Raw genomic sequence first — 72,089 nt, 5'->3', positions numbered from 1 at the left:
ACTCACATGGACTCTACTAACCTATCAGAAGCTTCTTCAGCTCAGAATGGAATCGTCTGGAGTTTTCTTATTAATTAACAATAAACTTAGTGTATATGTGCTCCTAAATTTAATGAAAGTGATAAAAAATAGACAGCTCTGTCTCTCTTTATTCTGACATTTAACTAATTCAAAATATATTTCAATATTTATCTAAAACAAAAGTTTACTCTAAATTGATGTTGTACAGTAAAAATGTTTTATGTTTTCTCCCTAAAGTGTATGTAAATATCTGGTTACAAATGTGAATATCCTGCTGTGTACTGAAATCCCTCTTGTTTTGCATAGAAATATACTGAACAACATACAAAGCATAATATATAAAATAACATTTACCTGAGTTTTTTCTTTGAAAGAACCCTCTAATGTCCATTCTTATATTTCAGTACATAACTGAAACCGAATTAGTCGGGGAGGGTAAGAACTGAAAATATGAAATAAACACACGTAAGCTAAGACTCTCTAAAAAATAGCATTTGTTCGGCTTTTCATTTCGCCATTTGTTGATTCACTTGAAGAGCAAGTAAAATAATATTGGTCAAGTGATCAGTTTCATATCAATCTTTCGTGATTCACCGTCATATTTACATTATTTGTACGGTACGAATGATTTGCTTTGGTACCTGCTCAAACTTAAGCTCTCCTTAGTATGGCTGGCTCCGTCTCTCCAACAGCGCACTCACGGGCAGCAGCTCCCCCCGCCCCCTCGCTCAGTCGCTTAGTGCCTGAGCTTGGATCATACCAATATCAGGGGGGGATTCACGCACAGTCGTAAATTCCCACAGTGTGCACTATGTGCTTCGAATATTGTGTGTACTTTTTGTTTTATACAGTTGTCAGCCAGACATCTAACTATGAAAAAATTACACTCCAAAATACCCCGGGCTTCTGACAAAACAACCCGGGCTTAAGCCCCGTAAGCCACCCCCACGCTCCGCCCCTGGTTAGAGGCTACAGTAATATACCTCCTGTAAGCACATATTGAAATTATCTGAGCACAAGTACACATTTGCCTACTCTGTATGCCCAAATGTGTGCCGTCACAGCCAACAGAAAAAAAGCGGAGGCCCGACAAACAGGTGGGGGTCCTCCACCACCACCACTCACAGAGGCTGAGCAGTTGGCCCTCAGCCAAAACAGTGGGCGCCCTGTGGCTGAAGGCATCTCTGCGGGGACATCCTCTGTGGCAATAACCCCACAAGACACAAGTGCCTACATAAGGGGTAAATCCAAAACAATACATGGCGTGCATACATCCATTCTGCACAGTCACCTTGACCAAAATGAACTATGTCGTAGTGAAGTTATTGTCCTACTGTCAGAGAATGACAGTTATCAAACAGTCAGGTGAATAAACAACACTGAGACACTTGGAAACTGTTAACGTGCTGCACGGGTGAGGGCCCAGGGAGAGACTCACACACACCGAGCTGCAGTGGTACGTCTTTATGAAGAGCATAGCAGTGTCCTTTAATTTTGCATACATGTGTGTGTGTGTGTTAACCTCTCACAGGGTGAGCTCCCTGTTCCCAGAGACAGAGCGAGTAGTACATTTCGTACTTTTCCCAATAAGAGTAACATATGAACCTTAATGCAACATAAAGCCCATAAAAGCGTTTCCACCCTGACACCTACTGATTTTGCCTTCCCTCAGTGTCGGTTGTCTCTGAGAGCATACTGACAATGAGGTGTATGGTGATTGGTATGTCTGGTAATTGCCATTTGCGCCCACATAAGTCATGAGTGACCTGTATGAACCCCATATACTTCCAGTTGATGGTGATGGTGTACTGCATCTGGTGCAGCCCCCTGTTGAGCCAGACTGACATGCAGTCGTGAGTACTCGTAATACTCCACAGACTACATGTGTCAACAGTAGAACAGCAATGTTGTTAAATGTCTCCACCACAGGCATATGATGACGAAACAGTGACAGCTGCTACAGAGGAGGCCGCAACAGAGCCACACTATGAGGTATACAGTGTACAGTGGAAAATATAACAACTGACTACAATGTGGTACTATGATGACACCATGGACTTACTATGTCCCTGGCAGAGTGATGCTGGAAATGAAGAGGAAGAGGGTCCAGCCACTCCTACAACAAACCTTACCACAGTGGGTTGTCCAGCACTGATTTACAACCAACCTAAGTAGGCATGTACTATGGATGCCAATGCTATGTCCTTTGTTGCAATAGCTCCCTGTGAAGCAGCTGTATAAGACATATCTGGCCAGGAAGATAAGAAAGTGCGACATGGAAATGGTGCACCTCCAGCTGCAGATCCAAAAGTCGAAGCTGGAGATTGTACTGCTGGAACAACAGTTAAGGGTGGGTGGAGTGATCATAGATGGACGAATCATGTCAGTGTTTGTACAACATACTAATATACGCATTTATACTTTGTGTACAGGACATACAGGGTGACCAATAAAGGCAGTTGACCACAGTATCTGTGTATTTGTCATGTAACATGTTGGGGTGACGGGTCACAGGAAATGGTTGTGGCATATGGTGTCTCTGACTGCTCTTCCATCCTGTACGTTCGTGGGTGGGTCAGGATGTTCATCGTGTGGATCACTGCTGATGTCTGGTTCAGCTGGACAGTGTTCACCTCTAATCGTGGCAATGTTGTGTAGGATCACACATGCCACAATGATGTCACATGCCCTTTCTGGGGTGACCCTGAGTCTACGAAGGCACTGGAACCGGGCCTTGAGCATTCCGATGGTCATTTCAACTCTGGCCCGTGTCCTGCAATGGGCCAGATTATAACGCTGCTGTGGGCCCGGTTCAGGGGCAGGGTAAGGGGTGAGCAAATAGGGTAGACATGGGTACCCCCTATCACCAAGCAGGTGGCCAGTGAACTCTCCTAGGACAGAAGAATACATGTCAGTGCAAACGTCCCTGTGGCAATTGGTCTCTGTATATTTCACAGTTACTTCGACCCACCATGTCCAAATTTGGTGCTCAGTGTACATTCCCGGAAGATTCGTGAGTCATGTACAGAGCCTGGCCACTTGGCTTCCACATTTGTGATGATGTTGGCAGCATCACATATGATCTACACAGTGCAGAGAACACATATTGGCATCCATTACCATGATGCCATCACTTGTTGGTGTGAAATGCTACAGGGAATTATGTACCTGTACATTGATGCTGTGGAAGGACTTCCTGTTCACATAGTCTCCTTCATTTGCTGAGGGTGCAATGATTGGAATGTGGGTGCCATCTATACAGCCAATCACGCCTGGGAACCCTGGAAATTTATGTACCATTTGAGTGGTAGTTCACGTATCACCACATCATGCATTGAGTTTTGTTCATCCTGATACCTGCAATTTTGTGGAATCCCTCTTTGATGAATCTTGTGGGTCTGTGACCGGGGAACACCACAAACGAGTGCAGGAGACGTTTCAGTGCTACTGTAACATTCCTGACTGCCCGACAGACGGTAGCCTTGGAAACGTGCTCAGCGTCACCAATATTGTACAGAAAGCTCCCGTTTGCAAAGAAACGGAGTGCGGTACAAAGAATATGTAATGGACTGAGCGATGTGTCACATGCGCAATATATGGCCTGAGGATATTATCCAAATAACTTATTGATTGTGCTGAGAAACGGTAACGTTCGCACAGGAAATCATCAGGTAATGATAAAATGTCCATACGCGCTCTGATCACTCTCTCCCGGCGGAGAGCTCTGCGGAGTATTTGGGCTTCAAGATCTACTGGCTCTTCAAGGAAGGGACACGCCATGTCTGACACTTCCTACTGTCAGGTTTCCGACAAAGAGGCGGGGACAGTCAGGGTTAGTTGTAGTAAACCTGCTAGGGGGCAGGTTAGCTTCACGGAGTGTGTCGTCATAGTGACTCACTCAGGCTTCAGCTGAACTCGCTTTGTGAAACCGAAAAACCAGAGTTTTCGTTAACTCAGGGTATACTTAGTCAGACTTTGCACTAAACCGGCTTCCTGAAATAGGGCCCTGGTCTTAAATCCCCATAGACACAGGTGTTGCCAATCCAAGTAGACAAGGTGGAAACACTGGTACAATGGAAAAACCAGCACTCACCCGGACCATGACAGGGTTGTTGTGATTGGGTTTCTTTTTATTACTGTCTTTTTTGCTGAAAAAAGTGAAGTGAACTGAATTTCCACAGCTAGCCATGAGCGTGGCACTGATAATGTCCTTCTGAGGAGGGAGGCTTTCTATACAATCACTTGGAGGTCTGTATTTTGATTTGAAAGCTGTTGAATGAAATAATAACTAAATTCACAGAAAAACAATAATACAGTTCTTCATGAAAAGTAGTTTTTATTTGATCGAAAAAAAACATCATAAACACTCACAGAACCAGAGAATTTCTCATCGTAACATGGTTGAACCAAACCTTTTAAAAAAAACCAGTAGAATATTTCATCACATCATTTTAACTATGTGTAAAGTTCTCTGCAGCAACAAAGCAGCAGCTTCTTGCTCTGACCTTCATTTATTTGGTAGTGACAGGTAGTGTTGCACGCATTGTGAGTCCTTGGGTTACTGACAGTTACAGAACTGAGGACCTGCTGCATCTACATGAAAGTCCAGTCAGTTAGTCACATGAGGCACTGGAGGAAAACTGTATAATAATATAATTTTTGTTTGTATAGTTCACTTTGCACTGCTCAGGATTAGAATCGTGTTTCCACTCTTTCCCAAATGCAGTCGCATTCTTGCAAAACGTCCCTTTCGGGCATTGTGGTCATGATGCTGAACCTGTTCCCGGAGATCTCCCGCAGCTCCTTGATCAGTCCCTCCACAGATGGACTCGGCCAAGTTTTGTTTTCGTCACTTATAAGAATGTATGTCTGTCTCTTGATCAGCTCCAGTCGCTCCAGGTGTCGCAGCTTGTTGAGGAACAGCAGGTCTCTTGTTGGTTCCTCACGGTGGAAGCTACAGAAGACAAGACAGGGAAAAAAACGTCAGCTCTAGTTGCGTGTTGGCAACGATAGGTCCATAATGGGAAATTGTTGAGACGATTTTCTGTAGTGTTTCAGTTGTACTTAAGAAATCAAGACAGAGAAAAGCTTCATTTGCAGCAAAATGTAAATTATGTCAGTTTCTCAAGTGAGATGATTTGATGCTGCAGGTCACACATAAACCATCAAATGGTTTATGTCAACACCCTGGTTAAGAAAGCCCGTCAGCGTCTCTTCTTCCTCAAAAGACTTAAAGACTTCCATCTGCCACTGAGGGTGCTCAAGAACTTTTACTCCTGCACCATCGAGAGCGTCCTGACGGCAAACATCTGCACCTGGTTTGGGAACAGCACCAAGCAGGACAGACGAGATCTGCAAAGAGTGGTGCGCTCAGCCGAACGCATCATTCAATCAGAGCTCCCTGACCTGCTGTCCATCTACACCAAGCGGTGCAAGACCAAAGCTAGGAAGATTATGATGGACCTCTCCCATCCCAACAATGGACTCTTCTCACTGTTGAGGTCTGGGAAGCGCTTCCGCTCCCTTAAGGCCAAAACAGAGAGAATGAGGAGGAGCTTCTTCCCCCAGGCTATTCGGGCCCTGAACCAGGTGTAGGACTGGACTCTCCCACACACATCGCTATAAGACTGGACTCTCACACACATCACAACACGCACCACCACACATTTCCTATAATTTATAATCTTTATAATCTCCTCTGCTATTTGCACATTTTTTACTGTAAATTTCTAAGTTAATTTGTAAATTTTGTAGTAACCTGTAAATTGTAAATACTGTAAAACTTTTTTTCTGTCATTTAATGGTCAGGCATTGTACAGCTACAAGCATTTCACCCCCATGTCATACTGTGTATGGTTGTGTGTGTGTGTGTGTGACAAATAAAATTTGAATTTGAAATGGAACTTTTACTTTGTAATAGTAATATAAATAAAAATCTGCTGGGCATACCGTATCCTGAGAGTCTTGAGTTGAGGAAACAGTGTAGGAAGCTGTTTGCAGAGACAATCATCATAGCGGTTCTGATCTATGTCCAGATGTTCAACTCGCTGGAGTTGAGATGCAATGGAGCTCATCTGGCACATGCATGTGGATGTTCGCAGTGTCAGACTGGTCATCTGGCGTGGAAGGTCTTCCGTATAAGAGGAAAGAAAAGTCCCTCCTATAAGGAAAGAAACGACAGGACAGAAGTTACAGAAAACAGTTTTGGCCTGGAGCTTCACACAGCTTCACTTAAAAAACAAAACAAAAAAAAAGGATGCATGCAAGACAACAGATTTTTGCTTACTACACACACTTACACACATTACAAAGATTAAATGCATGTTTTGACTCACCAATGATTGAGAGTGATTCCAGCTGTTGCAGATAACTGAGCCAGGAATAGAGGTTGCACTGCAGACCATCCCAGGGGTACCTGTAGTGGACAGCAAGCGACTTGAGTGAAGTCAGACCCCACAGCGCATCCTCCGACAGGATGATTTCTGTGTAATTGACTAACTCCAAAGAGATCAGTTCTGGGCCGCCGTACTCTCCTACAGGATAAAAGAAGTGGTTAGCTAAACATTTAGTCTCTGTCAGTTAAGTTTAGCATAGTCACACAATACTGCACAACAGGCTGTGTGCTCACAATACTAATCAGAACAATATGTATTTATGAATGTAATCAGAATAATAATTCCTAAGGAAATTATGTGGGTTACAGTTGGTCCAAGATAGTAACAGTAATAGACTAAACTAATTAAATAATACAATATATTACAAGAAATAGCACTAATATATACAAATCGCTCAATTATAAACATCAAGAATATTACAGAGGTGAAATATATATAATAATTCAGCATGTGTGCAGCTCAACGGACTTCAATATGATGGGTTTTGTTCCAATATTAAGGCATAATGTCAAGAAATCATTGTATTTTCTTGATGAAAAGCTCTTGTCAAAGGTGTAAAAAGTGACTGTATTGGTTCTGATGCTTGCAAGTGTAAAATATAATCAGGAGACTGGCTTACCTGGGTTTTCTGGGTCCAGTGGGTAGAAGTAGTTGTTGGGCAGTGGCACTGGTGGCTCCCCTTTCATTCCCCAGGATAAGTGTTTGAGTTTCTTCAGGCTTAGCAGCAGGTTGTGGAAGATGCAAGAGGGCACTGGCATCATCCTCTCAAGCCTTTCACTTTCCTGCTGGTGGAACAGCAAGTACTCCAGGTTAACCAAGCGTGACACGCAATTGATGAACGCCACACTGTCGTCGCAGGACATCTGAATGTTGCAGACGCTGAGGTGAGTCAACCGCTCGACTAGTTGCTGACTCTGACACTGCACCAGTAACGGCTCAACCCAGGTGGCGTTTCGTACCCCAAGACTCGTCAGGTTGGGGAATTCACACAGGTTGTCTAAGTATTTCATCTTGTAATATCGCCGTTCCCTCACACAGACAATGGTGTTGAGTGATGGGAGGGACTTGCTGAGGATTTTCCAATCTTTGGATCCTAAATGTCGCACTGTGGCACGGCTGACCCCACGGCACTGCACGGTGTCCCAGAATCCAGATGTGTAGCGGGGAAAGTTGGAGAGTCCTGCTGTATAATCCTTCCACAGGGACGGGTGGTCGATGAGATCTCTGAAGTGTCTGCAGCAGAGGCGGGCTGTGTGCTTTTCCTCAGTGTTCAAGTAGCCGAACACCAAAACCCAAACTTCAGGTGGCAGATATGGTAGCTCCTGGACCTTCATGTTGACTGTTTGAGCCATTGCACCTCAATTCCTTACACAAATTCAACCAATGCAGAGGCAGCAGACCTACAATTAATAGTCCTTTGTCCCTGAGTAATCACACTGATTCGCTGAAATGTAGGAGCACCTGGAAAGGGAACAACAACAATTTACAATCCAGACTAAACAAAAAATGACCAAGACCTCACTTAAGCTCTTTTTTTATGTAAAAGGTGTTTATTTTTGCCCCAAACTATTCAGGCAAGCCTCACACCTCCATCAAGACTGTAATATGAAATAACTATCCCAACGTCCTTGTGGGTTGCCATGTGAATTTAAAGAAGCTTGTTGAGGTGAAATTTGCTTGTGCCTGTGAGTCACTGAAAACAAGGCCTCCTTGTATTCATCTCCAAACAAATAAATTAATCTCTGACTCAGTCTGGCTTCATGAAACGTGGATATAAAAAGTCATATTATTATTACAATCCTAGATTATTTTCACAAAGTATTTCATGCACACATTAATTCCCTACAGCCAGCCAAAAAGAAACAAATGAAGGATAATCTGAGATGTGTTTTAACAGAAAAACCACTTTCACTCCCAAAATTACTTAAAACAGGTCAGTAAAGATCTATCCATACTTTAAATGCTTAACTTGACGAAAACAGCATTGCAGTACATCTAACCAGCAGAGATGCTACAACAGGTAAACTTGAACTACACAGCAAATTATAGTTTGTGGCAGAGAATAATCCTTACCTTGCAGGAGTTTCTGAAAAGTTCAAATCCAGTAAGAAGCAGATGAAGAAGCTCTTCCAGCCTGCACACACACAGGGCCAAAGCAAAGTGACCATCCCTGGTCTGTGACCCTTTAAAAGCTTGCTGGTACTTAATTAACATATGACTTTGTCAATAAAATAATCCCTGTATATCCTCTTATTTGTCTGCTGTTGACATCATCAGTCAAGTGGGGTGTGTCAACAACTGTCGATGAAGTTGAAGCTGAAGCTCATCACTCCATTGTTGTGTTCCAGACTGCTTGATCACATCACTTACATGTCTCCACACCCCACTCACTGTTTCATGTCCTTTCTCTTTCTTATACGTAACTGTTGGCTGCATCTGAAAGTCCACCATGACATATTGCTTTTGCTGCAATATGTCCACTGTGTTCATGAAGAATTCCTGTGTAAAACGACTAAACAGACTTAGTAAACAACACCAGTCACACTGAGCCAGCCATTTTTGTCAATTTTTCTTAGCTAAATAGAAATCAAAGTAAAGAATATTTTCAATGTTTCAAGCAAGCAAGCAAGCAATTTATTTATATAGCGCTTTCAGATCAGCCACGAGCTGAACACAAAGTGCTGTACACTTGACATGCCAAACATGATACATTGAGCATGTTAAAAAAAAATGAGAAAAATAGTAATAATAATATAAGATAAGTAATATATATATAAACACATTTAAAACAATAAAATCAGCACATTAGATTAAAACAATAAAATCAGGGTCAGACTGTGTCATAAGCCAAAGAGTAAAAATGAGTTTTAAGACGTGTTTTAAAAGTGGACAGTGAAGGGGCCTCTCTAATGTGCTGGGAAAGATTGTTCCACAGATTAGGAGCAGCAATAGAGAAGGCCCTGTCCCCTCTGAGCTTCCTCTTGGACCTGGGTACCTCCAGGAGCAGCTTGTCAGCTGACCTGAGAGACCTGGGGGGTGAGTAAGGATGCAGAAGCTCAGAGAGGTAAGTTGGGGCAAGACCATTTAAACATTTAAACACAAACATGAGAATTTTAAAGTGAACTCTAAGATATACAGGCAGCCAATGGAGTGAAGCCAGGACGGGAGTTATGTGCTCTCTTTTACGAGTTCTGGTTAAAAGTCGTGCAGCAGAATTTTGGACCAGCTGCAGACGAGAGAGAAGATGCTGACTAACTCCACAATATAGTGCATTACAGTAATCTAAACGACATGAAATAAAAGCATGGATTACCGTTTCAAGATGCGGCTGAGATAAAATAGGTCTTATCTTTGCCAAGCGCCTTAGATGATAAAAACTGGACTTGACAGTACCCCTAATTTGACTATCTAATTTAAAATCACTGTCCATCTTAAAACCCAGGTTTGTAACAACAGATTTAAAATACTCTGCCAGGGGTCCCAAATCAATAGCGGAGGGTTCACAAGGTCCACTAGGACCAAACAGAATGACCTCAGTTTTGCTGGAATTGCATCTTAGAAAGTTTAGGGACATCCAAGATTTAATGTCTTCTAGACATGCTAAAAGTGGCTTAATAGAGAAGGCATCGTTCTGCTTCAGAGGCAGATAGATCTGACAGTCGTCAGCATAGCAGTGGAAGGATATTCCATGCCTTCTGAGGATGGTTCCCAGGGGCTGTAAATATAATGAAAAAAGCAGAGGCCCTAAAATTGAGCCCTGCGGGACCCCAGACTGAAAAGTGGCAGAGGAAGACTCATACCCTAAAAAGTTAACACTAAAAGTTTCATTTAAAAGAGTTTATTTCAAGCTTGTAATAACTGAATATTCTACAGCACCAAAGGGTTTGTAATCTCATCAGAGTTACACAGATCTTATCTGCAGTCCATCACTGTATATCTGCTAACTCAGAGGCCTGCAAACTTTAAACTTTAAAAATCTGTTTTTAGCACAAGTTATTTTCAGCAGCCCAAAATCTGCATGGAGCCACATAGAGACGATGGCATTTTTCACACGAGATACAGTAAATGATGTTTTTCATGTTCAAGGTCGTTCTCTGCAGAATGGGTGCCCCTGTCTGTCCATGAGGATTGTACATAAACTGTCTTGGTTTGAAGGCCCAATGGTCAGATTTCACTGATCCTATTCTCCCTATCTGTTCCGGTAATTTAGCTCTAACAAGCATGTCCCTTAGGTTCTTGTTTCTCCTATGAGCTGAAATTACCCTGTAATTTTGAAATTGTATCAAACCGGAGGTATACTCCTTAAAGTTTGTTTTAAATTGATGGTGTAACGGTAAATATGGGCATGAATAAGTAGTTACCAATGGCATGAATCTGCTCGGTTCCCCCAATTGGGCCTGATTCTGAGTCAAGTTTTCCCCTGAATCATCTAAGGCTCCACCTGCATTCGTCGTGTTAGAGTTAAGCCCTGCAAGAGTACTGCTTTTAATTGCTCCAAGAAACCTTCTGGAATAACCCCTGTTTCTCAGACTCCGAAATAATGTACCGATTGAATCCTGAAGGTCTGAATCCTTTGAGGAGATTCTGTAGAATCTAATAATTTGCGATTTTATGATACCTTTAAAAGTGAGTTTTGGATGATAACTACTTCTATGTAAAAGGGCATGAGAATCTGTGGGTTTAAAATAAACCTTAGTAGAAACCTTTTTCAAATTTGGATCCAGTTGTTCCAAAAACACTGTGTCCAGAAAGTTCACCTGTGCAGGATGCAACTCATATTTGACCTTGATAGAGGAGTGATGGTTATTTAGGATGTCAATAAATTCAGAAAACTTTTCCTCACCGTGAGACCAAGCCCCTATGATGTCATCCAAAAAAAGTAGAATATTAGTTTCTGAGGGCATTTTGCAAGGGCCTCATGTTCCCACTGACTCATGTATAAGTTTGCATAGGAGGGGGCATATCTATGCCCCATAAATATTCCGTCAGAGCAACATTAATGTGATAACAGGTTAAGAGCGCCTAAAATGTCTTATTTGCTGATGTCAATATAAACCATTACAGAGATCCACACAATATACCAGTGCACTTGACCTCAAGAGGATTTTCTGCCATTTCCTCGTGTTACATTTTAGTACACTGAAGTAGTCATCTTGGGCACTGAAATAAACTCCTAGTCTAGGGTGACCAACCGTCCTCTTTTCGCTGGACATGTCCACTTTTCACGTTCTGTCCGGGGGGATTTTCGAGATGGATGAAAATGTCCGGGTTTTCCTACAGGCCTACAGAGGACCCATATGTGCAACGTCATCCCCAAAGTGGTTGTTCCGCGTTCACACACGGGACAGAGCGCGGAACGGCGCACTGAAACGATGCCAAAGCGCAAGTGCATCTTTTCAGACAAACTGCAAAAGAAATTTCCCTCGTACCATCCCGGTCGGAATAAATGGGAGGCGTAGTGCACTGTGTGCACAGCTGGCACATAACGTTTGCGTGTCTAACAAAGGTGCCGGAGATCTTGTTGCTTACATGGACACAGAAAAACATAAAAGGTTGTGCAAGGCAAAAATTCATCTAGTAAGTTGACTGAGTTCTTTGTTACACCTGGGAAAAACGAGGATGCTGTTGTTCTGCAGCAGAAGGTGCACTGACATTTCATACTATGAAGCATCACAATAGCTACAGATCCATGGATTACACTAGTGTGTTGCTAAAAATAAATATAATGATAATAATAATAACAATAAAAGCATTTCTCAGACTCAAGTAACCATGGAACGGGGAAAATATTTCCAATCATACTTTGACTGGAAGAATGGTGACGTGCAAACAAAATTGATTGAGGTTAGAAACGCCAAATGACATTGAGGGTTCTCGGGAGGGGCCATGCTAACACCTGCTGCTCTCTGGCAGCAGCACCATGTTCCCCTGTGTTTTAAATGCACCTTAGAACAACACGCAGCAACACTACACATGAGCGAGAGGAGGGAGGTTTGGGGGTCTTCACACACCCCTGTTCTCTGCTGGCCATCGGGGCAGGGGGGCTGGGAGGAGGTGTTGGCCGTCTGAAGAACACCACTGTGTAGTCCTTCCATAGGGATGGTTGGTCGATGAGTTTTTGAGGTCGTTGAAGCAGAGGCAGACTAAATGTTTTTCTTTTGTGTTCAGGTAACTCAACACCAACATCAAAACTTCAGGTGGGAGATGTGGTAGATCTTTCATGTTAACCGTTTGAGCTTCAGCTGCAGGTCTGAGGTTCTTCTGGCCCAATTTTTCTTTTCTGAAAGAATGAGCACTTATGTTATGGCAATGAATTGAACTGGCATATAAAAATAAATAAAGTAATATTTATAAAGTACTGCACTTTACGCTAGTGAAACCTAGCGCTCAACAAGTGCAATTATTCAACACCTGAACGTGCTTCAACAACGTGGCTTGCGGCGAATCCTGAGAATTTCCTACCGGGACCGAATAACAAATGAGGAGGTCCTACGAAGAGCAGGCACCCGCCCATTAGCCGATGTTGTTGCAGAAAGGCGCTTTCGCTTTGCGGGACATATTTTACGCCTACCCCCTCATCGCCCAGCTAAGATTGCCATGACATGGCGTCCACGCACTGGCAAGCGAAAGCAAGGCCGACCAAAGACCACATGGCGTCGAACATTTATGGACGATCTGAGAACTGTCGACATTGCCTGGGATGAAGCTGAAGCAGTCACTGCTGACCGACATCGATGGAGATCACTAGCTGCCCGATGCGCCGCTCGGCGTAGGAGGAACTAAGTGCTAAGTTATAAAGTAATAAAGGGATTTTTTAAACCTCTTATTTATGAGGAAAAATATTGATACATCATTTATAATCCAGACTTGTGTGCTACACAAAACAAGCACTTATTTAAAAATTGTAAACATTTTCCATATTTTAAGCCATTTATTCCACAGCTTGCAAATCTTCTTACTGGAGTGATCAGGTTTAACTTATCCTACGGTAAACTTACTACGGTAGGAAAACCGTAGTAAAACTCTCCCCCCACCTGCACCGCATGCACTCATTTGCATAAATTCCTGATGCTGGGATTTTAACCGTAAACCGAGCCTTTAAGGCACAGGGATTCAGTTTTAGTTAACCAAGCCAACACGAATGCAATAAAATAATTTTAGTTCAACTATAAGCATGAATGTACTTATTAAATTACTAATTACTATTAGATTATTCTGTTATTATATGTTACCTTATATATGTAATCAAAGTAGTTGAAGTATGATACTGCTGTAGATCATATTATACCCTTTAATATAGAGTGTGTGAGCTGTATGTAGTTTAGTTCTCGTTATACTTTTGAGTTAACAGAACATATTCACATATTAGTTTATTAGATAAGTGTGCATCACTCTGTATCCTTGATCTGCTGTGAATGTATTACATGCTTAATTGTTGAATCATGAAGAGAAGCTTGTAAGCAGGAGACTCTGTGTCTAAGACAGGGGAGATAGACAGACCACATTCCATACCCCCACCTTACAGAAAGCAGAGAAACAACTGCCGAGGTCATAACTTAGGCGCTGTAACAGAGAAAGAATGTGATGTTTTGGCTTTTACGACTAGATGGGGGCCACTAGAGACTATAAAAAGCTGAGCAACCCGTCACCATTTTGAGACTTGCTGTGACCCTCTTCAGGCATGTCTCCCCATCATGATGGTCCTTATGCTCTTAAGTGTTGAATTGTATGGAAATAAATGATTGTTGATTGAGCATAAATACACCGAGTATTGTCCTTCCTTCAGCCCAAAGATTCAAAGAATTGGGAGATTTCAACAACTTGGTGCCGTGTGACCCGGATCTTTGGTGTGCTGAGGAGGTGCAGATTTGGCCTTTGGTGAGATCGTGAGGCGAGGTGAACAGAGGACCGGTCCAAATATAAAAAGGTAAGCACAGCCTGTTGTATTATAAATACCAAATGTGCATATTGGGCTTTCCAAATTAATCTGTTCACTGAGTTACATGTATTTTCACAGTAAATTTGTCGGTGTCTGGTTTTTGGCGCGAGATACTAACAACATAAGTTGAGGCTGAATTCCAGTGTGTTAAATAAACTGCTTCTACCGAGAAACTAATAAGACACTACGTTGAGCTAGTTGCAGTAAACTGCTTCTACCGAGAAACTAATAAGATACTACGTTGAGCTAGTTGCAGCCACTTTACCTTCCACATTTAATTTTGTCTAATACTGGCCTCTGTAGCAATAGTACATTAGAATTTCTTCTGAAGACGCGGCCATTAGTTCAGTACATTGAAGTCGAGGTTTGAAGTTTGTTTATGGTGTCGGTTACGTCCTGGCTCTTGCCGGCTATGAAATAGAAGTTGATTTAAGGAAAAGCAGATGCTGGCTCACGGTGCAGTTGAACGCTGGCAACGCGAGAGCGAAACACGTCCGTAGGTTTGGTTTATGATACGGCCGTGTTCCGGTGGTGCGGCCGTGAAGTGCAGTAGTGGTTGGTGCTAGTTTTAGTACATTGGATAGAGGTTTGAATCAGAATCAGAATCAGAATCAGAATACTTTATTGATCCCTGGGGGAAATTATTTTTTGTTACAGTGCTCCATTTTAAACCAACATTAAGACAAGACAGACAATACACTAACTAAGAATAGTACAATATATACATATATATACATACATACATACATAAGTCACTTATAAATAAATATTTTTTGTTTGATGGTGGTTTGTGGCGTCAGTCGAGTTTTAAGGGCTGCGGTCATAAAACAAAGTAAAATTTTACTTGCCAAGAAGTACATAGAGCAAAACCTGGTTTATGATGTCAGGTATAACTTCGGGGATGCAAGCATCACTTTTATGATGCGACTTTGCCCCGTTGTGGCGGTCATAAGCGCAGAGAAAGGGGTATTTTGGTCTATGGTCCAGTGTGCTTTAAGAAGATCTAATAGTTGAGCTCAGAGGTTTCTGTGTAAAATTCCCGCTGAGGAAAAGTGTTGTGTGTGTGTGTGTGAAGGCGCGCTCTGAGTGAGTGTGTGCGAAGCTGCGAAGCGCGCTCTGGGTGCTGTCTTGTGTGTAAAGCGCGCTCTAGGTGTTGTTTTGAGTGTGAGTGAGGCGCGCTCTGAGTGTGTTTTTTGTGAGTGTGAAGCGCGAACACAGTGACGGTTGATGTGTTTGATTAGGAGGACGCTAGAGCAAAGACACATTTTAGGATCAAAGGTTGATGCCTAGTGTACCTGTGGAAACTAATTTTGTTCATGGTTTGGCAACCCCCCTGTCTGTAGACGTGCAGGCAGGTTAAGTGCCGAGGTGGCGACTTGGGAACTGAGGACTCCCGCATTAGCTACGGAAATAACACTGGAACGGCCGTGTAATCACGGGTTCACATTTATTCCGGACTAGAACAAGACACATTTTGCGAACAAAGGTTGAGTCTAGATTAGTAAAGAAATATAAAAAGGTTGAATTCCTCGTTTCAGTGGTTGAAATTGTTGTGTGCCTGTCCCCTGACGAGTGTGAAATTAAATAAAGAGGGAATTTGGAGCCACATAGAGATAGACGGGCATAATTGGGTGTATTACTCTGTGGTGTAATAAAAATAAAAAAATAAAAAAGAGAGATAGTAAGAGGTGTGTAGTGGAGAATTATGACGCTGTCAAGGTAGGCGTGTTGCCTGCTTATCTGTTTAACAGTGATGAAAATGAAATTAAATAAATCTCTTAGTGTGTTAATACAGGAAGCTGCGGACCTGGACCAACTGCCCCCACAAGCACAGCGGCCGAAGCAAAATTATAGGTAATGGGAACCACACCCAGCACGAATCAGCAGCTGTGAAACAGACAGCAGCAAGGAGAGAATTAGAGGAGGAATTAAGAGAAGTTTTTAACACATAAAATTGGGGCCAACGGACTTGTGGAGGTTGGGAAGGCGTCCGGAGCATCACAACAAAAGGTGAAACAAAAACACACGCAAGCAGAGAAATCTGAGAGAAAGGCTCCTTTTAAGGTAACGCCTAGTTTGAGAAAAGATAAAATTAACCTGCCTGCCTACAAATGCACACACACGCAATGAAGAAACAGCTTACACTCATGAACACGTGAAGATTTTCCAGCAAGGCTAAAGCAGCGAAACTTAACATACACCTGTTGTTAAAGGATAAATACATTACTGACAAATAAACTCTCTGGGTTGCAGGACAACAATTTAACTTCAAAGAAAAAGACACTGGTCTGACCAACCAGTGAAGACATGACAAATTTAGGGGTTAAAAGATTCAAATTGTGACATGTTTTCTGCTGATTGGTTGATACAAGTGATTACTGAATGAAAGAAAATTCCATTTTTGGGCTTTTAAACATGACCTTAAGAATTTTAATATGTACCTGTGTTGTCCTGTCAGCTTGGTGGGTCATGAGTGGATTATATGGTGAGAAAAAAAAAACACAAAAGGGGGGAGAGAAGGCTGACACAGGGCCTGCCCCGTTGTTTCTCCCCTCTCTGAATAACACAGCCAACACAACATCATTTTCCTGTTCGTTTGCTTTTGTTTTTGTCTGTTTTTGTTTTGTTTTTGTTTTTCTCTATATATATTTAATTACAGGCTGCTTTGCCGGCCCTGAAAGCCGAGGCTGACTGGACTCCTGCTCTCCCCTATACGTGACACTGACCAAATGCTGTAACAGCTGGACCCACAACAACGACCTGAAAATGTCAACAGTGCTGCAGGAATGTGATCTCATGCAGCAGAGACGGAGAGCACTAAACCTAAGGCCCGTTTCACTACACGGGGAAATTCCCAGACTGAGTCAGCTGACAGAGCTGTGACGAGACGCCCGCCAAGCCCGAAGGAAAAGTAAGGCCGAGCAAAAGAATGCTGACCTTGATAACTCTGCATTTACACTGTGCAGGACAGTGATGGACCAACACGGAGGATCGGGCAGCAAAAAGGGCGTGACCGGGACAGGAGGAGTAACTGAGGTCAGAAGGCACCTCAGAATGGACAAAAAACACAGGAGAAGATGCAGGTTTCACCTGCGGTGAGCATGGACACTGGAGAAAGGACTGCCCCAATTGGGGTCAGAACCAGGATGGACAGAACTTCGAGCAGCAGCAGCAATGGTCGCAAACAGACTGAAAAGGAGGAGGTCAGGACCCCAGGGCATGCTTCAGGCCGTGGTTTACCCAGAACATCAGAACAGGAAAGTGATGAACGAACACACACACACACACACACACACACACACACACACACAGATTCAGAATGAAGTGAAATACACACATGAATACACGTGCACTCGTTGAGTGAGTGAGAAATGACACACACACACACACACACACACGCTGATGCAATGAAGAATGCTTTGCTTATGCTGATATGCAAAATGCTGCACACAAACATCCCAATGCATAATTTTTATGAGGAGCCATTGATTACCATTGATTACTTAGAATGTGTTATATGTCACCCAGAGGGCATTTATGTAGATTTTAGGAATAAGGTCTAAAACGGTTTGGTTATGAAAACAATGTCTGTGCGTGATGTCTGTTTATGGCTCAAGGCCTTGACTGAATTCTTTGCTGTGCTTCACACAGCCCTGATGAGGAACAGTGGCACAGAGTGAAAAATGATGAATTAATAGTGTAAGTTTAGGTTGGAGTACGGCATTTTCTGTGATTGAGATTTAATTCAAGGAGGAATAAAAGGAGTTACGGCACCTGAGGTTCTCATTCCCACACAATATTGTCCCGGCAGGAAGCAAAATGTTCCTGTGAATTTCTGGTTGATTGTTTGGTTTTAGCTTAGCGCTAGCTTGATGTTATCAGTGAGCTTTGGCTTGTGTGCTTTCTCGTAAGCGAGAGAGGGATAGTTTTATGCTTGGACATGTCTGCAACGGGCCCTAGTTTGTGTTATTTTAGTAGTATTTTGTTGGTTATGTCTGTTTTCGTTTTTGTTACAGTGCACTGAGATAAGAAAATCTGAGAGGTGTGATCCACCGGTGGTGATATGTTGATATTTTGTGAGTTCATGATTTAACAATCAGCTCTTTAAACCAGGCCTGAAAGATTGAAATTTAAAGCGCTATGAAATATTCTTACAAAAACAGTTGCAAAGTGTGTTTCTCCATGATTGTAATTGGCTTGGGAGAAATTCACTTATATGGGACACTGATCACATGAGAAGTCCTTAGTCTAAAAAGGATTGCAGCGGGTCAATCCAGAATAAAAGAACAAAGAATTGTTTTCCTTTTAAAATGATGACGTCATCTTGCTGGTGATGGAGGCTCGAATAGGTTGCGCGGGAGACTCCATTATCAGCAACATCTGGTATGAATGTGTGTGGAGGTATGCATGTGAATGGACTGTGATGGACTGACGACTAAAAGTTTTGACTGACTTGATACTGAGACAATGACTGCACCCACTTTAGGATTAGTAAATGCCAATAAACAATTCACCCAGCCGGCAAGAGAAGGGTGGATGCTTCGCTTTGTTTTGTTTTTTCAGGAGCAGGAGGATAAGAGAGACTGGAGGAGGAGACTGTGGCTTCACATGAGAGTGTGGAACTGCAGACTTAACTCTTGGGTTGGTAATGCTGAGTTACTGTTGTTTGCATTAAGAAAACTGTGCTATAGTAGCTGTGTTTGGATTAAGGTATTGTGTTATATTATTGGGAATGCCAAATGCTACAGTGGAGAAAACTATTGAGATCACTCATGACTGGAATATGTTACTATTAACCATAGCAGGCCACTGTAAAAAGTCAATTAAATTTTATAGAGGAAAATCGCTAAAACTTTAACAATACCTATGAATGACTTGCCACATTCAGAATAGAGACATGCAATAATAAACATTGGTCCACGTGATTTAGGTTCTCACTTGAAATAGTAAGTTATTAAATGTAGAATATAATTGACAGGGACATTTGATAGGATGTGGTACTGCAAAAGAACAAGAGCAAAGTAGAGAAAAGAAAAACCTATTGTGTTTAGTTTGGATGAATTCAACTTAAAATGTACCATTACACTCAGAGGATCAATATGAAATAAAACATATGCAAAATTTGTATGAAGTACATGACTGATAACTGTTCTGTCCTGAGCTTTTGTTTTTATAGCACCCACTTGACCACACCAACAGTTTCTCGCCACCAACAGGGGGTATTTGCAAAGAATAGGGAGGAATATCATCAAAACTGGGAAAGGTAAGCCCCGAAGGGGGTGATAACACCATAACTTTCACTTATGGTCAAATTCTCAAAATTTGACCCCAAACTTGAAAATTCTTCAAACATTTAGAGACAGAGTGGATAAACATAATGTCGCAAACCACATAAGGATGGAGCATTTGAATCAATAAGATGGTGGAATAACACGCAGTAAAATGTGAATCATGTTGATTATGTTTATTCTAGTGTGCAGAGGAGTCAATTCCCTTCACAAAGTTTATAAATTCACTTGAACCAAAATTAGGAGCACCCGGTGCTGCAAGAGTTAATAGTCACAATACCCAAGGATAAGCACAAGAGCATGACTGATATGATGGGACTGGGATTTTGCTACACTTAATTATTGCAGACACAACTAAAACTATAACTGAAACTAATCATAACTAAACTAAACTAGCAAACAATTGGTAAAAACTGATTAAAACTGATATAAAATTGAAAATCTGAAGTCGAAGCTAAATAAAAATAAAAACTAATGAAAATTGCAAAACTATTACAACCCTGGTCCAGACTAAGATGGCGTTGGACATCTTCAGGGGAGAAAAGGGTTGGTGTGACCAAGGTGTGGTTTGGCTTGTTGTATGTACATTTCAAAATGTTACAGCTCTGGATGGACCAGTTACCAGGGCATGGAAGGACGACAGACTTTATTACATGAGGAGAAGGGAAATTTCCGGGATTGAGGATCCTCTGGGATGACAAGGCTGGAGCAACGGTACTCGAGAGAAGAATTTCTGATACTTTCTGAGATATGATGTCACTAACCTTCTCTTTTTATTGTCTAGCTCCAATGAATTGACACATGGGAGTGTGTCAAAAAGGGGGAGTTGAGTCCGAACATCAAACAATGGTTTTATGAACATCTTATGATGTAATTTGAGTGTTTAATAATTTAGCTATGGTAAAACTTAAGCTTATAATGTGTTAGACTTAGAAAGGGTTCACTAATTTTTGATTTCTTTTACACACACATAGATTATGATTAGAATAGGTCCTGAACATAATATTTTAAACCAAATTTGAATCATTAGAACAACAATGGATAACAATATTAGATTATCAAGGCTAGGGAGAGAGGTGTTTTGATTTTCTGTCTCTTGCAGAGAAAGGAACAGACACCAGACGGGGACACGGCGGTGACCCCAAAACACACAGATCCTTGTTTGAAATCGGGGCAGAATAATCCCCAGAACTGTGCAATGACTAAAGGGAATAATCCCCAGAACTGTGCAATGACTAAAGGGTGGTCTAACCCCGGAGGTCGAAGAAAGAAGCTGAGAATCACCCAACTGGAAGACACTGGTAGCTGCAGCAATAAAAATAAAGGTTAAAAGCTCCTTACACAGAGGTTCTAGTCTAAGTACGTTTGAAAGGTATAAGGTGGCATTAAAAAGGGGGGAAAACTGGAGCACCAAAATAAAGCTGTGGGAGAATTGGGGAGTGATGGGAGTGTCATCTGTAACTGCTGTTATGGTCGTAAGTCTAACTTTGCTTGCATCTGAACTGCGTGAACACAGAGGTCATCCCCCATATGGTCCACCCGTTAAAGGGGGACAGAGGGCCTCAGGATCAAGAAGAACTGGACCTTGCAATGCTGGAGTGCATGTTATAAGTGATCTCTTTTAAGAGATCAAAAGGGGGAATTATTAGATTATTCTGTTATTATATGTTACCTTATATATGTAATCAAAGTAGTTGAAGTATGATACTGCTGTAGATCATATTATACCCTTTAATATAGAGTGTGTGAGCTGTATGTAGTTTAGTTCTCGTTATACTTTTGAGTTAACAGAACATATTCACATATTAGTTTATTAGATAAGTGTGCATCACTCTGTATCCTTGATCTGCTGTGAATGTATTACATGCTTAATTGTTGAATCATGAAGAGAAGCTTGTAAGCAGGAGACTCTGTGTCTAAGACAGGGGAGATAGACAGACCACATTCCATACCCCCACCTTACAGAAAGCAGAGAAACAACTGCCGAGGTCATAACTTAGGCGCTGTAACAGAGAAAGAATGTGATGTTTTGGCTTTTACGACTAGATGGGGGCCACTAGAGACTATAAAAAGCTGAGCAACCCGTCACCATTTTGAGACTTGCTGTGACCCTCTTCAGGCATGTCTCCCCATCATGATGGTCCTTATGCTCTTAAGTGTTGAATTGTATGGAAATAAATGATTGTTGATTGAGCATAAATACACCGAGTATTGTCCTTCCTTCAGCCTAAAGATTCAAAGAATTGGGAGATTTCAACATTACACAAAATAAGTTTAACAGCAACAAATATAAATCCTAAATATATGTTGTCAATGGTACGGTAACTTTTATTTTCCCCGATGAGAAATTGATTTGCAATATGTCCATACAGAGAGACTGGAACATGTTATAGGCATCAAGGATTCTGCCCTTAATTGGTTTAAATCCTACCTTTCGGGTAGGACTTTCTCTGTCATGATGGGCTGCTACTCGTCCGCCGCTGCCCCAGTTTACTGTGGAGTACCACAGAGGTCTGTGCTGGGCCCGCTAATGTTTGCCTTGTACATGCTACCCCTGGGTTCTATCTTTGACAAATATCAGATCTCCTACCACTGTTAGAATCAGAATCAGAAAGGGTTTTATTGCCAAATGTTGAGCAGGTTTACAACATTAGGAAATTGCTGCGGTGCTTCAGTGCAAACATACTGTCATAAATTACGCTTAAATAGACATGAAAAAATAAATAAATAAATAAATAAATAAGAATAAGAATTAAAAGTGCTAAGTAGATAGATATATACATGAGTGCAGGTGGTGATCAGTGCCAAACATGGAATGATGCAGTGAACACAGCGTAGGGTCATGTGTTAGTGGTGGGAACAGTCATACGGTTATTGTTCATGTGTCCAACAGCAGAGGGGAAGAAACTGTTCTTATGGCGAGAGGTTCTGGTGCGAATGGACCGGAGCCTCCTGCCTGGGGGGAGCAGGTCAAACAGACTGTGTCCAGGGTGAGAAGGGTCAGCTGAGATCCGAGCTGCACGCCCCAGTGTCCTGGAGGTGTACAGGTCCTGCAGAGATGGAGTCTGCAGCCAATCACCTTCTCAGCAGAGCGCACAACACGCTGCAGTCTCTGTTTGTCCCTGATAGTGGCTCCAGCGTACCACACGGTGATGGAGGAGGTGAGGATGGACTCGATGATTGCAGTGTAGAATTGCATCATCGTCCGTGTTGGCAGGTTGAATTTCTTCAGCTGCCTCAGGAAGTACATTCTCTGCTGGGCTTTCTTGATGACGGAGGTGATGGTGGGCTCCCACTTCAGGTCCTGGGTGATGGTGGTACCCAGGAAGCGGAATGAGTCCACAGAGGTGATGGGGGTGTCAGTCAGGATGATGGGGGGGGAGTGGGGCTGTGTGCTTCCTGAAGTCCACAATAATCTCCACTGTCTTCTGGGCATTCAGCACCAGGTTGTTGTGGCTGCACCAGGACACCAGACGTTCAACCTCCCTCCTGTAGGCAGACTCATCCCCGTCCGAGATGAGTCCAATAACGTCCAATTATCCTGACGACATTCAAATCTGTTTCCAATTGTCTGATGACCTGCCAGCTTCATTGAGCCTGACTGCTTGAAAGAGGTTACAGAGTGGCTGTCAGCTAATTCTCTCATTTTAAATGAGAAGAAAGCTGAGCTTATGGTGTTTTTTTTTTTTTAAATGACATCAGAAACAGCAGTATGCGACATTACGTGATGGCAGAGCTTCAGTTCATCCTTTGTCATTTTTTTTTTTTCTTTTTTCTTTTTTTTTTTTTTAATAAATAGGACAGGGGGAATGAATGAGAGAAAGAGGGGGAGAGAAAGAAAGAAAACCAAAGGGGAGAAGAGACGGTGAGAAGGGGGGGGAAGAGAGAGAAAAAAAAAAAAAGAACTCCTGGGTCACCTGTATGGAGAAAAAAAACAAAAAAACAAAAAAAACAAACAGAGGAGACAGCAAACAACAAAGAGTAACATAATAATAGAGAAAACAAAGCACCATCACAATAAACTAGCTAGTCATAGATATCAATATTTACTAAATAATAAACGATATTGTGCAGCACGCAAGATAGACAGCGCACAGTGTGCTTTGAGGCAGCAGCCAAGAAAGCTTTAGTCCGCGTCTGTGAATACCCATGTGTGCATACCTGTGTGGATCAGCATGCTTGCATTCCAAAGGTTTCTCCATGTAATGATCTGCTAGGGAGTGTGGGGGGGCCACAGCCCCGTCCTCCAGGGTGTGAAGCGGGTATGGAGGAGATCAAAACTCCAGACATCCAGAGGCCCCCAGAATACAAGAGACCATGGAAGACCAACAAAGCTTATGGTGTTTGAAAGTCACACTCCATGAGACCAGCTAGCTGCACGATTTGGTCCCTTTGCTTGCTTTCTTACAGATACTGTAAGTAATCTAGGTGTTTGCCTGGATAGTTCATTTAAGCTGGATAAACAGGTTTCCTCAATGGTTAAATCTGGCCTTTTCCAGTTGCGCCAAATTTCCAAGGTCAAAGTGTCTATACTCCCAGCCGTTCTTTATGATCATCTGGTCAGTTACTTCTGGCCCAGCGCAGGCACCATCTGAAGACTAGGGGTAAGGGTGGGCGATATAAACGATATACGATAGAAACGATATAAATTTGGCCAACAATAGAGATTTTGACTATACCGCTCTATAGCGATAGCGCATGTTGATGATGTCATCAAGCTGCGCCTGTTTTGGTCGAAAGCATCGCAGTGGCTACAACAATCATCATCTGCAAATTATGCCGGGCGACAGTCATAGCAAAGAGATGAAGCACTTTTGAAATATGGGGAAAGCCAAAAACTGCGCTTCCTCCACTTCCGTAACATTGATTCATTAATGTTGAATTCTCTCGCAGCTGCTCTATGTTGCAGTATATTAATAACTAACCTTGTATTGTGGATGAATGAGCTCAGTTGTTCTCCTGACTGAAGTTTGGCCCGTGTATAGCATCCTGCTATGTGATTGCATTTGTCCCTGACCACCAGAATCCCTCACGTTAACTTTTATCGAGTGGAAAAAAGCTGGCGTTCATCCTCCAGCTTCACTGTGCTAATGTTATGCTAACATAGCTGTGTCGCTAGCAATCATGTAGCACAACATTATATACCAGGTAGTCCAACTTCAGTAACCCTGCAAACGCCACTGCTGTTTAGTTTTCTGTCTTCATTATTTTGGAAGTGGTAGCAGAGCTGTACGTTTTAATTAGTTTCAAAAATCTCTCAGTCAGAACATGGTATAAAATGTTTAGGTGGAAACTAGCGAGCTAACTTCCTGTTAACTTCTAACTCTGTTAAATTTAACAACTTCTGTTTTCATGGATGCCTGGATGTTAAACTTAATTGTTACACCTGGTCAGGGGCGGAGCGTGGGGGGGGGCTTACTGGGCTTAAGCCCCGGATGTTTTGTCAGAAGCCCGGGGTCTTTTGGAGTGTAATTTTTTCATAGTTAGATGTCTGGCTGACAACTGTATAAAACTAAAAGTACACACAATATTCGAAGCACATAGTGCACACTGTGGGAATTTACGACTGTGCGTGAATCCCCCCTGATATTGGTATGATCCGAGCTCAGGCACTAAGCGACTGAGCGAGAGGGCGGGGGCAGCTGCTGCCTGTGAGTGCGCTGTTGGAGAAACGGAGCCAGCCATACTAAGGAGAGCTTAAGTTTGACCAGGTACCAAAGCAAATCATTCGTACCATACAAATAATGTAAATATGACGGTGTATCACGAAAGATTGATATCAAACTGATCACTTGACCAATATTACATTACTTGCTCTTCAAGTGAATCAACAAATGGCGAAATGAAAAGCCGAACAACAACAATGCTGTTTCTTTAGAGAGTCTTAGCTTACATGTGTGTTTATTTCATATTTTCAGTTGTTACCCTCCACGGCTAAATAAATCGGTTTCAGTAATGCACTGATATACAAGACTGGACATAAGGGGCTTCTTTCAAAGAAAAAAACTCTGGTAGTATTTTATATATTATGCTTTGTATGTTGTTCAGTATATTTCTATGCAAAACAAGAGGAACTTCAATACACAGCAGTATATTCACAGTTGAAACCAGATATTTACATACACTTTATGGAAAACACAAGAACATTTTTTTTACTGTACAACATCAATTTAGAGTAAACTTGTTTTGGATAAATAAATATTGAAATATCTTTTGAATTTGTTAAATGTCAGAATAAAGAGAGACAGAGCTTCTATTTTTATCACTTTCATCAAATTTAGGAGTACATATACACTAAGTTTATTCTTAATTAATAAGAAAAACTCCAGACGATTCCATTCTGAGCTGAAGAAGCTTCTGATAGGTTAGTAGAGTCCATGTGAGTAAATTGGTGGCACACCTGTGGATGCATATAAGGCAAAACACAGAGCCTGTTTCTTTGAAATGGGAAAATTAAGAGATATCAACCAAAACACCAGAAAAAGAATTGTGGAGCTCCATAAGTGTGGCTCAATTATGAATACAATTTGGTGCCATTTACAATTAAGAAATACAGATAGTTTCTCTCTTTACTCTTAAAGTTAACAAATATGTTATTGATAAATAATATATTTATCAATTATATTTATCAATTGATAAATAATATATTTATCAATCTAAAAAAAAATAAACATTTAGTCTGATTTGATGTTACAATTAAAAAAGTGTGTTTTGATCTGAAGAGTGTGTAAATATCTGGTTTCAACTGTATATTTGATGATTGTCAGCAAAAAGAGGGAGAGAGAGGAACAGAGAGGGAGATGGAGAATGAGGACAAAACAGAGACAGAACAAGAGCAGGTGAGACACACATGTTAGTCAAATGGTTGTTTACCAAAAGTATCACCGTATCATAGGTACTCGTGTATCTCGTACCTAGTGTTTCTTTTTAGGTTTAATATTTTTCAAATTCTACATTTATTAAGTTATGCAGGCTTGTTTGCACAACAAGGCTAAATAATTATATAAACTTTTCTCAATCTAAATAGTGTACTTTGATAGAATTAAAAAAATAAGTGTAGTGCAGGTCTATGATGATTTTTAGTGCTACTATCATCTAGTTCTGATTGTGGTTCTGTCTTGGTTAAGTCCTCAGTAGTCCTGATTTTGAACTGTTGTAGTCCTGTTTTAATTCCGGATCAGTTCTGGGTCTGGTTGAATTGGGGTTTAGTCCTCGTGTCTTGATGCAGCCCTGACTTTGTTCTGCCTTGCTGCTTAATTAAAAAACTAGTTTAAGGTGTCCTGCATATGTGATATGTATTTTTCCCTATATGAAGTCATTCTTTTTTGAACAAAACTCAAAACAGAGCCTATTAATCTTTCAGTCATTTCTAACCCCCCCCCCCCCCCCCCCCCAAAAAAAATAAAAAATCCCACATGCATACTACCCTTTAGGGCTAAGCCCCGGGTGTTTCAAATGTCTGGCTCCGCCTCTGCACCTGGTAGAAATAGAAATAGAATAGCCTTTATTGTCATTGTACAGAGTACAACGAAATTGGAGTGCCACTCCCTTGGTGCAAGTTTCAATAATAAATATAAATGTAAAATATAAAAATTACAAAAAAAAAAAAAACAATCGTAAGTACTCAAACAATAGTATGTACAATATATACAGGATAGCAGCATTAATATAATGACAGTATGAATAGCAGCATAATATAATGACAGTGATGGTATGGAATAGGTTCAATTGTTTTTGTGCTTATTTACTACGGTGATAGCTCTGGGAAAGAAGCTATCCCTGAATCTGTTTGTCCTGGTTTTATGTGACCTGTACCGTCGGCCTGACGGTAATAGTTCAAACAGTTGGTTGCTGGGGTGAGAGTGGTCCTTGATGATATTGCCAGCTCTGCTGAGGTACCGAGAGTTTGCAGTGACCTCCAGGCTGGGCAGAGAGCAGCCAGTGATCTTCTGGGCTGTGTTGATGACCCTCTGCAGTACTTTCCTGTCTGCAGCTGAGCACCCTGCATACCATGTTGTTATGCCGTACGTTATGATGCTCTCTATGGTGGCTCTGTAAAATGTCACCAGCAGCCTCTCCTCCAGGTTGTTCCTCCTGAGCACTCTCAGAAAGTGGAGACGCTGCTGGGCCTTTTTAACCACCGCTGTAGTATTTGCAGTCCAGGAGAGGTCATCAGATATCTGCACGCCCAGAAACCTCATGGAGTGTACCCTCTCCACACAGCTCCCGTGAATGTAAAGTGGGGCCGGGTCTGCTCTGCCCTTCCTGAAGTCCAAGATAAGTTCTTTAGTTTTCGTGGTGTTCAGTTGGAGGTTGTTAACTGAACACCACTCAGTCAGTCTGTTGACCTCATCTCTGTAGTCCGACTCATCCCCCCTTGAGATGAGTCCAACCACTGTGGTGTCATCCGCGAACTTTATGATGGTGTTTGAGAGATGGGTAGGGGAGCAGTCGGATGTGTAGAGCGTAAACAGGAGGGGACTCAAAACACATCCTTGTGGAGACCCGGTGCTGAGTGTGATGGTGCTGGACCGGTGGGGGCCGAGTCTGACAGACTGTGGTCTATTTGTCAGGAAGTCCTTGATCCAGAGGCAGATGGGGGTGGAGAGTCCCAGGTGAGACAGTTTCTGGACCAGGGTCTCCGGGATGATATGATTGAATGCTGAGCTGAAGTCCAGAAAGAGCATTCTCACATAGCTTCCTCGGTGCTCCAGGTGACTCAGCGCAGTGTGGAGCGCTATGGTGATAGCGTCCTCGGTGGAATGATTTGTCCTGTAGGCAAATTGGTGGGGGTCCAGAGTGGGAGGCAGACCGGCCCTGATGTGCTGACAGACCAGTCTCTCAAAGCACTTCATCACTACAGGCGTAAGTGCAACAGGCCTGTAGTCATTTGGGCTGGCCACAGCTGTCTTCTTGGCGATGGGGATGATGGTGGAGGTTTTGAGGCAGGGCGGGACGGTGTTTGATGACAAGGAAAGGTTGAAGATTTTAGTGAAGACTCCGGTCAGTTCGTCAGCACATGCTCTGAGAACCTTTCCATGTATTCCATCAGGACCTGCCGCCTTCCTGGGATTCACTGACCTTAGAACACACCTCACTTGGTGCTCCCTAAGTGTTAGTGTGCCAGTGCTGGGGGCGGGTGGAAGTGGTGTGGCAGCTGAGGGCTTGGTCGTCTCAAAGCGGGCGAAGAAACGGTTTAGATCCTCAGCCAGTGAGACATCAGTCCTAGATGTTGCCTGGTTATTGCTTCTGTAGTTGGTAATGTGATTGATCCCCTGCCACATTTTTCTGGGGTCGTTGTCAGCAAAGTGATCTTCAATCCTCCTCCTATAGGCAGCCTTAGCTTTCCTGATGCCTCTACTCAGGTCTGCCCTGGCCGCCCTATACGCAGCCCTGTCCCCTGACTTGAAGGCAGTGTTGCGGCTTTTTAGGAGGGATTGCACTTCGCTATTCATCCAGGGTTTTTGATTTGGAAACACCCTGACCCTTTTGTTGACGGTGACATTGTCAACACAGTTCCTGATGTACGAGAGTACAGTGTCCGTGTACTCCTGGAGGTTGTGGCTGGAGAATAAATCCCATACAGTTGTTGAGAAGCAGTCCTGCAGTTGAGAAAGGGCTCCTTCAGGCCAGGTTTTTATTGTCTTTGTCTGGGGCTTTTTTTTTCTCAGCAGGGGGGTGTAGGTGGGGGTGAGGGACATGCAGAGGTGGTCAGATCCAGCCAGGTGGGGGAGGGGTGTCGCTCTGAAAGCATGCCTGATGTTTGAATAGACATGGTCCAAAGTGTGTTCTCCTCTCGTAGCAAAGTCCACGAACTGGACAAATTTAGGAAGCACAGTCTTTAGGCACGCTTTGTTAAAGTCGCCGGCGACAATAAAAACCCCATCGGGGTGGGCAAGCTGTTGTTTGTTTATGGTGTTGAGCAAGAGGCTGAGAGCCGTGCTAACGTTAGCATCCGGCGGTATATAAACAGCTATCACAATAACTACTGTAAACTCCCTCGGGATGTAAAAAGGTCTGCACGAGACTGCCAGAACCTCCAAATCAGGAGAACAGTGTGTGTGAATGATCCTGCTGTTACAACACCACTCGTTATGCACGTAAACACATAGCCCCCCTCCTCTGCTTTTACCTGAGTTGCTGTTTCTGTCATGCCGGTGTAGCGTGCGGCCTGCTAACTCGACTGCAGCGTCGGGAATCAGCGGGTGAAGCCACGTCTCCGTAATAAGAATAATGCTGCAGTTACGTGCAAAGCTTGTGTTGGCTATCTGTAGCTCCAATTCGTCAAGTTTGTGGGTGATGGATCTGGCGTTCGATAGGAAAAGGCTCGGAAGTGCCAGTAAGCACAACCAGAATTCATACATAAGGCACACTCTCGATTTTTGAGAAAATTAAAGGATTTTAAGTGTGCCTTATAGTGTGGAAAATATGTTATACAGAAGAAAAGAATATATCGCAATATATATCGTTACCGCACGTGCTTCAAATTATATCGCGATATGAATTTTAGGCCATATTGCCCAGCCCTAACTAGGGGTGATCGTGCTTTTGCCTCTGTAGCATCAAACCTCTGGAATAGTCTTCCTTAGGGATGGGTATCGTCTAGGTTTTATCCGATACCGGTGCCAAACCGGTACTTTTGAAACGGTGCCGGTGCTTAAACGGTGCTCAAACCGGTGCTTAAAGAATGGAGAACACAAAATTAGTCCAAAAACCTCATATTCAGCTGGTTTTTTGTAAAAAGATAACAATGTTAGCCTTTTCTGCAGCTATGGGGCATATATGGTATCACTCTTGGATGGAAGCAGTGCTTAAACAATGGAAAAACACAAATTTTGTCCAAAAACCTCTCATGTTTAACTGTTTTCCACTTTTTCTTTGGTCATTTTAGCCTTTTTGGCCAGGGTGAAGGGAGTATCTGCCATCAAACAAGAAGACAGCCGCATTTAACTATGATGATGTTTGCTAGTTCACCTTACATGCATTAATGCAATAACGTGGTTAGCCTACTCAACGTAAATTACACACAAACAACATTTAGCTACTCACTCAGAGAAGAACGGCTGCTGCTGCTGCTGCCATCATCATCCATCATCATTTCTGCTACACTGGCAGGGCTAGGGGCCAGGATTCTACTCTTCGGGTTTTTGGGGGATGTTGCTAACTCCGGGTCCGATAACAGGCACCACACCCATAGTAGATGTGCACGGTGTGAGGTCTCGCAGCAAGCTATCAAATACGGCGCATTTCTCGGCTTTAAAAAAAAACGCTATGCGTCGGCAGGTGTTTCATCGAATTTGAGGTGTTACCTCCTTTGACAGTATCACAGTATCAGCTTAAAGCACTTGTTGCAGGCTGCTGAGTTTGTATATTTTGCTGTGAAGTACAGCCATACTTTTGACCACTTCGCCTTGGGCATTTTTAATCTGTAGCTCTGCTCTAAAAGAACGTACGTACCTGGACCCGCCTACTATCCTCGGAAACGTAAAATGATTGGCTAGAATCTAAAGTGTATCACAGCTCAGGAAAAAAAAAGCACGGAAATAAAGCACCGAAATGTGCGCTGCTTTTCGGTCTGGTTACTACCGTTTATGTGCCATCATGGCACCGGATACCGGTACCCATCCCTAGTCTTCCTGCTACCATTCGTGCCTCTGACTCTATTTAATCCTTTAAAGGATTAAATGGCTTTTCCGACTTCCGTCTGTCTGGAAATGTGCTATATAAATAAATTTGACCCTGACCTAATAACCGGCTCAGAGGACAATACAAATTTTCAAGGTAGCACATAACTTTTCATGAACCACCAAATCACTAGAAGTCCTCTATAATCTATGAGGCTGTGCTGTGAGATGCTATCAGTAGCACTAAAGGAAAACACTATGAACATGACTGTAGGAAGGACACTATAAAACTATACTATGAGCTATTATTAGCAGTGCTGACGAAAATGCTGTGAACATTTCTAAGGAGACACAATAAATTAAGAAACAATACTATGAGTTTCTACTAGCAATACTAACGAAAAAGGTTAAGCACCAAGAGTCACCACATGAGCTAGGGCTCGAGCTCAAAGTCACAAAAGGGAAGTGGGGGGTCCTATGAGGGAGTCTTAGAGCTGTCCATGATGAGGACTGACCAATGACGATCTTGAGTCTGAACTAGTGATGTGCGGATCGATCCTGAAATATCGATTCCTCCGATACCAATCATTTATGTTCTAGAATCGATTCTCACATTAAAATATCGATATTTTAGTAATTTAGAGTAAATTTGTAGTTTATCATTAACAGGAACACAGTGGAAAGAAACTATAACATTCGGATTGCCTACATTCAAAGGAACTTTGTACTATTGTACTATTCTTAGTTAGCGTATTGTCTGTCTTGTCTTAATGTTGGTTTAAAATGGAGCACTGTAACAAAAAATAATTTCCCCCAGGGATCAATAAAGTATTCTGATTCTGATTCTGATTCTGAACTACTTCCTCTTCCGCCTTTCATAGTCATGTGCGAAATACGGCTGTATAAATGTCTCGCAGCCCCTTGGCGTGCGCACTCACAACAATGGCTGAGCGTAATTGTGCGGATGTATTTTACCTCCACAAACAGCTGAGCCGTGGTTTGCAATAAATGTGGCAAAAAAAGTGAGGTGTTGTGGCCATACTTGCCAACCTTGAGACCTCAGAATTAGGGAGACATTCAAAAGGGCTGTTTGGGCGGATAAATATATTTTACAGGGTTTATTTATCGGGTAAAATACGTTAAATGTCACCGTTATTATTGGCCGGCCCGGAAACAGCGGGGGTGTCCAAATTCAGAGGCTGCTTCCACCTGAGGACCGGCCTTCGCGGTCTAAAGAAAGCCGGGTAGTACGTCACGAGCTCCCTCGGTGGAGTGAAACTCTGCCGTCTGCTCCTTGCTGTCTAAAATATAACCGGACACTGACGTAAACTCTTCTGTTTAATCAGTTTTCTGTTTGACGTTTATTCAGCTGTGTGAAAACCCCGGAGGAACCCTCCCGAGGGAATAATAAAGTTTAATTTAATTTAATCTAATCTAATAACTTTAATCTCAGCCAAACCGATTTACTCACGAACAAATAAAACACTGAAAAAGCCAAACAAGAACATTTTTAAGTTATCAAAGTGACTTGTACATCATGTTTAACCCGAGTGGTGAAAGACCGCGGGGGTTTGAAGACGATGTGTCGGTCGGCTCAGATATTTGAAGTTTACACAGCTACATTCTCACCTGAAAATATGTTAAAAGTTTTTTTGCGACCCAGAAAGAGAAATAAGAGTGATATTAAAACTAAGTCGCTGCCGTCATTGTTGGAAACTGGAATTGGCTGGGCCGCGCTATGAATTCTGCGATATGGTTTTTCAACTTTGTTGTCCGGGTGGAAAATCTGGAGAAAGGTGGGATTCTCCCGGAAAAATCGGGAGGGTTGGCATGTATGGTTGTGGCAACATCACTAACCTTGTCAAACACCTCAGAGTAAATCATATCACAAAATATGACGAGCGTATGTTGAGGCGAACTGAAGAGGAGGAGAGAGACAGGTGCTGCTAGGGTGAGAGTCTCTCACGGAGTCCTTTAGTCCTCCAGGCAGGCAAGGTGTTCAAATAGCACACAACTTTAGTTTTTTTATTTCTATATGATGAACTCTGCATTATTAAGTGATAAGAAGAAGGTATTCTGATGTCCTGTAATCATTATGACGCTATAATTTGAGATACAATAAATAAAATCCGTTTTGTACAAAGTATCGGTATCGGATCAGTATCGTCGATACCACCCTGAATATTACTTGGTATCGGATCGGAAAGGAAATCAGTGGTATCGCACATCACTAGTCTGAACAAATGACTGCTTTTAATGGCCTCATGTCTTCTACCCACTGAACAGCTAATAGTATTGTGTGCATTTCTGCAGTGTATAGGGAGTGCAGAATTATTAGGTAAGTTGTATTTTTGAGGAATAATTTTATTATTGAACAACAACCATGTTCTCAATGAACCCAAAAAACACATTAATATCAAAGCTGAATGTTTTTGGAAGTAGTTTTTAGTTTTAGCTATTTTAGGGGGATATCTGTGTGTGCAGGTGACTATTACTGTGCATAATTATTAGGCAACTTAACAAAAAACAAATATATACCCATTTCAATTATTTATTTTTACCAGTGAAACCAATATAACATCTCCACATTCACAAATATACATTTCTGACATTCAAAAACAAAACAAAAACAAATCAGCGACCAATATAGCCACCTTTCTTTGCAAGGACACTCAAAAGCCTGCCATCCATGGATCCTGTCAGTGTTTTGATCTGTTCACCATCAACATTGCGTGCAGCAGCAACCACAGCCTCCCAGACACTGTTCAGAGAGGTGTACTGTTTTCCCTCCTTGTAAATCTCACATTTGATGATGGACCACAGGTTCTCAATGGGGTTCAGATCAGGTGAACAAGGTGGCCATGTCATTAGTTTTTCTTCTTTTATACCCTTTCTTGCCAGCCACGCTGTGGAGTACTTGGACGCGTGTGATGGAGCATTGTCCTGCATGAAAATCATGTTTTTCTTGAAGGATGCAGACTTCTTCCTGTACCACTGCTTGAAGAAGGTGTCTTCCAGAAACTGGCAGTAGGACTGGGAGTTGAGCTCGACTCCATCCTCAACCCGAAAAGGCCCCACAAGCTCATCTTTGATGATACCAGCCCAAACCAGTACTCCACCTCCACCTTGCTGGCGTCTGAGTCGGACTGGAGCTCTCTGCCCTTTACCAATCCAGCCACGGGCCCATCCATCTGGCCCATCAAGACTCACTCTCATTTCATCAGTCCATAAAACCTTAGAAAAATCAGTCTTGAGATGTTTCTTGGCCCAGTCTTGACGTTTCAGCTTGTGTGTCTTGTTCAGTGGTGGTAGTCTTTCAGCCTTTCTTACCTTGGCCATGTCTCTGAGTATTGCACACCTTGTGCTTTTGGGCACTCCAGTGATGGTGCAGCTCTGAAATATGGCCAAACTGGTGGCAAGTGGCATCTTGGCAGCTGCACGCTTGACTTTTCTCAGTTCATGGGCAGTTATTTTGCGCCTTGGTTTTTCCACACGCTTCTTGCGACTCTGTTGACTATTTTGAATGAAACGCTTGATTGTTCGATGATCACGCTTCAGAAGCTTTGCAATTTTGAGACTGCTGCATCCCTCTGCAAGATATCTCGCTATTTTTGACTTTTCTGAGCCTGTCAATTCCTTCTTTTGACCCATTTTGCCAAAGGAAAGGACGTTGCCTAATAATTAATTAATAATTCTGCACTCCCTGTATACTGAAAGTCCATCATTGATCCTTTTCCCCATTTCAACCACAAACTCCGGGATCACAACTGCTACACCAGTTTGACTGGCTGCATTCTTTGATGCATCTGTATATATTTGAACATATCAATGTAAGACTGTACTGTATGAGAGTTTAAAATAAATGCCGTATCCTTATTCTTCTTGTCCAATAATGTGAATTTAGGAATTATACATAGAGGTATTGCTGGTAATGGCACTCTTTGACCAATGTCTAACTGATCCAGTTCAAATTAACCAACCCAGTGTATATGGCCCTCAAAGACTTCCTATCTGCTCCCCAGTCCCTCCCAACTAAACACCTTATTATTTTTAAATCTTTTTTTACATTTATCCAACACTTTCTGAATGTGTACACCCCATGTTACCCTTTCATCAAACCACAGCTTCAAACTTACATTTACTCACTCTAATTCTTGACCATATAACTTAAGCTTGACATCCTCACCAACTCTTTTCCTTGTAAAAAACAAAAACAAAAAAACCCCCAAAAAACATTGTCTTGTCCTTATCAACTGAGAATTTAAAACCAGACTTATATCACAACTCTTCAACTTTTCCAATTGCTCCCTGCAGTTTCTTTACAATATACTCTACATTTTCCCTCTCTTCCATATTGCTCCATCATCAGCAAAAAGCAAAAGCCCTATCCCACCCTCTATATCATTAAAAACATCATTTATCATTAAAATAACTAAGAACATAACACTACGCTCCCTTGAGGTGTATCGTTTTCGACTGGAAACCTCTCAGAGTAAGCCTTTCCAGTCCTCACTTGTATTTGTCTTCCCTTTAAAAAGAAAAAAAACAACAACCTCATTTTGATTTATTTTTACATTAATCTTTCATTAATCATTTGCTCCATTACTTTACAGATATTTGATGTTAAAGTTATAGGCCTGTAATTTCCTGAGTTTGTATCATCCTTCCCTGGTTTACTACCACTGCCTCCTTCCAGCTTTGCAGCTTTTGAAGACTGTGAGCTCTGGGGCCTGTTCTTCGTACGTCGCTTACTACATCCAAGATCAAATGACACATCCAAGACCAAACCATCGCGCTAACCGTGAGCTCGCTAATCCGGTTCCCCGAACACGCCTGCTGTTGACGATTAGTACAGCTGGACGCAGTAATGTGACATCACTGGGTGTCGTAAAAGGGGCTACGCATCGATAGTAGAAACATTGATCGGCAACCCGCTGATTGGTCGGCGAAAATGTCGAAGGGGCGTGCTCGGTATTTTTCGGCAGCAGAGCAAGAACTCATGAGTGAGGGATTTCAGGAGTTTCAGAGTTTAATTAAAACGCAAGAGAACACTGCAAAGGCTGCAGAAGCAAGGAGAGAGGGCTGGCAGAAAGTTGCTGACAAATCAAACTCGTAGGTAATTTAATAATAATACTAATAATAATGGATTGGGTTCATATAGCGCTTTCCAAGGCACCCAAAGCGCTTTACGATACCACTATTCATTCACTCCCACATTCACACACTGGTGGAGGCAGCTACGGTTGTAGCCAGGCTGCCATATCGCGCCATCGGCCCCTCTGGCCAACACCAGTAGGCGGTAGGGTAGATCTATCATATGACACTATATTGTCCAATATCATATGGCATTATATTATATTATAATATGTTATATTATATCCCCTTTCACATTAGAGCCACAACAGGACCCACAAGAACATGGGAACAAGTAAAAGTGGAATACAGGAGTATTCTACAGAATGGTAATATTTATCTCTTAGATTGCTTTTCGTCTCTTGGCAAGGTAATACTGGCCTGTAATACTCTGTTAGTTTGTTCATAACAGCAACCAAGAAAAGGGCAGAGGAAAAAAAGACAGGTGGTGGTCCTGCACCCCCTCGTCAACAAGTTGGTTAAGTAAATAATACCCTCACGGGAATATCGATATCTCTCAATGAGCACACTGTCGCGCTGAGCTAAAGGATCCTGTCTATCCCGCAATATACGCGGAATTCTGAGGACTCTCCTTATCAATCTTGCACCTTCCGCAATGGGTGGCTCGCGTATACGGACAGGACATGGCTGCGACAGGCTTCCCAAATCCACCTTCGCTTTTATAGCCGTGGTCTCTCATCTTGAGTACACGAAGTAATTTACAATTACTACTCTGAAATATGAATTACATCTGTAATAATCACATACATGTAATAGAATGTTAATAGTTCATTTCCCTTTTTTAGGAAATGACCTGTATGTATCTGTGTGACATCAATAAAAGGATCAAGTGCTGCATTATCTTTAGTTACATTGATGTTATTTATTTATGGTGAAACAGTGGTGGAATATCGCTGTTGCTTTCGTATAAATGAAGCGGACATACCTGCGTGGCCGCGATCTAATCCTGTTTACATAAAGTAAACCTGCTCCCGAGCAGGTTTACGCTTACGGCTCTGTTGCTATGACAGCAAGTCCCGGATGGGCTTCGAAGAACCGAACGATCCAGGATCACGTGAAATCGTCAACAATCTAATCCAGCTAACTTACTTAGCGAGGTACGAAGAACAGGCCCCTGGTCTTAAATCCCCATAGACACAGGTGTTGCCAATCCAAGTAGACAAGGTGGAAACACTGGTACAATGGAAAAACCAGCACTCACCCGGACCATGACAGGGTCGTTGAGATTGGGTTTCTTTTTATTACTGTCTTTTTTGCTGAAAAAAGTGAAGTGAACTAAATTTCCACAGCTAGCCATGAGCGTGGCACTGATAATGTCCTTCTGAGGAGGGAGGCTTTCTATACAATCACTTGGAGGTCTGTATTTTGATTTGAAAGCTGTTGAATGAAATAATAACTAAATTCACAGAAAAACAATAATACAGTTCTTCATGAAAAGTAGTTTTTATTTGATCAAAAAAAAAAACATCATAAACACTCACAGAACCAGAGAATTTCTCATCGTAACATGGTTGAACCAAACCTTTTAAAAAAACCAGTAGAATATTTCATCACATCATTTTAACTATGTGTAAAGTTCTCTGCAGCAACAAAGCAGCAGCTTCTTGCTCTGACCTTCATTTATTTTAAAGGTAGTGTTGCACGCATTGTGAGTCCTTGGGTTACTGACAGTTACAGAACTGAGGACCTGCTGCATCTACATGAAAGTCCAGTCAGTTAGTCGCATGAGGCACTGGAGGAAAACTGTATAATATAATTTTTGTTTGTATTGTTCACTTTGCACTCCTCAGGATTAGAATCGTGTTTCCACTCTTTCCCAAATGCAGTCGCATTCTTGCAAAACGTCCCTTTCGGGCATTGTGGTCACGATGCTGAACCTGTTCCTGGAGATCTCCTGCAGCTCCTTGATCAGTCCCTCCACAGATGGACTCGGCCAAGTTTTGTTTTCGTCACTTATAAGAATGTATGTCTGTCTCTTGATCAGCTCCAGTCGCTCCAGGTGTCGCAGCTTGTTGAGGAACAGCAGGTCTCTTGTTGGTTCCTCACGGTGGAAGCTACAGAAGACAAGACAGGAAAAAACGTCAGCTCTAGTTGCGTGTTGGCAACGATAGACCCATAATGGGAACTTGTTGACACGATTTTCTGTAGTGTTTCAGTTGTACTTAAATGGTAAATGGCCTGCATTTGTATAGCGCTTTTCTAGTCCATAGGACCCCAAAGCGCTTTACACTACATTCAGTCATTCACCCATTCATTAAGAAATCAAGACAGAGAAAAGCTTCATTTGCAGCAAAATGTAAATGACGACACTTTTTTCAAGTGAGATGATTTGATGCTGCAGGTCACACATAAACCATCAAATGGAACTTTTACTTTGTAATAGTAATAAAAAATAAAAATCTGCTGGGCATACCGTATCCTGAGAGTCTTGAGTTGAGGAAACAGTGTAGGAAGCTGTTTGCAGAGACTATCAGCATAGCGGTTCTGATCTATGTCCAGATGCTCAACTTGCTTGAGTTGAGATGCAATGGAGCTCATCTGGCACATGCATATAGATGTTCGCAGTGTCAGACTGGTCACCTGGGATGGAAGGTCTTCCGTATAAGAGGGAAGAAAAGTCCCTCCTATAAGGAAAGAAACGACAGGACAGAAGTTACAGAAAACAGTTTTGGCCTGGAGCTTCACACAGCTTCACTTAAAAAACAAACAAAAAAAAAGGATGCATGCAAGACAACAGATTTTTGCTTACTACACACACTTACACACATTACAAAGATTAAATGCATGTTTTGACTCACCAATGATTGAGAGTGATTCCAGCTGTTGCAGATGACTGAGCCAGGAATAGAGGTTGCACTGCAGACCATCCCAGGGGTACCTGTAGTGGACAGCAAGCGACTTGAGTGAAGTCAGACCCCTCAGCGCGTCCTCCGACAGGATGATTTCTGTGTAACTGACCAACTCCAAAGAGATCAGTTCTGGGCCGCCGTACTCTCCTACAGGATAAAAGAGGTGGTTAGCTAAACATTTAGTCTCTGTCAGTTAAGTTTAGCATAGTCACACAATACTGCACAACAGGCTGTGTGCTCACAATACTAATCAGAACAATATGTATTTATGAATGTAATCAGAATAATAATTCCTAAGGAAATTATGTGGGTTACAGTTGGTCTAAGATAGTAACAGTAATAGACTAAACCAATTAAATAATACAATATATTACAAGAAATAGCACTAATATATACAAATCGCTCAATTATAAACATCAAGAATATTACAGAGGTGAAATATATATAATAATGCAGCATGTGTGCAGCTCAACTGACTTCAATATGATGGGTTTTGTTCCAATATTAAGGCATAATGTCAAGAAAATATTGTATTTTCTTGATGAAAAGCTCTTGTCAAAGGTGTAAAAAGTGACTGTATTGGTTCTGATGCTTGCAAGTGTAAAATATAATCAGGAGACTGGCTTACCTGGGTTTTCTGGGTCCAATGGGTAGAAGTAGTTGTTGGGCAGTGGCACTGGTGGCTCCCCTTTCATTCCCCAGGATAAGTGTTTGAGTTTCTTCAGTCTTAGCAGCAGGTTGTGGAAGATGCAAGAGGGCACTGGCCTCATCCTCTCAAGCCTTTCACTTTCCTGCTGGTGGAACAGCAAGTACTCCAGGTTAACCAAGCGTGACACGCTGTTAATGAACGCCACAGTGTCGTCGCAGGACATCTGAATGTCGCAGACGCTGAGGTGAGTCAACCGCTCGGCTAGTTGCTGACTCTGACACTGCACCAGTAACGGCCCAACCCAGGTGGCGTTTCGTACCCCAAGACTCGTCAGGTTGGGGAATTCACACAGGTTGTCTAAGTATTTCATCTTGTAATATCGCCGTTCCCTCACACAGACAATGGTGTTGAGTGATGGGAGGGACTTGCTGAGGATTTTCCAATCTTTGGGTCGTAAATGTCGCACTGTGGCACGGCTGACCCCACGGCACTGCACGGTGTCCCAGAATCCAGATGTGTAGCGGGGAAAGTTGGAGAGTCCTGCTGTATAATCCTTCCACAGGGACGGGTGGTCGATGAGATCTCTGAAGTGTCTGCAGCAGAGGCGGGCTGTGTGCTTTTCCTCAGTGTTCAAGTAGCCGAACACCAAAACCCAAACTTCAGGTGGCAGATATGGTAGCTCCTGGACCTTCATGTTGACTGTTTGAGCCATTGCACTTCAATTCCTTACACAAATTCAACCAATGCAGAGGCCGCAGACCTACAATTAATAGTCCTTTGTCCCTGAGTAATCACACTGATTCGCTGAAATGTAGGAGCACCTGGAAAGGGAACAACAACAATTTACAATCCAGACTAAACAAAAAATGACCAAGACCTCACTTAAGCTCTTTTTTTATGTAAAAGGTGTTTATTTTTGCCCCAAACTATTCAGGCAAGCCTCACACCTCCATCAAGACTGTAATATGAAATAACTATCCCAACGTCCTTGTGGGTTGCCATGTGAATTTAAAGAAGCTTGTTGAGGTGAAATTTGCTTGTGCCTGTGAGTCACTGAAAACAAGGCCTCCTTGTATTCATCTCCAAACAAATAAATTAATCTCTGACTCAGTCTGGCTTCATGAAACGTGGATATAAAAAGTCATTATTACAATCCTAGATTATTTTCACAAAGCATTTCATGCACACGTTAATTCCCTACAGCCAGCCAAAAAGAAACAAATGAAGGATAATCTGAGATGTGTTTTAACAGAAAAACCACTTTCACTCCCAAAATTACTTAAAACAGGTCAGTAAAGATCTATCCATACTTTAAATGCTTAACTTGACGAAAACAGCATTGCAGTACATCTAACCAGCAGAGATGCTACAACAGGTAAACTTGAACTACACAGCAAATTATAGTTTGTGGCAGAGAATAATCCTTACCTTGCAGGAGTTTCTGAAAAGTAAGAAGCAGATGAAGAAGCTCTTCCAGCCTGCACACACACTGGGCCAAAGCAGAGTGACCATCCCTGGTCTGTGACCCTTTAAAAGCTTGCTGGTACTTAATTAACATATGACTTTGTCAATAAAATAATCCCTGTATATCCTCCTATTTGTCTGCTGTTGACATCATCAGTCAAGTGGGGTGTGTCAACGACTCCTTTTACACCTCAACAACTCTCGATAGGTCAATCAAACGTGCTTGAGGCTGAAGCTCATCACTCCATTGTTGTGTTCCAGACTGCTTGATCACATCACTTACATGTCTCCACACCCCACTCACTGTTTCATGTTCTTTTTCTTTCTCATATGTAACTGAAAACCCACCATGACATATTGCTGTTGTATATGTTCGTACAGAATTCCTGTGTAAAACGTCTAAACTAGCACACTTAGCAAACAACACCAGTCACACTGAGCCACACATTTTGTCCCTTTTTCTTAGCTAAATACCCATATGGAAAAGAAATAGTAAAAACTTATATGTGATTACTCATGAAAGTGGCCACTTTTTCATTACTTTCATATATTGTTTTAGCAAGTATCCAAAACATACAAGTTTCATTATATAATTTTCAAGGGATCTTATATCTGTTTTCACTCTTATAGACAGATACAAGCTGTATAAGATTTATATGTATCTTTTCCATATGGGTAGAAATCAAAGTAAAGAATATTTTCAATGTTTCAATTAAAAGAGTTTATTTCAAGCTTGTATTAACTGAATGTTCTACAGCACCAAAGGTTTTGTAATAGTTACACAGATCTTATCTGCAGTCCATCACTGTATATCTGCTAACTCAGATACCAGCAAACTTTAACATTAAAAAAAAAATAAAAATATGTTTTTAGCACAATTTATTTTTTCAGCAGTCTAAAATCTGCATGGAGCCACATAAACATGTGACTATTCTGCAGTAGGTTATTTGTTTATGCACTTTAACTGTATCCATGATCCCTTACAAAAACACTCCAATTATAGTAAGAACTGATCTAATCTTTAGATGATAAATTTCTTCCAAATCCTTTTGTAGCAGCTAGAGCGGGGGTGTCCAACTAGATTCCCCGAGAGCTACTGTCCTGCAGCTTTTAGACGCATCCCTACTCCAACACAGCTGAATCAGATGATGGGAATACATCTTCAGCGTGCCATCAAGTTTGGCAAAGGCTTGATAACGAGGTAGCATTTGATTCAGGTGTGTAGCTCTCGAGGACTGCAAAAAGCTACACACTGTTCTACAAATTAAAGGACAGAAGTGCATGTGAGAAAACCAACTTTAATCTGCCAATCTTTGTACAGACAATAAAGTCTGTCCAAGGATAACCAGCAACAGCTGACATGACCTATTCATCCCAACAGTTCCAGGAACGACCCCCCACCCCACTGTAACACAGGCCATAAATACCAGAAAATTCAACCCTTGGATTTGCTTTTCAATTAGTATTTCTAAAGACTCTTGTGTGTTGTAAGAATTCCTAGGCAATGCAAATAAAGTGATTAATGACAAAAGTAACTTGAAAAAAAAATCAACAAAAGAGTTGATAACAACAAAAATAAAAACAAACAAAAATAAAAACATGGGTAAACATACACAAGGAGAACAGACAGAGATAAGCAATAAGGTGGAGACCATATGCACCAGTGAATGGACACAGATGAAAACAACTGTGAAAGTTGAAAACAATCGTTAACAACCTTTAACACCTTCAACAGCTCCACTCTCATTAGTGTCACAAGAAAACAAGTGGAAACAGACACACAAAGAGACTTCTTACATAAACAACAGAGTGTCACACTAACAGAATAACCTAAACTAAGTAAAATAATGTGAATGATCATGATCACAATTATCTGGCTAATATATTGATCTGAACAACAACAATCTATTTAGATTTATTTTCAAAGACTTTATTTCTGAACCTTATAGAATGTAATTCAATAAGAGGCTCTGAGTTATTTGTGATGTGGCTAAAATCAATATTTTTCACGCAAGTCTGCCTTAAGCTGAACATCCCGCGAGATTTTGCTGTTTTCTAATAGGTTATTTTTCCAGTGTCCAATCATAAATATTTTCGTGGCTGCAGATTTTTAGCATTTTATAATTCATATCAGAGAAGCTCAAAACTGTTCAAATTGCTCTCCAGGGCATGGATGCTTGATTTCAGCAATTTCCTGCTTCAAACCCACATTCACATAAGGCTGAAGGTTGGAAAGTAATAGTTGTTAGCAGCAGAGGCTGCAGGCGTAGGCAAATGTTTGGAGGCCCCGGGGTAATGCAGAGTGCACAACAGCTGCATGAAATAAATGAATGGATGAGAAATCTGAAGTTATAGGTGCAGATTGCAGAGGCAATTCCTCTCTACATGCAACTAGCTGATGAGGTTTCTCTTCTTTGCACCAGTTTAGAGATGATGGGCAAACACGTGTTTGTTGCTTTGTTGCCAGAGCAGCACCCACTTTCTAAAGTCCCCCCCAAAAAGCCTTTAACTGTTTTGGTTAAACACATTCTAAATTACAGAAACATTTGAGTTTAGAATGTTTTTGTGAAGAAGAGATAAAAAAAAAGTTTTTCACTGAGGGAAAAGCACAAAATGTCATGTTTAGTTTAAAAAAAAAAAGTTTTTTCATGTAAAACATGAAAAACATATTGAAAGGAATTTTGCATTATCAAGCAAGTGTAGAAGTACGTGAACAAATAATCAAAAAATAACACTTAGTACAAAGTAGCTGCTATAGCTCACCTGGTTGAAGCGACCCATATGGTGAAAGTTACTCAAGGGCTTGTTTGAATAATAATGAGGCCTAATTTTGAGAAATAAAACTCCAAAAATGGCTATTGATTACCTTAAAAACCCTCTATAAATGCCTGTTTTGTTTACATGCAGTTTATCACTAATGCTCACAGAAAATGTACAAAGTGAGCAGTGGTGGTCGACCAAGCTAGAAAGTGAATAAAGAGGTGAGAGAACAGCAAAAAAAGTGGTGAATAAGACAAAAAAAAAATCTAATTATAAAACACTGTATCTGTGTATACATATTTCCTTGAATTTTTTTGACAGTAGTGTAACCCAACTGAAACAGCTGAAACTGAGGAAAATCTCCAGCTCTCTGTGGACTCAAAGAGTGCATCCAGCAAATTTAAATGATTTATTTATTAGGTCTGGGGAGGATTTGATTGGGTTTTGCAGAAATAACAAGTTGTTAATAATCTGAACTCTTTTCAATACAACCTGAAGTTCTACAAGCTACATCTTTATTAATATCGATGTATTATTAGTTTTTTAACTACACAGCAAATTCAAAAGTGTTAAATGTTTTGGTGTTAGTAGTCTTCTTGCAAAAGTAGAGTTAATTTTACTCTAAGCAGAGTCACATTCTTTTAATGTAACTCTGAGGTGTAAAATGATAGTAGTTAAAATCGAGTGTTAAAAATGAGTGTTTCTCTGTCAAATCTGGAGGTGTTACAATGGAAACATTAACTCTTGATCTCTTAACTCTGAACTCCTAGAGGGGCTATGACACCAACAGAGTAAATTCACAGACTCCGCCCCCAGCACGGCTCCAATCGAAGCTGAAGTGAAGCCGTTTCAGAACATTTTGCTCTACATATTTGAGTTGTTTGCCATGCTTGGTAAGTCATTTTTTCAAAGATTGTTTCAATTATTATTATGAGCTTTTACTTCTGTGGCTCTTTGGAGTTGAGACAAAGCTGTGTGAAAGGCATTAGCCACGTTGCTCGCTGATAGCATAATATTCTGTTTTAGCTAGCTGAAAGGTATTGTTTGCGGGCAAATACCACAGCCTTGAAAAAAAGCTTGCATGTGAATTTTCAGTCAAATCTTTGGTCAAATACACCTAAAACAATGTCTAGAATGTGAAATGTTGGTATAATGGTGCTACTTGAAGCCTGAAAACGATCGCCCATAATAAAAAAAACCGAGCAAACAGCAGTAGCAGACGTCCTGACTGGATTCTACGTTAGCATAGATCCCTCCAGAGTTTTGTGCACACGGTTTAGGTAAAAATGAAAAAGTTTTACATTTAGTTCAGTATTACCTGGCTCAAAGAGGATTCCTTTTTTTTTTACTGTGCTGCAATTGTTTACTGGATTATTTGTGCCATTAATTAGTGTCAACTAATTTTTATTCGATCTCCGCACAGGATATGCTTGTGAAGATGGAATATGGGGGAGAGCAGAAGTGCGTTGAAGTTCCACAAAGGGATGAATGAAGGACATGCATATTGTATTGAAGAAATAAGTGTTGAGAATGCTGTTATTTGCATTTACCATGTCAGACCTTTTGATAAACAAAATTCTAATGAAAGTGAGAACATGTACACTGTTACATCTTTCAGAAAATGTTTTGAAATTGTGGTGCACAGTTCAGAATAAATGTTTTTCAAAAACCATTGCATCTTTTTAGTAAATGTTTATTTCCAAAAGAAATTTCTAGAAGTTCAGAACAGTAAAATTCCCGCTTTTTAGAATGAATTAGAAGATAACTCTTACGTAGTTAAACGAAAATACTCTTTGAGAGTTAATATATAAACTCTTAACACCAAGTGTTAAATTATCAACTCCAGACAGATTTGGTGTTTAACACTGAATCAGAGTTAACGTACCAACTCTCCAAAAAGAGTTAAATTAACACTCTCTGGTGTGGACCCATATAGACACTTTAATAGTGTTGAAATCAAATCCGACAGTGTTAATTTGGACATGCTGGATTTGCTGTGTACAGTTGCACTTTTCTCCCCAGTGTAATTTGCTCAACCAAACTCATTTTTAGTTAGTATTTGTGATATTATTTTTACACAGAGCATTTGTGTTGGACAAAGAGATCTGATATAGGACTGTCCTTTTTATTTTCTGTAACTGTTTAAAAGAAACGGACAGGTGCTACAGCTTTCGTTGCAGAAATAAGAAAAATATTTTCCAAAGGTGAGGTTGTCATTTTGTGGTCACTGTTTTGACCACACTCCTGCTGTTTAACAGATGACAGTAATTTGCATTCATTTAAGCTTCTGGAAAAGTCAAAGTGTTTCCCTGGATGCACGAGAATTGCTCTTTATTTTCTGAAATGGAAAATAAAACAGATGATCAAATACGATATGAGTTATGTGACATGTTATGGCATGAGCATGCATGGTTGAAAGTGAAACCAGGTTACTAGTTTAGTGATGATGTGACTGCTCATATAAGAAACAGGACGAATTGTCCACAGGGTTGTACTCTCTGCTCAGATTCAGCCAAATGCTGCAAAACTGGACCTTCACAGACAAAATGATAAAGGGTAGCTCATGCTTTCAATGAGGTTTCAAGGCTTTTCATCCAAATATTAAAAACAATTGTTATTTTGTTAAATTTACAACTCTTGATGAAAATGCACAACCCCCCAAAATTGTCATAACACGACTGGAGCAAATGTTTAAAAAATAAGCACACCGAATTCACACCATGATATTCTATTACATCATTATAATCACGTCTAATGTTTTACTTCAAAAACAAGGAAGCAGCTTCTTGTTTCCTTTGTTCTCATTCCCTTTTTGTGAACAAAGGCATTCTTAAAATAACTGACCTGTTATAAAAATCATTTTACCCCCTCACAATATTTCTAAATATTGAAATGTTTACATCCCAGTATTGTTTTAGTCCTGTGTCCTTACTCCCCCCAAACACAGTCACATACTCAAAAAACGTAACTTTGCTGCATCATATTGTTGATCCTGAAGCTGTTCTAAGACAGCTCCCTGATTGGCCTCTGCAAAGATTGACTTGGTCATGCTTGGCCTTGACAGTCTTTGTGAAAGCACCCCAGCTCCAGCTGCTCTAGTTGTTGTAGCTCAGTGATGCTGAAGTGGTCTCTTACTGGTTCACTACGGTAAAATCAATGGGAAGGGGACAGAAAACAGTTTGGTTGTATTCAAGAAGTGAGCACAATAAAATGTAAAATATGCAGATTAGCAGGAATAAAGAAGAAAAACAAAAAAACATTTGTTTTACAAATAACAGTTCTACTAAAGCAATGTTATGAGCAGTAGTGGATTTGTTTATGATGTTACGCTCATGTTACAAATGTACCATACCACATGTAAGTAATGCTAATATTTAACATTGTATATAGTCATTCTGAACTTTAGCATAGAAGTGGATAATACTTATGAGAGCAAAGCACGATTAAAACGTTGCTTTTTAATTATATCTAATTTCAGTCACAGACTCTTTTTTGTTGTTTGTGTGTTTAAAAGTTAGAAGCCTTCAAACTGTGAATATTTCTGTGAGAAGGATACCTGCTACATGATATTACATTGTAAATGATTTTGGTTACTGTTGCGAAACAGCTACGTATTGTTCTTGATCTTAAGAGCTGTATGTATCATTATTACTTTTTTAACACATCAAGTTTTGTGAAATATTGTTGATATGATTTTGGCAGTAGCATCCTGGCATACACTATGTGAATGCCAGGACATTAAGACTTTACGTAAGCAATTTGCGCATAGATAAACATTATTTAATATTTTTAAAAATATATTAAATTATAACTGTGGTGGATTATCTGTCTGCAGTTTTAAGCAAGTTTAAATTGTGAAGCCTGACATTTGTTTGTAATAAGGGTTAACGTTTCTTACAGCAATTTTTCTGTATGTGTTGTCTACAGATAAAAGAAGAGTTCAAGAGAATAACCACTGTAAGCTTTGAATCTACCTTCATGGCTAAACTTGACCATTGGACCCAAAAACTGATGGATGCAGTTTCATCAAGGGGAGGAGCTAAAGGAGTGAGAGTCAGGCAGGTTCCTGAGCTATGATGGCATTTGAAACAACTTTTCCTAGATTATGAAGTGTCTGTGTTTTTCTCATCCACTTAATTTAAACTCCACGCACCCAGTCAAAGAAGAAGTCCAGACCACAAAAAGTCATCACAGATTCATTTTGTTAGACAGTGGTTGCTTAAGGTTTGCATAATTTATCCATTCTGTAGCAATATTTGTCACAGTCTTTACTTATATGCTAATCCAACTGTGTTTTGACATTTCTAAAGAATAATAAAGTAATCAAAAACAGAAAAAAAAAAAAAAAAAAGGAAGTACAGTGGTCCCTCGCTATAACACGGTTCATCTTTCGCAGCCTTGCTGTTTCGTGAATTTTTGTTTGTGCAATTTTGCATGCTTTTCTTTCTTTCTTTCTTTCTTTCTTTCTTTCTTTCTTTCTTTCTTTCTTTTTTTTACAGCACATTGTATCAGCTGTAGACCATTGTCAATAAATCTCCTCCGTACCCTGGCTCCTGTACAGTTAAAAAAAAGAAAAAAAAAAAGAAAAAAGGAATAAAGAAGCAATATAGTGCTTCTGTTAAATAACTAACGGTAAATCAGAAAACTGCTCAGAGAAGTCACAGAAAAATTCTTTAGCCCCATTTTTGCTGGCACCCTGTATTTGGAATGTAGACACTATAAAAGATGGATTATAACCATTATGACATGCTCCAGGGTTTTGTGACGTTCCATTATGAATCATAGAAATTAGCATTTTTGTCATGTTGGTGTTTTTTCTAACCAGATGTGATGAGTAAGAGAGTGGATTGTGAAATCACATGCTCAATGGAATAATTCTTCCATGATTTGAGTCTTTAAAAACATAAAAAAAAAAAAAAAGTAAATCAACTATTCATTCTTAAGTGAGGAGATTTGATGCTTGGGATTCTTAACCATATGTCAGACAACTGAAGCGACTTAAAGTGTAAAACAAATTAAAATAAACAATGTTTACTTACCTGCTGTCCAAGTGTCAAACAGTAAAGATAAGATAAGATAAGATAACCTTTATTAGTCCCACACGTGGGAAATTTGTTTTGTCACAGCAGGAAGTAAAACAGTATTGCATGATTGTACTTACAATTCTATATACACTTTGCCCAGATAATCATGAGCATCCTAGATCTCACCCATGGTTATTTGTACTACAAAATAATTAAACAATTGAATAAAAGTTCCTCACACAATGTGCTTAGGAATTTTGAAAATTACTTTTATTATCATTAAAAAAAAAACAGGCCACAGTAAAAATTAAACAGGAACTCGAGTTATCAGAATTTTCTTTGTTACATTTATTTATTTATTTTTTACAACTTCAGCTTTTACAAGTCCAAAAACTTGTAATAACTTTTTTTTTTTTAAACACTGCATCGGCTTTTTATCCTCTCTCCTCTCTCAACGTTTCTTCAAATGCATATTAGAAAATTACTTTGGTTTAAACCCTCAGTTTGTTTTTCCACAACTTTTACCAGGATGTCATGATCATAGTGTATAGATAAAATCTTAAAAAAATTATTTTTAAAGAAGAAGAAGGTTTTCACCCAGTAGGGCAATAACTACAAAGACCAAAAATAAATTCATGTTCAAAGTCAGATTGATTAAGTCAATGAAAGAAAAACAAAACCTAAAAAAACACCAAACATACACAAAAAAGTAAAAACAAACACTAAGCTTAAAAAGCGTAATTGTGACCCTTAGAAAATGGGGTAATACATGAAGTGTTTATCATTGGTATATAAGACAGTTTTGCTTTATAACATTAGAATAAAATAGTTAGCCAAAAAGGGGTTAAATCCATGTACATGACAATAAATGCAGCTCACATTGCAACTCACAAGCTTAAAAAGTTTCATTATAATGTGGAACATATTTTGAATTAACACCAGGATATTGCACCACATACAGTTCAACAGTTTGGTCACTAATCAACTTTAATGCCAATATTGTGGGGGTTTTTTTTTTTCACTTTTTGGTAGTGGCTGAAGCAAAACGTATAGTGAGGGTGTGCTGGGAATGCCTGGCAGAGGCCCCAGTCTGCAAGATCTTCAATACATACCTCCAGCAGAGCTTCAACAGCGTTCCGAGGGAGACTGGGGACATTGAGTCTGAATGGACCATGTTCTGCACCTCCACTGAGAAGCCGCTGCACTGAGCTCTGGCCGCAAGGTGGTTGGTGCCTGTCGTGGTGGCATCCCCCGAACCAAATGGCAGACACCAGAGGTGAAGGGAGCCACCAGGCTGAAGAAGGAGTCCTATCGGGCTAGGTTAGTCTGTTGGCTTCTGTTGACTTCATCAGGTGATGGCCTCCAGCTTGCACTGGAACGGTTTGCAGCCGAGTGTGAAGCAGTGGGAAAGAGAATTAGCACCTCCAAATCTGAGGCCATGGTCCTCAGCCTGAAAAGGGTGGAGTGCCCACTCCGGGTCAAGGACAAGTTTCTCTCCCAAGTGGAAGAGTTCAAGTACCTTGGGGGGTCTTGTTCATGAGTGATGGGAGAAGGGAGTGGGAGATCCACAATCGGATTGGTGCTGCAGCTGCAGTGATGCAGTAGCGTAACACATCCAGCCTAAAAGAAACAAAACAACGAAGTACTGTACTTAAGCTCTCTGTAATACAGAACCTGTTTAGTTTTGACCAAAACTTCCCAGGGAAGTCTTGAACTCAACGTCAACTATTCAAGATTGTAATATCAAATAACTCCATTACAACATAGCTTTAGTCCTGATGCTGAGGAGATTACAATTTAAATAATTTACATTACAAAAACTGTTAAGACACAGTAAGGTCTATAAATTTCTTGGAAATAGTTTTTCTGTTAGCCTCTGAATAGAACCATGGTGTAATCAATCAGTGTGAGTGATGACTTTCAGCTTTAGTTTTATGTGTTTTAATGCAAAGTTTTGCATCAACTGTTTAGGATTAGGTTAGAACTTCTTTAACTTACAGAACTCCAGTTGCTGTCTTTTTTCCAACCTCCTTAGACCACTATGACCTGGATAACTGAGAACCTACACACACCTTTCTTTACTTTTGCCACAATTTGTACACTCCATTTAGAAATAATTCTAATGCAACGGGCTCTACTAGCATATTCAGGGACAACCCAAAAGATTTTTTTCAATATATAATACACTGTTAAACATTTTATTTATAGCTAGTAATAACTAAATGCCTCTTTGTTTATGCACTTTAATCTTGCTGTGGACCAATGAAACAAAAAGTTGATTTTGAACGGTTTGCAATTCAGTAAAAACAGGAGACAACTGAAGAATTTAAAGAGTCACTTGCAGGAATGATACTTACCGGTAATATAACTTTTGCATATATCCAGAGACTCAAAAGAGCTACAAATTCATAACCCCTGAACTAGCTGCTTATAAAGTTAAATATATATAAATGAACTGGGGAAATTACTGCATCATGGAAGCCAAAGCATTACAAGGCAACCTATAATACTCCATGAAGTCAGTGCAAGTGGCATGGGGCATTTGGCTCACTGACATTCCTATATAATACCAACTCAGTCATATGGGTATTTAAGCATATCATTACCAACTTACAGAGTAGATATTGATGTGCGCCCGGTTAGTTTCTTGAGGACAGCTCTTTTTTCCTCCCCCAGACCAGACCTTGATAAATACGCTGCACTACAAAGCATCATCCTGATTCCACCAAGTACCAGCAGATGGCAGCACTAGATCATAAACATCTCAGACTATCCTTTTGAGTTAGTCGAAACTTAAAGTACTACATGGGATACACAAAAGGCACTGGGGCCAACATCCAAATTTCCCATACCCAACTATTCAGAATAACTGATTCATTCATTTGTTTTTTGGCACTACCACAACCACATCTTTGAAATGCGCCTTCCAGTTTGCATTTATGCCAACATGTTAAGGAGTTTGTAGTTGGGCTGCATTTCTTTTTAAAAATCAGCGTGTTTAAACATGTCAATTTAAACAGTTAAATCCCATAATTCTTGACGACACTGTTTAAGTGCTGCATTCATCTTTCCTGAACTGAACTGGCATACAAAATATATAATTTTATATTTAATATTTAAATTAATACAGGGACTTAAAAAAACACTCTTATTTGTGAGGAAAAATATTTGTAAATAATTTGTAATCCAGACTTGTGTGCCACACAAAACAAGCACTTATTTAAACTTTGTAAACATTTTTCATATTTTAAGCCAATTTAATTGCGTAATGTACATTTCTAAATCATCATTTCCTTTAACTCTAATCATAAGCAAACAGTCAAGTTTGATCTTTGACTGGGTAAAGCATTACTTGTCCAACTGAAGAAAATATCTCCCACACCATTATACCATCACTTGATCTGATGATACTAGTCAGGCTGGATACATGGTAAATGGTAAATGGCCTGTATTTATATAGCGCTTTTACTAGTCCCTAAGGACCCCAAAGCGCTTTACATATCCAGTCATCCACCCATTCACACACTGGTGATGGCAAGCTACATTGTAGCCACAGCCACCCTGGGGCGCACTGACTGAGGCGAGGCTGCCGGACACTGGCGCCACTGGGCCCTCTGACCACCACCAGTGGTCCTTCCATCCTTCCATGTCCTGCAAAGCCAACTTTTTAAAGTCTGTGTCAGAGTGACTTCCTTGCCCTTTACAATATAACCCATTTCCAGATTTTAAGACCCATCCAAGTAAAACCCCACCCTCAAACTAAACATAACTTCAAGTAAACAGTCTAAAAAGATCCACACATCTTCTAGTTTTTAACAGAAGGCATGCATGTACTGTGATCTCATGATGCCCACTGGTACAGAGGCAGCTGTTCATTCGCTATATGAGGAATTATAAACATGTGACGCCAAGCATATCTGAAATAGCTGCACATGTGCATCTAATGCGTCATCTGTGACTTTGCATAACTCAGACTAAATATAAAATGAAAAGGATATCATTCAATAAACCACAAGAGCAAAGGTGTTTAAGCTTTTGATATTCTTTCAAGTACCAAACAATGTTACAGAACCAAACATCTGGAAAAAAAAGGCATTGCTGTACTGAAAGTATTTATACAGATATTTTTTTAAAGAAAGTAAACACACTGCAACTTCAGTTACATGTCATGGTCCCGGGGTTCCTGACCGCACTGTCTCTACCTAGTTACAGGACTTTGAGTGTAATGATAAATCCCTAAAATGTTCTCTCATTTGTCCCATTATGCAGTGCAAGGAGGGAAAAATGGATCTGCACAATGTCAATTGTAATTCACAAGTGCATATGATAAATAACACTCAGAAAACAAGGAATGATAAATAAATACTTAGCCACTTTATTAGGTACATCTATTTAGCTTCTCTTCGCAAAAAAAGAAAAAAAAAGAAAAGCTACTCACGTGGCAGCAACTGCAGGCTGGTCTAGGCATTTCAGAAAATGCTGATCTACTTTGAATTTCCCACACAACTAGAGTGTGTTCAGAAAATGTCAGGTCAGGGTAAAATGGCCAAGGCCCTATACAACAACTATGAAGCTCACTCAACATGCCCAGGATCTTTTTTGTTATCCAAATTGTTAAAGATTGAGATGCCCCGGCTCATCTCCATCCAAAAGTGGACTTAACATCCAGCCTTTTTGTGCTTCAAGTGAATTGTGCTTAATTCTAATCAAAGTATAGTCAAGAGCAAATCTAATCAATATTATTAATGATAATGTAGTTTGAGTAATGAAATAATTTTGTTGCCTGACTTTTTCAACTCGATTCCAGAAGCATTGTTATGGCTATGGTACGTCCTTGACTTGCTGTGTGAGCAAGAGAGCACTGAGGAAAAGAAAGCGTGAGAATCTAACTTTACTCCATATTACTTTAATCATACTTGATATAGTGATTGACAAACAGTCAGAGACAGTATATTCAACAAGTGACTCACAGTGGTGAGAGGGGGTTGGACTGTCTAAAATATGACTTGCAGGCCACAAGTAGACCGCAAGCATGATGGAGTATCAAGAGCAAGACTGTGGACTGAAGAGGCTACAGTACATCAGTAGTCATGATGTTCAGTCTTACCAAATAAGATCATTTAAATTCTTAGGTTTAAATATCTGAAGTTTCTAAGAAGCTGAGTTGTAGCATTTTGCAAGAATATACTGAAAAGTTTGATTTTGTTTAAGTAAAATTAAAACTAATACAGGCAAATGAGTATTTTGTCCACATCATCCTCTTCATGCATGTTGTCTTACTCCAAGCTGTATAGGCTCGAAAGCCTACTACCAATTAAGCATATTAGGTGATGTGCATCTCTGTAATGAGAAGGGGTGTGGTCTAATGACCTCAACACCCTATATCAGGTGTGCATAATTATTCGGCAACGTCCTTTCCTTTGGCAAAATGGGTCAAAAGAAGGACTTGACAGGCTCAGAAAAGTCAAAAATAGTGAGATATCTTGCAGAGGGATGCAGCAGTCTCAAAATTGCAAAGCGTCTGAAGCGTGATCATCGAACAATCAAGCGTTTCATTCAAAATAGTCAACAGAGTCGCAAGAAGCGTGTGGAAAAACCAAGGCGCAAAATAACTGCCCATGAACTGAGAAAAGTCAAGCGTGCAGCTGCCAAGATGCCACTTGCCACCAGTTTGGCCATATTTCAGAGCTGCACCATCACTGGAGTGCCCAAAAGCACAAGGTGTGCAATACTCAGAGACATGGCCAAGGTAAGAAAGGCTGAAAGACGACCACCACTGAACAAGACACACAAGCTGAAACGTCAAGACTGGGCCAAGAAACATCTCAAGACTGGTTTTTCTAAGGTTTTATGGACTGATGAAATGAGAGTGAGTCTTGATGGGCCAGATGGATGGGCCCGTGGCTGGATTGGTAAAGGGCAGAGAGCTCCAGTCTGACTCAGACGCCAGCAAGGTGGAGGTGGAGTACTGGTTTGGGCTGGTACCATCAAAGATGAGCTTGTGGGGCCTTTTCGGGTTGAGGATGGAGTCAAGCTCAACTCCCAGTCCTACTGCCAGTTTCTGGAAGACACCTTCTTCAAGCAGTGGTACAGGAAGAAGTCTGCATCCTTCAAGAAAAACATGATTTTCATGCAGGACAATGCTCCATCACACGCGTCCAAGTACTCCACAGCGTGGCTGGCAAGAAAGGGTATAAAAGAAGAAAAACTAATGACATGGCCTCCTTGTTCACCTGATCTGAACCCCATTGAGAACCTGTGGTCCATCATCCAATGTGAGATTTACAAGGAGGGAAAACAGTACACCTCTCTGAACAGTGTCTGGGAGGCTGTGGTTGCTGCTGCACGCAATGTTGATGGTGAACAGATCAAAACACTGACAGGATCCATGGATGGCAGGCTTTTGAGTGTCCTTGCAAAGAAAGGTGGCTATATTGGTCGCTGATTTGTTTTTGTTTTGTTTTTGAATGTCAGAAATGTATATTTGTGAATGTGGAGATGTTATATTGGTTTCACTGGTAAAAATAAATAATTGAAATGGGTATATATTTGTTTTTTAAGTTGCCTAATAATTATGCACAGTAATAGTCACCTGCACACACAGATATCCCCCTAAAATAGCTAAAACTAAAAACAAACTAAAAACTACTTCCAAAAACATTCAGCTTTGATATTAATGTGTTTTTTGGGTTCATTGAGAACATGGTCTTTGTTCAATAATAAAATTATTCCTCAAAAATACAACTTGCCTAATAATTCTGCACTCCCTGTATTTATTGTAATGAAGAATGTACTCTTTGAGGGGAACATGAATTAGCAATGATGTTCAAAGTCGCGATATCAAAATAGTGCAAAGCTGTTAAAAGTTCATGTAATGTTCTATGGATGTTGATTGATGTTCAAGTAATAGGTTTGGAGTTTATAGTAGGTGCTGTGGACATTCCCCTTGAACGGTCACTCTACTGTGATAACTGTATTTTACTTGGGACTTAAATGCAAGGGCAGGCTTCATAGATGATGTTGGAGTTGGATACTACTATAATTATTAGGTTAGGATTTTCCTTATTTGAATGGAGTTCAAATAATTCCAAATGCAAGTTGAAATCATTAGGTAACTTTATTACGATAACAATGGTAAAATGCTTATTGAATTTTGCCAAAAACTTGATTTACATATAGTTAATGGCAAATTTGGGAAAGATCTGGGTACTGGAAAGAAAACGTAATGATAGCGGTACTAATGAATATGGAATTATATCAATGTATTTTGGATAAATTAGTAAGGAGAAAGAAAAATTCAAAAATAATGGGGAATAAGGAATATTGCTTGTCCTGAAGAGTTTATTTCATTGGTTGCCAAATTATTAAGTTGATATAATTCCTGTCTTCAACACCAATAAATTGGACTATAGGGTAATAAAGGGTAAAGGTGTTACTTCAGTAATTAATGACTACTTATTTAACTGCAGAGGGTTTTCTGGAAGACGAGCAAGCTGGTTTTAGTGCAGGTTCCTCAACTGATCATATAGTTGTTTCTCATAATGTGAATTATATTTGAACTATAGGAAACAATTATACAATTTTTTGATTATTTGATTATGAAAAAGCTGCGGAATGAGTTGAAAGTGTCTGTTATAGAGAAAGTTAAACATTGCAGACATAAATTGGAGAATTTTTACAGTTGTGTATAATTTAAACCAAAATACCAAGTTGTGTGTGATGGCCTGAAATCAGTGTTGTTGTGACTGCAAGATCGGGGTTTGACAGGGTGAAAATTTATCAACTCTGCTCTGTAAAAATTTCTAAATGATTTTGCTTATACTAGTAGTAGAGATAACGGGCTATCATTTCTGGCTGAGAAATGAGTGATGACAATGTTGAGGTGTAAGACTTTGTGCTTCTGTACACAGATGATACTGTAGAATTGTCAGAATGAAAAAAATAACAAAAAGAATTTCAGAAGGCTTATTTAGTAGAAAGATAGTGTTGACTGGAGACTGTGTGTAAACCCCAATAAAAGTAAAATTATTTTTGTAAGAGGCAAAGAAAGAACATTCTGTAACTTTAAATTTGCAAACTCTGTATTACAAATAGTGGATGTTAACATTTAATTAGAATAACCACTTGAAAAGTTCAGAAAGCTCTCTATAGTTTATTAACTAAAGATAGATATAGTTACAGTTGGTTGACCAGATAGATGGTCTTACATGTATTGTTTTATGGTTCATAGATGTGCAGCCATGAAGACATTTTATCTATTGATGCTTTCCATGTTAAATATTTTCTCCAGTTAAATAAAATCACTGCAAATTGTGCTCTACATTAACAATTTGGTAGATTTAAGCTGATAAAGTAAGATGTATGATGATTGGTTTCTGGTGTAGATTATAGAATGAAAATAGAAAGAAATTCTCTCTTGTGTTTACTTTTCTGAAAAATCAACTCATGTTAGCCAGGTAGTGTAAGCTGGCTAGCAAATATACTTAAATTCAAATATAGCCAGTTAAAGTTACCAATAACATAAAATTTCACAACAAGTGAAGTTTACTCTAAACTTGCCGTGTACAGCGTGCATCCTGAACATTGTTCTTCTGTTGCATTAAATTTGGCATTATGTTTCTGAGCACTGTGGTTAAAAAGCAAACAATGGAATAATAAAAGTGGAACAAAAATTTACCATGTATAAAATCCATCAATAAGCATTTCAATATTTTTGGTAATGTTTTTAGGGCCTACATTATAGAATGTTTAGGGGAATTATTCAAAATTACTTTAACATAATTTTAGAAAGCACCCTCTTTTTCCTTCTTTCTTGCTAGTTGCTTTAACCTAGTTTAACTTTTATGTTGTATTTCTTGCATGTAGCTTTTTTGTTTCTAGTAAGGTTTCTTTGCACTGTAAGCTTTCACCACCTTGCATTGAGAAGTTACAATAAAAAATGAAAAAAAAAATGCTTGCAATAAAATCTAAAAACATTAAAAATTCAGCTCCTTTCTTGACATATTTTTGTGAACACTAAATAATAATACTATTCCTAACTATTTATGCCTGCTTATGAAAGAGATTATTTTGACACTTAAAATTGTAAATATTGCTCATTTCATTTTGGAAAAAAAAAACTTCATAGAGGTAAATAATCTGCCTCCATCTCACTCAGTCCCTAGCATCTTCTTCTGTCACACTAAGGCCCTGCATGTCTTCCTACACAGCATCCCTAAACATCATCTGAGATCCTCTTCTTTTTATCCTGCCTGGAAGCTCTGTGTTTCCCATTTCTTTGTCTGATACATCCACTATCCCTCCCTTACACATGTCCAAACTATCTAATTTTGAATTGAAGAAAAAAGGTTAGTCCCTGAATTAATTTTTGCTATTCAGCATGCACGTGATTAAGATCAACTCAGAAAAATGGCTCTAAACTGGCTGGGTAAATTGCCTAGTAAATCCAAGGTCAGTAGTTTGATCCCTAAATCCTGCAGTCCACATGCAAAAGTGTCCTTTGGCAAGATTCTTGCACCCAATGTTGGTGAAAGGAATATAATAAATGACTGCATGATTCTCTGCATGAATGAGCAAATGTGGCTTGTGGTGTGAAAGTGCTTTGAGTGTTCAGTAACAGGACTAAAGTACTATATAATAATATAATAATATACTATATAATATACTATGACAGCACATTTGCTGCCTTTTATAAATACAATTCATTGAAAGAAAATCCCCCATCAATACTTCCCTCTTCCAGCAGTTGTGCTTGAATTTTGTGCCATTTTTGGGAAGGTGTGCTGCATATTGTAGCTATTTATATGGATACATACCATATGGTGCTACCGGATTCTGTGTCCGGTGTTAGGCTGTGTATTCTATTATTCTGTCTTTGTGGGTTTGTGTGAAAATAAACAAATCAAAGGCGCTAAAATAGTCCAGCACAGACTGCTTATGCAAGGCAGTGGCTAAGGGCCAAATACTGTTTGTTATCCTTTCTGCGCGATGGCCTGCACTGAGAGAGGCGCTTTTCCTGCCCTCTGACCAATCATTTCAAACAAAAACACGCGGCCGAAGGGGGCGGTGCAGTTTCTGCGCGCGCACACACACACGCGCACACACACACACAGAGATCTGGCGCGGTCAAAAAGGGAAAGTACACTGCCTGCATTAGCTGAATCAAAGGTAACTCAAATTTTATTTACAATGGTTACTAACAATTAACCATGTTAATTGTTTATAAAGGCTAAAATACCGCTAACAATAATTATTATGATAAATGTTTAGGGTTGTAGACTTGACAGAGCTTAGAAACGTATTTTGAGCTCTTTGTGAACTGCATTTGCTTGACAGAATAGATTTCTAAATGTAATAACCAGCCGTATGCATGTTCTGTATATTATTTTTAAATATAACCTCCCCGGCGGTTTTTTTTAATAGAAAATTTGACTTGACGCATAATTAGTACGTCTTACTGCGGATCAAGAATCAAAGAATACTGACGTCCGGAGTAAAATGGTGCGACGGGCAGTCAGAGCAACAGGTGATCTGCGTTCCCGGGCAGAAATGTGATTGACAGCTGTTTTAGCCAATCGGCTGACAGAGGAATGAGGGCACGGGCCAATTGCGCGGTCCCGCAGTGTCAGTATGGGCGTTGTTCCAGGCTGTGCGCACACACAGCGGCAGTGTCATCAGTGGTAGATCCATACGGGACACTGAGGACAGACGGACATGGTGTGTCAGTTTCTGGCGAAGGCTTTGCTGCTGTCTTTGCGGAAATAAGAGAGGAAAATATACCGTGAGCTGAATTTCAGACGCTGTAGATGCAGAAGACGACCGCGTTTCTGTCCAGAGAGATTAGCTGTATTATCTTATCGTCATATGAAGGGTATGTAACACATTTTTTTTTACTAGAAATAAAAACGTATTTTCTTTTCCTTCGATTTAAAGACCTTACCACTGCAAAATTAGTGGAGAATCATATCGTGATAAATGGAAGTATTAAAATGCAATTAGGGATCGAGTATAATACATAAATACCGTGTAATGAAACATGAGTTGCAGTAATTTGAACTTAAGTACCCCTTTGAGCTCCATTATGAGGGACTTCAGCCAGTATGCAATGTAGTAATTGAAAGTTATCATCTTTAATTCACTTTACATAATAATGCTTTGACTCTGATACACCGCAAGTGAACGTAATAATAATTATAAACATATATCTATACATCTTAAAAGCCACATTGTCATTCAGTGAGTAGGCACTTATGGATATTGAGGGTGAAATAAAAAGTGGATTTGCATATTTATTATGTAAGAAAGTATTTAATGCTAAAATAAATTGGTAGACCATGACTAAGCATGGTCACAGTTTCAGTGTCACCATAATAAAAAGAAATAATGAAGTATAGTCTTTTTAATGCTGATTGTGAATGTTTTTATTGATAGCTTGAATACTAATAGTTTGGTAGCATTCTCACTATGTAAAGCAAATGATATAGTCTTTTATATTCTCATATTCAAAGTTTGCATTTTGCTTGTTTTTTTTGTTTGTTTCCATTTGTCATTTGTTGGGGTTTTTTTTTGGCCACTTGGGGGCAGCTGAACTGAAAGCACTAGCTGACCTTTGCACATTCAGTAAGCATTGAGCAGCATTGACATCAGCTGGAGTCAGTCCAACTGACAAATACACAAGTGTAGTGCGTTAGCTTTTATCTTTGTTTTAGCCTTGACAAAATATTTTCCAGTTTTGTTTGCTAGAAGTCACTATGTTCAGCATTGTCCAGTATTCTGAAACTGGAAACGGGTATACCAGTGCTTAACCTGCTGGCTAAAAAAGTAATTATAAGCTTTAAGTTAAGCTCAGCTAAGGTTAGACAGTTTGTGTGGGGTTTTTTATGTAGTATTTGCCTCCTGAACAGGAAAACTATCCCATTAAGGACATTTGAGCCATTGTGTTTGTTTTTGTTTGTTTGTTTATTTGTTTGTTTTTTCTTTTCTATTTCACTTAGTGGTCTAACTTGGGAAAAGTATTCTTCTTCTGACTTTGGTGCTTTCCAGTTTAAAGATGTGTTGGATTTTATTGCTTGATTTTAATTTTTTAGCTTTAAATGTATTTATTTTTTGTACCTCCAAACTCGTGAACCAAAGTTCACCATATGTTGACCCCAAGTGAATTTACTATAATAAAATCCTATCTTTGTCCCCCGCCCCGCCTAGTTCAGTACGTGTAGGAGTTCTGCTGAAACAGGCTGACTTGGTTTGATATGATCAGTAATAGGTGACTTAAATTAACCAATAAATAGAATTTGTTATGTAACTTACACCATTCAGTTTGTTGACTTTTTGACTCTTGTTTATTACTAAGTGACTAGATTGTTATATTACTGACTGAGCAGTAATGTCTTTGAACCTGAGAATCCTTGGAAATTAGATGTAATCTTTGTCCCATCCATGTTCTTTCAGGTACTTGGTGCCATCATTTTGGAATCTAAACAGTTCTTTGGACATCTGTTGGACAGTTGGCTCAATCCTTCCAAATTCACCTGCCTTTCCCCATGAGAAAAGATGGGGAATGGATTTTCGGAACAACCTAGCTGTCTCTCAAACATCCCGTTCTTCCAGTCTTTCCACATTGCCATCCTTGGACTAGACTCTGCTGGAAAGACCACTGTCTTGTATAGACTGCAGTTCAATGAGTTTGTAAACACTGTTCCCACCAAAGGTTTCAATGCAGAGAAAGTCAGAGTGCCACTGGGAGGCCACAAGACTGTGACTTTCCACTTCTGGGATGTGGGTGGTCAGGAGAAGCTGCGCCCCCTGTGGAAGTCATACACGAGATGCACAGATGGCATCATATTCGTGGTGGACTCTGTGGATGCAGAGCGCATGGAAGAGGCCAAAACAGAGCTCCATAAAATCGCCAAGAGCTCTGAGAACCAGGGAGTTCCCCTGCTCGTGGTCGCCAACAAACAGGACTTGAGGCACTCTCTAGGATTGGCTGAAATTGAGAAACTGCTGGCTTTGAAAGAACTGGGCCCTGCTACACCCTGGCATCTGCAGCCAGCCTGTGCCATCATAGGAGAAGGACTCAGGGATGGCCTGGACAAACTCCATGAGATGATACTGAAAAGGAGAAAAATGCTTCGGCAGCAAAGAAAAAAGAGATAAACTTTTCATGAGATAGACGTTCCTATTGTTTCGTATGAAGGAAACCTAAAAAAAGGAATTTGTCCTGTTAAGCTTCAGGTTTAAATTCAGTATGCTGAGTTTTATCAGTCAAAACTGAGCTTTAGGATTCCCGGTCTATGTTTATGGTCATATGTTTATGCTGTTGATCAAGAAATGCACATAAAGGAATGCAGTATGAAGATGAGAAAGTTTCAGATATGTGTGGATATGTTATAAAGAATTTATATGGATTGCAAAGTATTGAGGGTTTGGGGTCTGGAAGGGCGATAGAAGTTGTTTTAAGGATGTCTGTTCCAAACAATATAACCAAAAATAATTTAAGAAAAGACTTGGCCTAGATGAAGGGTTATTTGGTGAATGGCTGAACAATGATTTATTTTACTATTTCATGTGTTGTTCTGACTTGTTTTGTTGTTTTGATTTTGTTTTGGTTTTTTTACACTGGACTTTGTGAAAGAAAAGTATTATGTTTTTATTGTATTATTATTATGCGTGTGCTTGCTGTCTTATATCGCTCTTTTTTTCAAAGCACTTTAGGTTATCACTTCCTATGGAGTTTTTAAAAAGATAAAAGTTATGTCAGATTTTACAGAAACATGTACAGCAAATGTTACTGAACAGTAGTTGGTCCACATTGGCCTCATTGTCTTTAGACTGGTTATGCAATATGTTTTATTGAATAAAACATGTAGAGCAATATTGACTGCGATATTGTGGCTATTATTTAACAGTTAATATTTAAACAGCAGCCACATAAAGGCTCATTTATTCAAATAATAGCAACACTAAGCTTTAAGGAGCTGGTTTGAGTCTCCAGAAAAAGATAATTAGCAGTTTGTTAAACAAATTTCCCAACAAGGCATTAAAGCATTCAAGAGCTGCTGACTAGCTGATGTTACAAGTCTAGTGTTTGCATGTGATAAGGAGTGTTTCCAAAATGCATGCTCAGCCAACCTGACCTCTAATTGTCACGTTCTTTTTGGGTTTCATTTTACGCAGCCTGCACACTAATTGTGTGGAACAGGAACACACCCAAAGGTTGAAGTTCCATTTATAAGATTGTGTCCCGGGAAACTCAGACATGTCTTATCATAGCCTGTATTTCCCTACAGATTGTCAGTTTCAGTGTTTTCTAATGAGCTAAGAACACACAGAAGTCAAACCTTCTGTAAAACTGACAGTAAAATAGCATTAACATCTTGGCCCCAAATTGTCATCAAAAACACAAGCCAAATCTCTTTAGTGGAAAAAAAAGAAGTTTGAATGTGTTTTTGCTTTTGCGTACTTCAGTGCAGTGGGATAAAGAGTGCACTGATGCGTTACTGCTCAGACATGTTGTCCTCAGAGCTTGAAAATGTTGTCAGGGCAGTCTGGAGGCCTGACCCAGTACAACAGGCTGGGGAAGGAGACTGTGAAGCCAGGGGCATTACTGAGTATTTTTGGACTGAGTTGGCGAGGATATTTTGTCCACTGCATTAATGCCATTTGTTCTCTCATTCCTTTGAAACAATTAATGACTGTAAGCCCAGCAGGCCAGTGTAGAAGCAGCTGGCTTTCTAAAATAGCTGTGTGATGCAGATTGGTAGTTTGCACTCCGCTCTGACTAAATCACCAAGTTTCCTCACCACATAAATATCTGTTCCAATTAAATGTCATAATTATAACCTCAATGTGGGATTTTGGTGCTGTTTCCCAGGGGGCCTGTCACATATAGAAGGATAAGCTTATGTCCTTAGTGTGGGATTTTACACATTTGTATGACTGAAAGGCAACAGCAGGAAGTAAATGAAGGAATACTTTCAGTAGCTTTCAGTATTTAAAGGCAGAGGGAAACAGGAACTAATGGGAAGACAGCAAGGAGGAATAAATGCTACAATGGTACACAGTGTTTTGGTTACATTGTTGTCAGGTTGCCAGAATGACTCATTTTTGTCAAATGATGAAGCATGTTTTTGTATTTAGAAGCCCAGGTGCCTCTTGTTTGCCAAGGAAGGAAACTCAAAGGGGCACAGACATTTTCACACTTTTCCTGATTCCACTTCCCTCTCTCTGCAAGCAAGCCACGTCAGCTTTCTGTGTGTGCGCAAGTCAATTTTATGTGTCCTATCTTGTTTTGTCTTGTTATGTTCCTCAGGTCATTTCTACTGAAGCACTCACCGGAGAATTCTAATAATTACTGGTTCTACACCAAGTTGCGTATTAGTTTTTGGGACACAGTTTAAATGTCCATAAGCACATGTTGATTCTGGTAAGGATAAATATGGTGGTTATAGAAGCATAATTTTTTTAAATACTTTTTGGATGAAACAATAGTTAATTATACATACTCTTAGTGTATTTCCAATGGGCTCACTCTGTCCTGTTCTTTATCCATTCTTATTCCTGTACACTCAGCAAAAAAGTATCTGACTGTATCTTTATCAGTATAAAGTCTTGTGAATGGCATTCTACACAGGCAGTACTTATTAAGTGAAAACAGTTTGAGATCATTTGAACTTTGTGATATGACTTGTTATCCTGCTGATAGCAGCCATCAGAAGATTGGTACATTGCGGTCATAAAGTGATAGAAATGGTCAGCAACACTCAGTGTCTGTTAAGTATTGTTTAAACAATACGGCCTGCCTTAGAGGCTCAAAATGTGCCACAAAAACATGGCCCAAATTATTATACCACCCCCAGCAGTCAAAAGGGTTGATACAAGACTGGATGGATCAATGCTTTTATGCTGTTTACACTATTTTCTGACCCTGTCATTTGAATGTCGTCTGACCAGGCAAATATTTTTCAGCCCTCTATTGTCCAATGTTATTTAGCCTGTGCAAACTGTGGCCTCAGTTTCCTGTTCTTGTGTGGTCTTCTGCTGTTGTAGCCTATCTCCCAGATAACAAACAGTCATTGAAACTATGTTAAATCAACATTGGACTGTCAACCTAAATTTAACTGAATCAAGGCTGAACACTGATGTTTATTTTAATCAGTTTTGCACACTTGTTTGATATTAACCCTTTCACGCATGAATTATGACAACCTCAATCTGGATTATTTTTCTTAAGTATTTGTATTCATCTTTAGGCATGAAAAAAAAAATTTGAACTTCATTTTTTCACACATGTACTTTTCAAAGAGTTTTTTTACATGTCCATTTAGGTGGACAACTGTATGGAGTGACACATCAGTGTCCAATGTAGTGGTTTATGTGCAAGTATACCATCAACACTAACAAATACAAGAAAACAGCCTTTGAATGGCTGTCCACTGTAGTGACAACTATACGTGAAAGGGTTAAAACAACTTTGAAAGATAAATAGAATTTCAAATTGACCCCTTTGTACCCTTAATTTATATTGAAACAGCACTTACATGCTTCAAGGTACATTGTCTTCTGCATTCAGAGATGCTCTTCTGCATATCTTGGTTGTAATTAATGGTTATTTGAGTTACTGTTGCCTTCCTGTAAATTCAAAGCAGTTTGGTCATTCTCCTCTGACCTCTAGCATCAACAAGGCATTTTCCCACAGAACTGCCGCTCACTGGATAGGATATACCTATAGGGTCAGAAATGGACCCTCTATTTGTAAGAGTGCTGTGTCCTCAATGAAAAGTGAATTACGGTGAATAGATGTTCTCTTCATGTATGATCCATTAAGCATTTAACCTCATATGGTGTGTTTGACACAAAAACACTCACAATGTATTTAAAAAAAGCACACAAACTGCAATACCTCATCCATACAACACCTCTCACTAATTTTTGCTTTTATACTGGAACCATATCAACTGCCTGAGGCATGATTGAGATTGGCAGTTGTTTTCCAGCTTGGGCGGCATGAAGCTGAACATGGTACAAAATGTTCTTCCACGTGAGAACAGATTTTTCTACAACCAGTGACAGAAGCAAAGTGGGAGGAGGTGCTGGTTTCAGGAGGATTTCTCCACACTGTAAATTCTCGTGTCAAAGTTTGCTTTTAATGATATGCTCAGTGTTGCTAAACACAGTCACGCCCTTGAAACACCCTCAACGTAGGAATGCAAGTTGTCGTGGAAACTCAGACTCTTTAACTGTAAGAGGTTTGTACCTCCTTTCTAATACTGTCAGCTTTGTTCCTGTGATATTTCCCTCCCTCATCATTTTTACATAGGTGATTGTAAATACTGCAACAACCAATAGCCATAAGGTCTGTTGAAGGATGAGGCTATAGTATGGAGAAGAAGATATGCCTAAGATGAAGTAAATTATTGTTTGTTAAAGGTGACAGTAAAAAAAATCACACCATAGGTCAAGGATTTTGATCTTTCACTAGATTGTTTTGATTAAAATGCTTCTTTCAGAGTTACAGTTGGCCAGAAAGTCACATAAATGAATGACCACCAGTATATATGCTAGAGTGTTTGGGTGGTGAAGTGGTTAGCAATGTTACTTGACAGTCCAAAGGGTCTGTCTTTAAATCTGCTGGCAGTCTGTAGAATTTTAAGAGATGTTAAGGATTAAGAGACGGCCTTTACTTTCAAACCATTTTAGACATAAAGGGTCTTTTCAGTGACATGAAAAAAAAAGCTTTAAACATTTCACTTTTTAACCTAATCCCAAAGTTGTGTATGTATCTAGTAGTCATACTTTCAACAAGTTTTAACTGGGTGGGACAATTCATAAATGCTGAATGACCAAAATATCTCTGTACGTGATTTACAACCAGTTGTAACTCCTACATTGTGTGGTTAACCATGCAAAAGGCTATATTTAATCCAAACCTAACCATCTAGTTTTGGTGCCTAACTCTAACCAAACAATGACAGAAAGAGGGGGGGCAGCTATGCCTGATTTGACTATGATTTATGTACGTGTCCAAAATGTGTGGATTTCCCACATATTTCCCATAAGCACTCAGACCCTAGGTAGATAAGTACTGTAGATGAATGGAAAACAATTCTTTAACGGTTCAACTAACAGAAAGGGTGATCTTTTTAGGCAATGTTTGAAAGCTTTAAAAGATGATTTTTTTTCTATATTTCAGTTTGCAACAAAAACTATGTACAACATTTAGATGTTCTCCAAAGTCACTGTCTTTTCAAAATAAATTTTCAGTGTGTTTTTTCGCAAATGTTTGCTGGGTGGGTGGGTGAGAGCATGACTAAAGTTAAACCTAATGGTTTCAAGAATGATTTTCCATGCACACCACCTACTGCATCCCCACGAGTCTTATCCAGAGAAACACTATAAACATGTACTTGGCTTTTCAGATGTTGTATGCAAGTGGTTATTTATGCTTACAATATGCTGTTTTAAATTGGCCTTGCTGCAAAATGTTGAGACATGAAATTGCAGTGACAGGAAAAGCTGGAGGCTGGTATGGATAGGACTTGCACTCGTATGAACTTCATATTAAACGTAAATGATTCACAGAGAAATAAGGTCAAATTAGGTATGAACTGAAAGTGAACTTAAATGTGAGCACATGTGCTCACATTTCGCAAATATCTTTTTTGACCTTGAACTTGGGACTGCACAGTTAATACTCCTTACCTTCCAATGCAAGCGTTTAAATATAGACTGTTTCACAAAGAAAGCTTTTTTGGAGATAAGGATGTGGACACATTTGGTGCACTGAAAGAAACCGCTTGCAGATAAAGCAGGAACAAGTTAATACACATACTTGTGCTGCATGCCTGTGACAGTAATGTTTGTGTCAAACTGCACCACTGCACTTTCCCATAAATCAGCCTCCAGAGGGTTCTCTCATTCTGCTGAGTTTTGAGATTTACCCTGTTGTGTACTTAAAAAGGAGATTGCAGTACATGCGTACTTGTAGCCTGCTTATTATGCAAGGTTATCATGACGGGTTTCATTTTTCTTCCCCCCAGTCTATTGAGAGCTAGTGGCCTATTTACATGTGAATTCCTCCTGCAGCCCTGCAGCCTCGCTCAAAGTAGCGAACGGGGCCACCTGCAAGGGGAAAGTGGGGAGGAGGAGGAGGAGGAAGACACGGTTTGAGGAGCTACAGAAGTGTACTCCTGTTTTCTTTGGTGCAGAGACGAAAAACTGGTTTCATTAATTCTTACGATACATAGAGGGTAAGCTGTGCCAAAGTGAACAGAGGTCAAACTGACAGAAATGTTGTGCTGAATTCACTACTTTACAACCTATATAAATGCTGGGATTACAGCAAAAAAAAACAAAAACAGTCTTTGCGTCATGGATTTCACATTCAGTCCAGAGAAAAGGACAAATTGTAGGATTTTATTTTTTTTTAGGAATATATAAAAATAATGTGTGCTTTAAAACTGGTGAACAGAAACAGTTGTGTCAAATCTTTCCAAACAGGATGTTAACAGGCCATTGGACTTGAATCCCATCTTTAAACCTTGCTTTAGCTGAGTGTGTAAGAGAATCATTCACTTTCTTTAAGGTTTTTAAACTGGAAAATTTAGCCTCCGTTCTGAAGACTTTTACTGATAGTGCCCAACTTATAAAAGCTAAGTACTGCTCTATCAAACTAAGTGTTATGCAGTGCGCACACCTGTTAGACATTTGTACTGTGGGAAAAAAACAGATTCCTGCTTACAGAGTAGTGTAATCTACACTCAGTAAATGCAACCTTTCAAGCACCATCATCAGGTATAAAATCAAACTTTTATTTTTTTTTGTCTTTTTCTTAAACCTACAAATATGGATTACTGGGATTTATATTCAGGGTACATATATGTAATTAAACACAACCTGGTATAAACAAAATCTGTTGCCGGACATTTGTGATGCAAATAAAACACACTATAGTAGAACTACATGCATAACTAATTGTTGTAGGCATTACTGGTGTGTTTCAGGAGTGTTTTTCTGCCGTGGGTTGTTGACAGTCTTCATGTGATGACATTCCTCGGTTCAGTTTGTGTGAAAGCCTCTTTGTCAAGGTGATGATTGCTCTTTCACTTCTCAGTCTTCATCTGAAAGAGGATGGCTGTCGACAGCTGGAATGGGAACAGGGGAAATCTGTATGTGCGTGGGTGAGTGCGTTAGATGAGGGGCAAATTACTTTTTCATTCTCTCTTTCATTTTGACCTTGAACTCTGTGATACCCAGTTGCACTCACTCAACACCCATGTCCACACACAAATCTGGTCCACAAAGAGCTGTGTCCCCTCCAGTCTGGCTATTGTGAGGCACAAGCCTGTGAAATCTGTCTTTGGTCTTGTTTGGGCATAAGGGATTAGGGTGGGTTTAGGCTGTGGTCCCCAGTGCTTTATGTTTGCACACTGACTGATAGGGAAATCTGTGGAGAACACTGTGTTCGGATTTGTTTGGTAGCATTTCATCGTTCCGCAGATGAAAGGCCCCAGAGTTTGCAATATAATATCTATTACTATTTATGAGTTTTGCAGCATTTGACAGGAACCTGTTATGCTCTCTACTAGTAGCTTTGCATGATTCACAGTTCAAAACAATCCTTGATTACCTAATTCCCCTTACTTTAAGACAGTGGTTCTGATTTGTTGCCCTTTCCAAATCAAAGGTTAACTGCTTGCACCTACACTGATCTAAGAATTTTCAACTTTTGCCATGATTCTTGTGAATATCATATATTACACTTTGTATATGACAAAAAATAACGAAATGCATAACTGCTGTCCCTACAAATTGGATAACTTTAGGAAAAAGAATAAAACAGTACAATTTAGGAAACATTTGTATCACCTAAATTAAACCCAGGTGGTTAGGGGTAACATAAACCTATATCTTACAACAAGGTTATAATCTGAAAGCAAATCTGGGAAATCAACACTATATTAAAATAACAAACAAAGCTTAATAAACTAAAGTGCAAGATTTAGATTTAGTTAAAATGCTCACTTACTTTTTCTGCCTCCTAATATTTTTAATGCATCTGCTGCAGGTTAATTCATTTATTAGAAACCTTTTACCTTTGAATATAGACAGACAACTGTTGTTATGTCTAGACAGTCTGCCCTCTTTATCCTAATTGAAATTCAAATCAGTTACTGTGAGTGATTCATCTTAACGCTTCCCAATGATGTCTGCCATGAAAAGGAACTCCTAAACCAAAGCAAGCGGACTTTTGGTTCACACAGAGGTCATATGTATAACTTCTCTCTGCAGATATTTTAATTGCATCTCTGCTTTATCAGGTGAGTGCACACATTGAGCATGGGAGAGGAATACAGTGCATCACTTGGGTACTGAGTTGTATCAGCTATGCATAAATCCGTCAAGACTTTAGTGTGTAAATGTAATTCTAAGCATGTCTATTGTACCACAAAGGTATTTCTGTAAATGTTTTTTATGTCTACTGGAGTAAATACTGGGGTAGCTGTAGCTCAGGAGGTAGAGCAGGTCACCTACTAATCAGAAGGCTGGTGGTGCTCCAATCTCCAATTCCCTAACCCCAAGTTGCTCTTTGATGCATCCGTTGGAGTATGAATGCGTGTGAATGTTAGAAAGAAAGCACTTAAACAGGAAAAGCATAAAAAAGTGCTTGTGTGAATTGGTGAATGAGAGAAGTTCTGTAAAGTGCTTTGAGTGCTTAGAGTAGAAAAGTGCCATATAATAACCAGTCTATTTACCATATTCTAGAAACTTGTGAAAGGCTTTTTTCTATATGTCTCCATCAAAATGCTGCATGTACAAGGTAGATAATGCAGAAATTTTCGTAACTTTACTGCTTGATTTGCTAGCTAACTAACTGTAAATAAACTGGAAGGCTACATTTTGTTGTACTTTCTGACCATATGTAGATAAGATAAGATAAGATAGAACTTTATTAATCCCTCGGGTGGGTTCCTCTGGGAAATTCGATTTCCAAAAAAGCACAGCACCGACAGAAGTTACAGAGTTACAGAATATTATATATATATATATATATATATATATATATATATATATATATATATACACACACACACACACACACACACACACACACACACACACACACACACACACACACACACACACACATATATATAAATACAGAGACAATATAAATAAAATATACGAAGGGGATAAATAGAATAAATAGGAATAAAAAATAAAAATACAAGTGAATTGCACATTTCAAGTATTGAGGTCTATTGCACTGTTGACTATTTACAAAAGTATTGCACAAAAGGTATTGCACAGTGAGGTGAAGAGGCACTACAGCTTAGTTGTTCCCCCCTCTTTTGTCCTCCTGTTTCCCCTCCCTCTCCCCTCCAGAGAGGAGTTAAACAGTTTGATGGCGTGTGGGACAAAGGAGTTTTTAAGTCTGTTAGTTCTTGTCTTTGGGAGAAGCAACCTGTCACTGAACAGACTCTTCTGGTTGTTAATGGCCGTGTGCAGAGGATGCCTGGCATTGTCCATAATGTCCATCAGTTTCTTTAATGTCCTTTTCTCTGCCACTGTCACCAGAGTGTCCAGCTTCATGCCGACCACAGAGCTAGCCTTCCTGATCAGTTTCTCCAGCCTGGATGAGATCTGGTATATTCAAGATATACCGCCTGAGCCAGTGCTCTGCAATTTTTCCTCATCTTGTCAGTGTTGGTAAGGTTAAGATTATAGCTTCACAATGTGGAGAAAACAGTGTTGTACAGAATGTTGAAACTATGTTGAGAGGACATACAAAATTACCTTAAGAAAGGAATGTGTTGTGATATGTTCAGTGTAAGACTCCCATGTCTGAATTTACTTTGGGTCTAAAGAGGCCAACTGAAATACAAAAGGTGAGACTTTATTACTGGCTATTAACAGAAAGGCCAAAA

General features: G+C 40.0%; 3 protein-coding genes across 4 annotated transcripts; 1 reads left to right on the top strand and 2 right to left on the bottom strand.

Annotated features, from left to right (window-relative positions):
* Positions 1-4,713: 4,713 nt before the first annotated feature.
* Positions 4,714-7,768, bottom strand: LOC146623332 (uncharacterized). The gene is made up of 4 exons (XM_085365886.1): positions 7,036-7,768; positions 6,357-6,554; positions 5,971-6,181; positions 4,714-4,975 (listed from the first exon to the last, which is right to left on the bottom strand). The coding sequence occupies exons 1-4, from the start codon at positions 7,766-7,768 to the stop codon at positions 4,714-4,716; spliced, it is 1,404 nt and encodes a 467-aa protein (XP_085222012.1).
* A 30,445-nt stretch (positions 7,769-38,213) lies between these two features.
* Positions 38,214-40,631, bottom strand: LOC146623331 (uncharacterized). The gene is made up of 4 exons (XM_085365885.1): positions 39,899-40,631; positions 39,220-39,417; positions 38,835-39,045; positions 38,214-38,475 (listed from the first exon to the last, which is right to left on the bottom strand). The coding sequence occupies exons 1-4, from the start codon at positions 40,629-40,631 to the stop codon at positions 38,214-38,216; spliced, it is 1,404 nt and encodes a 467-aa protein (XP_085222011.1).
* An 18,641-nt stretch (positions 40,632-59,272) lies between these two features.
* On the top strand, positions 59,273-62,849 carry arl4aa (ADP-ribosylation factor-like 4aa). Of its 2 annotated transcripts, none has more exons than XM_085365884.1 (2): positions 59,273-59,334; positions 61,615-62,849. In XM_085365884.1, exon 2 carries the CDS (start codon positions 61,717-61,719, stop codon positions 62,317-62,319), a length of 603 nt encoding a protein of 200 aa, XP_085222010.1. In that variant the 5' UTR covers positions 59,273-59,334; positions 61,615-61,716; the 3' UTR covers positions 62,320-62,849. The 2 variants fall into 2 exon arrangements, with proteins under 2 accessions (XP_085222010.1, XP_085222009.1); XM_085365883.1 differs by lacking the exon at positions 59,273-59,334 and adding an exon at positions 59,863-60,037.
* Positions 62,850-72,089: the final 9,240 nt, after the last annotated feature.

This window comes from Diplotaxodon limnothrissa, linkage group LG11 (assembly GCF_057381915.1).
Source record: "Diplotaxodon limnothrissa isolate DT_005_m linkage group LG11, D_limnothrissa_male_GT1.1, whole genome shotgun sequence".
NCBI classification, from domain to species: domain Eukaryota; kingdom Metazoa; phylum Chordata; class Actinopteri; order Cichliformes; family Cichlidae; genus Diplotaxodon; species Diplotaxodon limnothrissa.
This window is presented reverse-complemented; position numbering and strand designations above follow the sequence as displayed.

Bases quoted from the DNA above. Each gene is read 5' to 3' on its own strand.
- arl4aa (XM_085365884.1), top strand. From the start codon at position 61,717: ATGGGGAATGGATTTTCGGAACAACCTAGCTGTCTCTCAAACATCCCG.
- LOC146623332 (XM_085365886.1), bottom strand. From the start codon at position 7,768: ATGGCTCAAACAGTCAACATGAAGGTCCAGGAGCTACCATATCTGCCA. The intron at 6,555-7,035 runs GTAAGCCAGTCT...TTTATCCTGTAG, and splicing joins ACTGGACCCAGAAAACCCAG to GAGAGTACGGCGGCCCAGAA. The intron at 4,976-5,970 runs GTATGCCCAGCA...TGTCTTCTGTAG, and splicing joins CTCAAGACTCTCAGGATACG to CTTCCACCGTGAGGAACCAA.
- LOC146623331 (XM_085365885.1), bottom strand. From the start codon at position 40,631: ATGGCTCAAACAGTCAACATGAAGGTCCAGGAGCTACCATATCTGCCA. The intron at 39,046-39,219 runs GTGAGTCAAAAC...CTTTCCTTATAG, and splicing joins GGAATCACTCTCAATCATTG to GAGGGACTTTTCTTCCCTCT. The intron at 38,476-38,834 runs GTATGCCCAGCA...TGTCTTCTGTAG, and splicing joins CTCAAGACTCTCAGGATACG to CTTCCACCGTGAGGAACCAA.